The sequence below is a fragment of the Capricornis sumatraensis genome, chromosome 16 (assembly GCF_032405125.1).
Source record: "Capricornis sumatraensis isolate serow.1 chromosome 16, serow.2, whole genome shotgun sequence".
Classification (NCBI taxonomy): Eukaryota; Metazoa; Chordata; class Mammalia; order Artiodactyla; family Bovidae; genus Capricornis; species Capricornis sumatraensis.
In genome coordinates, this window is record NC_091084.1 from 2,755,597 (window position 1) to 2,827,685 (window position 72,089).

Sequence of the window (72,089 nt, forward strand, 5' to 3'; positions counted from 1 at the left end):
GGATTCATGTTGATTTATGCCAAAACCAATACAATGTTGTAAAGTAAATTAATAATAATAATAATAATAATGATTTTAAAAAAAAGGGGGAAAAAGAAGTGATTAGTTCAATAATAAAGATTTGAATGGAGTAATTAATTGTGTTCTAGAATCGGTATATGGATCAAAGAATAATAACATTTAACAAGAGTTTGAAGGAAAATTAACAATTTTCTACAAGGACAAGGGTAAAGAGTACTTTCAGATAGAGTGAACATGCAGATACAAAAGGCTTTCAAGAGAAATCAAATAAATCCATAGGTATATTTTCAAGGATTAATTTTCTACAAGAATGAATTCTTTTTACAGTACAGAAGAAAACATGTTAAAGGGAAAACAGTTAAATAAACTGAAAGTCCCCATCACAAGCTAAGAAATGTAGATATCCTTGAAAGCTACAAGGTAGCATATCTCTGAATTTTTCTAGAAAGTATGTGTTACACCCAAATTATGGTGATGGATTAGATCCAATGTTTTCTGTTAATTTGTCAACTAAATAATTTGCAGGGCTTAAATCTATACCTTTGGTCTTTGGGAAGAAAATACAATAATTAGAGAATCAGAATTTATGTAAATAACAAAAGTATTCTTACCAGAGCACTTGAGTTTTTCTGGCTTATTGGTACAGAATTCGCTTGCAATGTAGGTAGACCCAAGTTCAGTCCCTGGGTGGGGAAGATCTCCTGGAGTATGAAATCGCAACCCACTCCATTATTCTTGCCTGGAAATCCCATGGACGATGCAATCACCGGGGCACAAAGAGTCAGGCACAGCTGAGCAACTAATTCTTTCACTCACCACAATGACGAGTCCATTTTGAAAATATTTGTTTAGAATATACAAAGCTTCCATTTAAGTGGCATAAAGACACTTATCTAATCTTTAAATCTCTATGCTTATGCTGTAAATAACAGCACCTGTTTAGTCACTGTATTACCTTTAACAACAAATAAAGACAAAAATACGACAAAGTTTCATATAGACAAAGCTATGGTTTTTCCAGTAATCATGCATGGATGTGAGACGTCAATCATAAAGAAGGCTAAGCACTGAAGAACTGGCACTTTTGAACTGTTGTGCTAGAAACTCTTGAGAGCCCCTTGGACAGCAAGGAGGTCAAATCAGTGCATCCTAAAGGAAATCAATCCTGAATATCCACTGGAAGGACTGATGCTGAAGCTGAAGCTCCAGTACTTTGGCCACTTGATGCAAAGAGATGACTCAATGGAAAAGATCCATATGCTGGGAAAAATTGAAGGCAAGAGGAGAAAGATCAACAGAGGATGAGATGGCTAAATGGCATCACTGACTCAACAGACCTGAGTTTGAGCAAACTCAGAGCTAGTGATGGACAGAGAAGACTGGTATGCTACACTTCGTGAGGTTGCAAAGAGTTGTACATGACTTAGCAACTAAACAACAAAAGACAAAAATAGATATAATCAAAAATAAAAGAGAGAATTTAATCTGACTACTTTTTATTCTTTCCTTTAAATAGATTCAATGAGCACACTCCAAAATTTAGGGGGGAAAAAAAGACTATATTTTCATAGTAGTCTCCCTCCCATACACATGGTTGCTTCAATTTTACAAAGCAATTATGCTTTTTTATTTTATTTTACCTTTAGAAAAATCCTTCAACTGATATAAATAAGATGTATTAATAATGAGGATAATGGGGCAGAGATAAACATTGTTTGCTATAACCTGAGTTTTTTATATTACTGTTTTAAAAACTATTCAGCAGGGCTTCCCAGGTGGCTCACTGGTAAAGAATCTGCCTGTCAATGCAGCAGAGGTGGGTTTGATCCCTGGTAGGATGATTCCACATGCTGTGGGACAGCTAAGCCTGTGCACTACAACTACTGTGAAAGCAAATATTTTAAGTACTTTCAAATATTTATAATTTTCACACATTTTAAATTGTCTGTGTTGAAATTAGTAACATTAAGTTCTTTTAAAATCATATTTACCTGAGTTTCTCCACTTCTCTTTTTTCACCTCTATTTTGCCATCCATGACACTATTATCAAGAGTGATCAGCAGCCCACCAGACTCCCCTGTCCCTGGGATTCTCCAAGAAAGAATGCTGGAGTGGGTTTCCATTTCCTTCTCCAATGCATGAAAGTGAAAAGTGAAAGGGAAGTCGCTCAGTCGTGTCTGACTCTTCGTGACCCCCTGGACTGCAGCATACCAGGCTCCTCCATCCATGGGATTTTACAGGCAAGAGTACTGGAGTGGGGTGTCATCGCCTTTTCCACAAGAGTGTTCTAATTACGTTTTTGGTCTAACTCACACTTTAACAGCCTGTGGTAACTGCAAACCATAATTCTCAACATCTCAGTTAAAAATTCTTTGAAAACTTAAATGTGCATCTTGCAAATATAAATGGCACTGAAGATTTTTGATAAATTCAGGCATTGCTTTAGAATTAAAGCCTTTTTTTCCCACTGAAAATATCTGAAATTTTAATAGAAATTCATTTGAAAATTAGTTCTGTTTCCATAAGGAAATGGTTATAGAGCTTGAGATATGTCAAAGACTCATGTCCAATGGCTATGAGAATGACTTTTGATAGCTTTCCATTTAATTTTTACTGCACCCAGTATTTCCTATGGTTAGAAATATTGTTTATTTGATACTTATCAAAGTAGTAACTAAATTTATCCTCCACAACTCTTTCATTTTTAACTCCTTTTCTGATATGAAATACGAAGTAATTTGTATTAAATTATTGTATCAGCTATACTTCAATATGAAATAAAAAGTTTGAAATTTTGGGGAAAATTATTGGAGACATTGCTGAACTAGTTTTAAAATAACCATGAATATTTTGCTCTCTGCTGGAGAAATATCACACACAAACTTTAAGTAAACTTTAGTAAGGCAAGGAACTAGACATCCTTCTAAAAATGGTTTTCTCGTGGGACATTGATATTCCTTTTTTATTTTTTTAATGTCCAGTTTGAAATTCTGGGTGATTAGTAGTCAAGGTTGGTAGTTATCATTTTTTGAAAGTCTAAGTTAATTTTCTTTTCTCAAGAAATATAACTGAAATAAACTCCACATTATGTTTTGCTGGCTCAAAAATGTCAAACTGCTTTCCTCCGGATTGGAACAAACCAGAATAAACTAGGTAACAGAGAAAATATAGAAGTATTTATCCTAATGAACTTGGTTCACAAGGATATTGATATTCATATATGTTTATACTCTGTTATGCACAGGTGTGAGAAAAAAATCTTTACTTGCAATTTAGTAGGAATTATTGATCCAAAAACCAGAGGTGCTATTTATGGTAAATTGATAAACATAGTAAATATTCGGTAGAATCTTGGAGTTCCAAGAATTTCCTCTTCTCCCTCACCAAGAAAAACAAAACACAACAAGAAAAATATCAATCAGTGAAAGTACAAAGCTCACCTCTTCAGGTGACACTGTTACCCAGAATACTACTCATTGAAATGTTTATAGTAGAAAAGTTTTCCCACTTCTGGATCCATTTAAAATTGTATAGCAGACTAATTTTGAACTGTTGTCACATTTACTAAAAAATTTAAGTTCCCAAGTCTACAATTTTGTGGTCCTTTAAGATGAAATGGTAGGAGAAAAGGGTATACTGAAGCCAAGAAAAGGACAACAGAAAGTGGAAGTGAGTTATTGAAATTCAGTTTCAGTCTAGGAACTATCTCAACTTGTCATAAAGACATAGATAAGTCTCTAAGAATAGCTTAACAAGTAATGATATTTTAAGATAGTAAATGATGAAGACAGATAAGTCATGTATATGATGGACTCATACATCTCAAGTGAATATAAATTTCCCAAGGGGAGCCGCCCTTGTCTGCTGTGCCATAATAAACCTCAGCTCTTCTCCCTCCTATGTCTTTCTAGTTCAATATCTCAGAAATGTAAGGACAAAGTGCATTATGTGATTACAGTACACACAGTGGTTTTTACTACCCAATGGTAAATCAGTAAATCTCTCTTGAGTCTTCATTTATAAAATAATCTTTTTTATCTTGCTATAGATTACTTTCTCCCATGGACTTCAGAGTCCTCACTTATTCAATATCAGACTTTATCTATGCATTTTTAATCAGTTTTGTGTTTTGCTAGAATGAGTATAATTCCTGTTGAATCTGTCTCTCTTTTAAATTATTTCATACTTTTTTTTAAGGGGGTGGGATATTCTTTCAACAGATATTATTCTAAAAAGGTTTATATGATTCTCAAGTGCTCACTGTAATATGGTTATTTGATGTGTGTTAAATTACTGAATAAATGAAAATAATGTTATTTGTAGAATGAGGAATGTAAACACAGACCAATCTAAATAAGAAATTTATGCACAGTGACTCATTTTAACTAGCTAAGAAATTAAGATAGCTTTCAAAACTGCTTTTGTTGTCATCTGACTACTGCTGTCTAAAGATCCAAAACTGAAACAGTAAGAGAAAGTGCAGGTACAGAAGTCAGAATTTTCATTCCTACCTGACCCAAGGAAAGATTCTCTCAGGGATTTAAGTAGCCCAAGTGATGTGTTTGCTAAGAATGATTTATACCCACCTTATAATTTGGAGCTTTTATCCCTAAAGCATTTTTCAGCACACTCTGAAAAAATAATAACAATGTTATTGCAAGAGAAATCTCCTGAGAAATAGTAATTTGTATGGATTTATACTCATTAGAGTCTTGGGATTTTCACAATGTCATTTCATCAATTTCAGTTATTTTGAACTGATTGCTTTGGATTGTCAAGAGATTTTTGCATTATGGATCACCACTTTTTTTAATTGGGTCAATGGAACAATTAATAAAGTTATAAAATGATCACATAATTCATTCACTATGATGTTTTTGTGTTAACATTTCAGTCTGAATGGTGTTTTTGCAAATGCTTTTCCCTAAATTATTATTGAGTGAATGCTTGTTAAAAATATTTTAATATCCAGAATAAAGTGAATAAATTATAAGACACAGGGAGAAACATCAGTTGGACAAGATATCATAATGAGTTGTCATAAAGTCAGTGCAAAATGTGAGGTCCAGGTGTTGGAAAGTAATATTTTATAGAAACCTGGTGACCATGTAATTTAGCAATGCTATTTATTTGATCACAAATGGAAATATACAGGCTAAAGGTGAAGATAGCATGTCTGCATTTTCTTCTCATTTACAAGTATTCAATTATTATCTTATTCAAGACAGGCAAAGATAAAAATGGTATAAAGCATGTGCTTAAATAGTTCTTAGTCTAACTGGTAAATCTGGAAACAGGTGAATCTTTCTGTAGAGCATATCATCCGAAGAATATATTGAAACAAAAGCTCTTACTATGGTTTATATTATTTGTATTATATATACAACTGCACAATTGCACTCATCTCACATGCTAGTAAAGTAATGCCTCAAATTCTCTAAGCCAGGCTTCAGCAATACATGAACCATTAATTTCCAGATGTTCAAGGGGGTTTTAGGAAAGGCACAGAAACTAGAGATCAAATTGCCAACATCCGCTGGATCATCAAAAAAGTCAGAGCACTCCACAAAAACATCTATTTCTGCTTTATTGACTATGCCAAAGTCTTTGACTGTGTGGATCACAATAAACTGTGGAAAATTCTGAAAGATATGGGAATACCAGAACACCTAACCTGCCTCTCAAGAAACCTATATGCAGGTCAAGAAGCAACAGTCAGAACTGGACATGGAACAACAGACTGGTTCCAAATAGGAAAAGGAGTACGTCAAGGCTGTATATTGTCACCCTGCTTATTTAACTTCTATGCAGAGTACATCATGAGAAATGCTGGGCTGGAAGAAGCAGAAGCTGGAATCAAGATTGCTGGGAGAAATATCAATAACCTCAGATATACAGATGACACCACCTTTACGGGCAGAAAGTGAAGAGGAACTAAAAAGCCTCTTGATAAAGGTGAAAGAGGAGATTGAAAAAGTTGGCTTAAAGCTCAACATTCAGAAAGCGAAGATCATGGCATCTGGTCCCATCACTTCATGGCAAATAGATGGGGAAACAGTGGAAACAGTATCAGGCTTTATTTTGGGGGACTCCAAAATCACTACAGATGGTGATTGCAGCCAAGAAATTAAGACGCTTACTTCTTGGAAGGAAAGTTATGACCAACCTAGATAGCATATTAAAAAGCAGGGACATTACTTTGCCAACAAAGGTCCGTCTAGTCACGGCTATGGTTTTTCCAGCGGTTATGTATGGATGTGAGAGTTGGACTGTGAAGAAAGCTGAGTGCCAAAGAATTGATGATTTTGAACTGTGGTGTTGGAGAAGACTCTTGAGAGTCCCTTGGACTGCAAGGAGATCCAACCAGTCCATCCCAAATGAGACCAATCCTGGGTGTTCATTGGAAGGACTGCTCTTGAGGCTGAAACTCCAATACTTTGGCCACCTCATGCGAAGAGTTGACTCATTGGAAAAGACCCTGAGTCTGGGAGGGATTGAGGGCAGGAGAAGGGAACAACAGAGGATGAGATGGCTCGATGGCATCACCGACTCAACGGACATGGGTTTGAGTGAACTCCGGGATTTGGTGATGGACATGGAGGCCAGGCGTGCTGCTGTTCATGAGGCTGCCAAGAGTTGGACACGACTAACTGACTGAACTGAATATATATATATATATATATGTTCAATGGAATATTATTCAGTCAAAATAAAAGAGGGTAACTGCCATTTGCTACAACATAAATGAGCCTTGAATATATTACACTAAAGGTGACAACTCAGAAAAACAGAAAGAAAAGTATTAAATAGAGTATGATGTTTTTGTGGAATATACAACATCAGACTCTGAGAAGTATAGAATGGAACTATGATTATCAGGATCTGGAGGTTAGGTAAATGAGAAGAAGTTGGCCAATGGAACAAAATTCCAGTTATAAGACAAATTCTGGGAATCTAATATACAGCATAGTGACAACACTTAACTATATGATGTATAGTGAAAGTGCTAAGAGAGTAGATGTTAAAGGTTTTTGCCACCAAAAAAATAACAACAAAAAAATAATACTTGTATGATATGATAGATGTGACAATTAATATTATTATGAGAATCATTTTGTAATACATGTATATATCAAAGCATCACATCTTAAGCTGATACAATATTTTATGTCAAATGCATATCAATAAAACTGGATAACCATAGTCCTAATATATTTTCAAAGTTAAAATCATAAGATATATCATCTCTGACAACAGAAATAAATAAAAAACAAGTAATAAATATCTGTTAAAATCCCAAATATATGTTAATTAAGCACTGTTTTCTAAATAGCACAGAAGTTAACAAAGGCACAGAAAAATAAGAAAATATTGCAAACTCAGGGGTAAAATATACCAAAGTGAATGACTTTCAGCTCAAGCAATACATATGTGAAATATACAAAGATTTTATATAAGAAAATAAACAAGACTCAAATCAATATTTCAAATTATCATTAAAAAATCTAGAAAAGAAAATAAAAGGTAACCCCAAGTAATCTAAACTTTTCAGATCCAATGATACAAAAAGTGTTTTTTCTTTCCCTAAACCTGAGTATGTGGATTCACGTTTGCAGATATGAAGGAGAAAGTAGGTTCCCTACAGATCAGAGGCCTCAAACCAGATCCACAGCAGCTGTCTGGGAAAAGAAGGATGATTATATTCTTCTTTATTTTCATTCCAGACTGATCATGAAACAAGTGCATTCATAAGAAACAGAGAAAACATTATCATGACCCATAGTTCACAGTTGTACTTAGCAAGTTAAGGGAAGAGTACAGAAGGTTGGTCTTCTTAAAGATTCTTAGCCCCTCAAAATAGATGGTAATAAAGCGAATAAATTCAAAGAACTGAGCTCAGAGCATGTATATCCTGTTTACTGTTGTAAGCAATAAGAGCATATAAGTGCTCCAGGGAATGCCTAGTAGGAATTTTCACTTAGAGAGGGACTCCTCATAGCCTGGACATGGAAGCAACCAAGATGTCCATCAGCAGATGAATGGATAAGAAAGCTGTGGTACATATACACAATGGCATATTACTCAGTCATTAAAAAGAATACATTTGAATCAGTTCTAATGAGGTGGATGAAACTGGAGCCTATTATACAGAGTGAAGTAAGTCAGAAAGAAAAACACCAATACAGTATACTAACATGTATATATGGAATTTAGAAAGATGGTAATGATAACCCTGTATGTGAGGCAGCAAAAGAGACACAGATGCATAGAACAGTCTTTTGGACTCTGTGGGAGAGGGAGAGGGTGGGATGAGTTGGGAGAATGGTATTTAAACATGTATAATATTGAAAGGTTGTTCTTGAATTACAACGTTGGGATTCTTGTCCCCCAGAGGAGAAGAACTCAATCCGGGGCCAGAGACGAGGCTTGATCACTCAGAGCTTTTGTGTAATAAAGTTTTATTAAAGTATAAAGGAGATAGAAAAAGCTTCTGACATAGGCATCAGAAGGGGGCAGAAAGAGTACCCCCCTGCTAGTCTTTAGTTGGATGTTATATAGTCACCAGCAGTCTGTTAATGAAAGAAAGGAATGTCTCAAAACTTAGAATGGCACCAGGCCCCTCACCCATAAGATGTATTTTGGGATAATCTTGGCTCCAAATGGTTTATCTTGTGCCATAAAAGGATTAACTTGAATCTTGAAGAAGGGCAGAGCACCATATAAATAGTTTTATTTACATAGATTAGATAAATAATATCAGAGTATAACATACTCGTTTATCAAGTAGGTTCTGAGCCCAAAAGGCAGAACTGACCTCAAGACAGAGTTTGGGGTAAATGCATAGTAGATTAGCATAGCTTAAGATAAACATTTCCATAAGAAAAAGGCATTGGTTAACTTCAGGTGAAACCAGGTGTCATGGCAACACAGAATTTTAAGAGAAACCTCCTTTTAAATTTGTATAGAGAAGGAAAAAAATATCACTAGTTTGTTTCCTCCTGCCACTTAAAGGAGATAAAAATGTCTGACACTTGCAGGCTATTTCCTCCATTTGGAGACCCCTGGCCTTCCTGCCTGTTACCCTCTCAATATCATATATGAAACGAGTCTCCAGTCCAGGTTCAATGCATGGTACTGGATGCTTGGGGCTGGTGCACTGGGATGACCCAGAGGGATGGTAAGGGGAGGGAGGTGGGAGGGGAGTTCAGGATGGGGAACACATGTATACCTGTGGTGGATACATGTTGATGTATGGCAAAACCAATACAATATTGTAAAGTAACTAACCTCCAATTAAAATAAATGAATTCATATTTTTTAAAAAAATAAATAAAATCAGACAAGAACATTAAAAAAAAAAGTAATGATTTAAAAGAACCTAAAATTTGGTTCTAAAAGCAGTTTTGCAATGGTGGATCTGAGGTGAAGAATTCTAAGCTTCACTTCTAATAATATCCAAGGAAATGTTACTACTGCCAACCCAGGGAAACATATTAAAGGGTAGCAGCAGTCTAGACTAAGTGCAGCTTATTTATTCTCAGTCCCAAGAACAATTGAAACACAGACACAAAGAATATGAAAACTGATCTTATAAATGTAAAGATATTTGAGCCAAAGATTAAGAGTTACAGTTTATTAGAAATCAAGGCATTGCCATCTTATGACCATATTTCTTTGGAGGACTCTCTTCAATGTTTGTTTTACATCTAAGTACTGGACTTACAAAGGTGTAGAAAACAGCTATTATCTTGGATTCTTCCACCGTCTTCTCTGTTGGTGGTCTTACATACATGCAGAAGAGTGTCCCAAAAAATAGGGTTACAGCCGTCATGTGGGAACCACAGGTGGAAAATGCCTTGTGCCTTCCTTCTGCTGATTTGATCCTGAGGATTGCAATGAGAATTAAGGCATAAGAAATCACGATGATGATGAGGGAGCTGGAGAGGTTGAAGCCTGCTGATATCAAGATGGCATGCTCTTTGCAGGCATCAGAAGGGGGCAGAAAGAGTATCCCCCTGCTAGTCTTTAGCCGGATGTTATATACTCACCAGCAGTCTGTTAATGAAAGAAGGAATGTCTCAAAACTTAGAATGGCACCAGGCCCCTCAAAAAGCTTAATGAGTGGTGGGTCAGCACAGTAGAAATTGTTGATGATGTTGGATCTACAGAAGGTCAAGTGGAAGTTCATGATGGCCTGGAAAAGTCCATCTGAGAAGCCATAGACATAAGGGAATGGTTGTTTCAGCTTCTTTAATACAGAAGTATTATTCTATTTCCATCTCTTACCTACCTTGTACCTGCATCTGTACCTAAAGATAACTATGCTTATAGCTATGTCCATATGTATAAATGAACTACATATTCCATATCTCCGTGCACTTTTTATGCTTCTGCATTATATATATCTTTATAGCCCCAGCTTCAAGGCTGTCCCTTACGAAGTACTTTCACTCCTCTCCCATCATACATAAAACTGAACTAATCCCTTTATACTTCTCACACACCCTATATCCTCTCATTTGTTCTTTAGCACATTGCATCACTAAAATGGATCCACTTGCTGCTTATATATTAGTTCTTCAAGGGCAGAGTAAATTATTCTTCATTACTTTTCTGTGATTTCTTTTTTCTTTTTTTTTTTTTGAATGTTGCCTTTTTTTTAAATTGTTATTTTTACTTTATTTTACTTTACAATACTGTATTGGTTTTTGCCATACATTGACACGAATCCACCACGGGTGTACATGAGTTCCCAAACATGAACCCCCCTCCCACCTCCCACCCCAAATCATCTCTCTGGATCATCCCAGTGCACCAGCCACAAGCATCCTATATCTTGCATCAATTATAGACTGGCGATTCGTTTCTTACATGAGAGTATACATGTTTCAATGCCATTCTCCCAAATCATTCCACCCTCTCCCTCTCCCTCAGAGGCCAAAAGTCCGCTCTACAAATCTGTGTCTCTTTTGCTGTCTCACGTACAGGGTCATCATTACCATCTTTCTAAATTCCATATATGTGTGTTAGTATACTGTATCAGTGTTTTTCTTTCTGGCCTACTTCACTCTGTATAATTGGCTCCAGTTTCATCCACCTCATTAGAACTGATTCAAATGTATTTTTTTCAATGGCTGAGTAATACTCCATTGTGTATATGTACCACAGCTTTCTTATCCATTCATCTGCTGATGGATATCTAGGTTGTTTCCATGTCCTGGCTATTATAAACAATGCTGCGATGAACATTGGGTCACATGTGTCTCTTTCAAATTTGGTTTCCTCGGTGTGTATGCTCAGCATTGGGATGCTGGGTCATAAGGCAGTTCTATTTGCAATTTTTTAAGGAATCTCCACACTGTTTTCCATAGTGGCTGTACTAGATTGCATTCCCACCAACAGTGCAGGAGGGTTCCTATTTCTCCACACCCTCTCCAGCATTTATTGCTTGCAGACTTTTGGATCACACCCATTCGGATTGGTGTGAAGTGGTACCTCATTGTGGTCTTGATTTGCATTTCTCTAATAATGACTGATGTTGAGCATCTTTTCATGTGTTTGTTAGCCATCCGTATGTCTTCTTTGGAGAAATATCTATTTCTTTGGCCCATTTTTGGATTGGGTCGTTTTTTTTTTCTGTAATGGAGCTGCAGGATTTGCCTGTATATTTTTGAGATTAGTTGTTTGTCAGTTGCTTCATTTGCTATTATTTTCTCTCATTCAGAAGGATGTCTTTTCACCTTGTTTATAGTTTCCTTTGTTGTGTAGAAGCTTTTAATTTTAATTAGGTCCCATTTGTTTACTTTTGTTTTTATTTCCAGAATTCTGGGAGGTGGATCATAGAGGATCCTGCTGTGATTTATGTCTGAGAGTGTTTTGCCTATGTTCTTCTCTAAGAGTTTTATAGTTTCTGGTCTTACATTTAGATCTTTAACCCACTTTGAGTTTATTTCTGTGTGTGGTGTTAGAAAGTGATCTAGTTTCATTCTTTTACAAGTGGTTGACCAGTTTTCCCAGAACCACTTGGTAAAGAGATTGTCTTTACTCCATTGTATATTCTTGCCTCCTTTGTCAAAGATAAGGTGTGCATATGTGTGTGAATTTATCTCTGGGCTTTCTATTCTGTTCCAATGATCTATATTTCTATCTTTGTTCCAGTACCATACTGTCTTAATGACTGTGGCTTTGTAGTAGAGCCTGAAGTCAGGCAAGTAACCCACAGCAAACATTATCCTCAATGGTGAAAAATTGAAAGCATTTCCCCTAAAGTCAGGAACAAGACAAGTGTGCCCACTTTCACTGCTACTATTCAACATAGCTTTGGAAGTTTTGGCCACAGCAATCAGAGCAGAAAAATAAATAAAAGGAATCTAAATTGGAAAAGAAGAAGTAAAACTCTCACTGTTTCCAGATGACATGATCCTCTACATAGAAAACCCTAAAGACTCCACCAGAAAATTACTAGAGCTAATCAAGGGATATAGCAATGTTGCAGGATGTAAAATCAACACACAGAAATCCCTTGCATTTCTACACACTAATAATGAGAAAGTAGAAAAAAGAAATTAAGGAAACAATTCCATTCACCATTGCTACGAAAAGAATAAAATACTTAGGAATATATCTACCAAAAGAAACTAAAGACCTATATATAGAAAATTATAAAACACTGATGAAAGAAATCAAAGAGGACACCAATAGATGGAGAAATATACCATGTTCATGGATCAGAAGAATCAATATAGAGAACATGAGTATACTACCCAAAGCAATCTACAGATTCAATGCAATCCCTATCAAGCTACCAGCAGTATTTTACACAGAACTAGAACAAATAATTTCAAGATTTGTATGGAAATACAAAAAACCTCGAATAGCCAAAGCAATCTTGAGAAAGAAGAATGGAACTGGAGGAATCAACTTGCCTGACTTCAGGCAATACTACAAAGCCACAGTAATCAAGACAGTATGGTACTGACACAAAGACAGAAATATAGATCAACAGAACAAAATAGAAAGACCAGAGATAAATCCACACACATATGGACACCTTATCTTCGACAAAGGAGGCAAGAATATATAATGGAGTAAAGACAATCTCTTTACCAAGTGGTGCTGGGAAAACTGGTCAACCACTTGTAAAAGAATGAAACTAGATCACTTTCTAACAGCACACACAAAAATAAATGCAAAATAGATTAAAGATCTAAACGTAAGACCAGAAACTATAAAACTCCTAGAGGAGAACATATGAACAACACTCTCCGACATACATCACAGCAGGATTCTCTATGGTCCATCACCCAGAATTCTGGAAATAAAAGCAAAAATAAACAAATGGGACCTAATTAAAATTAAAAGCTTCTGCACAACAAAGGAAAGTATAAGCAAGGTGAAAAGACAGCCTTCTGAATGAGAGAAAATAATAGCAAATGAAGCAACTGACAAACAACTAATCTCAAAAATATACAAGCAACTTATGCAGCTCAATTCCAGAACAGTAAACGACTCAATCAAATAATGGGCCAAAGAACTAGATAGACATTTCTCCAAAGAAGACATACGGAAGACTAACAAACACATGAAAAGATGATCAATGTCACTCATTATTAGAGAAATGCAAATCAAGACCACAATGAGGTACCACTTCACACCAGTCAGAATGGCTGTGATCCAAAATTCTACAAGCAATAAATGCTGCAGAGAGTGTGGAGAAAAGGGAACCCTCTTACACTGTTGGTGGGAATGCAAACTGGTACAGCCACTATGGAAAACAGTGTGGAAATTTCTTTAAAAATTGCAAATAGAACTGCCTTATGACCCAGCAATCCCACTGCTGAGCATACACACCAAGGAAACCAGTATTGAAAGAGACACATGTACCCCAATGTTCATCGCAGCACTGTTTATAATAGCCAGGACATGGAAACAACCTAGATGTCCATCAGCAGATGAATGGATAAGAAAGCTGTGGTACATATACACAATGGAGTATTACTCAGCCATTAAAAAGAATACATTTGACTAAGTTCTAATGAGATGGATGAAACTGGAGCTGATTATACAGAGTGAAGTAAGTCAGAAAGAAAAACACCAATAGAGTTTACTAACACATATATATGGAATTTAGAAAGATAGTAATGATGGCCCTGTAGGCGAGACCACAAAAGAGACACAGATGTGTAGAGCGGACTTTGGACTCAGAGGGAGAGGGAGAGGGTGGGATGAGTTGGGAGAATGGCATTGAAACATGTATACTATCATGTAAGAAATGAATCGTCAGTCTATGTTCGATGCAGGATACAGGATGCTTGGGGCTGGTGCACGGGGATGATCTGGAGGGATGATGTGAGGTAGGAGGTGGGAGGGGGGTTCATGTTTGGGAGCTCATGTACACCCATAGCGAATTCATGTCAATGTATGCCAAAACCAATACAGTATTGTAAAATAAAATAAAGTAAAAATTAAAACTAAAAAAAAAAGAAAAGTTTTTTTAGTGCTGATTTATTTTGTCTACTTTTGTATTTCATACAACCTATTTATTTTTATATCTGAAAACATTGTTCTTCTCTTGTTAGAGAGTCTGAAAACGGGTATATTTCCTTCACACAATGGCACAATGGTTACTGAGTTTATTCTGCTGGGACTTACCAGTCAACAAGAGCTGGAGCCCATCGTTTTTATGGGGTTTTTCCTGATTTATCTCAGCATTCTGACTGGGAACTTTCGGATGATTTTATTAATAAGATTCACTCCCCAGCTGCGAACCCCCATGTACTTTTTCCTTAACCATTTAGCATGTGTAGACATTTTTTACTCTATAAATATCTCTCCTCAGATACTCGTTATGTTCTTATCAGAGGGAAAAAAAAAAAAAAAACATTTCCTAGGTGGCCTGCCTAGCACAATGTTTTGTGTTTTTTTGTGACTCTTCTTCTTACTGAGTATTACATGCTTGGTGTTATGGCCTATGAAAGGTACCTGGCAATCTGCAACCCCCTGCATTACAAGAGAAGGATATCCAGGTCACTGTGCATCTGCCTTGTCACTTTTCCCTACCTCTGGGGGTCTATGGTGGGCACAATGCAGGTAACATTGACCTCCCACTTGTCCTTTTGTGGATCCAACACCATCAACGGTTTCTACTGTGCTGGCCCACCCCTCTTAATGTTGACATGTTCTGACACTTACATAAAGCAAACTGCCTTGTTTGTGTCCGCAGGGATTAACCTCACAGGTTCCCTACTCATTATCCTCATCTCCTATGTTTTCATTTTCATCACCATTATGAGTATCTGTTCCAATGAACGGCAGCACAAAGCCTTCTCCACGTGTGGCTCCCACCTGACAGCTGTCACTCTGTTCTACAGGTCTCTGACTTGCATGTATCTGAGACCAGAAAACAAGCAATCTTTGGAACAAGGGAAACTTGTGTCAGTGATTTGCATTTTTGTGAATCCCATGCTGAATCCATTTACCTATAGCGTCAGGAACAATGAGGTGAAACAGGCTTTAATAATATTTATGAAGAACCTTGGTACAATGAAGAAGAGTTCTCTTTTGAGTTTCCCAGTAAAAAAAAAAAAAAAAAAAGGAAAGAAAGAAAGCTGTCTCAAAAGCAACCCCAAAATATACCATCATGCCTGAAGAATCCAATCCACTCCAGTATTCTTGCCTGGAGAATCCATGGACAGAGGAGCCTGTCAGGCATCAGACTCCTGTCCATGGAGTTGCAAAGAATTGGACCTGACCCAGCACACATGCACATTGACACACATGTTTGCAGAACTTGGGATTGAGTTTAATGGAAACAAAAAATGGCAGTGTTGTTTGGAAGAAAACACAACAACCGAAGTCAGTTTCTTATGATTAAGCAGGTTTAAGCTTTTAGTCTCACTCAAGGACTCATTTCCACTTGCTTGGCATATATTTCTTCCTTTTTCTTCCTAAGTCTTCAATATTGAGCATCACTGAGGTACTCTTAACAGCAAAGCAATGTGCATTATAGTATATTTCCTCAATAAGAAGCGAATTTACTTCCTTGTGATATATGATGTATTCCCTTAATGAAAGCTGATTATCCTCTCAAAAAATCTCATTTATCTAATCTTCAACGTGTGTTCTGAATAAACCTTTGATGAATACTTGTCTATATCATTCGAATATAAAAAAATATGTTTTATCATTGTTGTTCAGTCTCTCAATCATCTCAACTATTTGTGACCCCGTGGACTACAGAACACCAAACTTTCCTGTCCTTCACTATCTCCCAGTTATTATATGAAGCAAACCATGATATTGTGATTTTAATAATCTAATAATTTGTTTCATTAGCTTCTTTAATCAAAGAAGACACCCTTATGAATGGGAGCTACACTTTCCTGACTTGGAGTTTTCATTTCTTATATAAGAGATTGATATCATTTTTTCCTACAATATTAAAAAATATTGTGCAATAATTTTACATGTTACCTGTCAGTTCTTGTCTATCCACAAACAATTTAAAATAACAGCTATTCTAATATGCATGGAAACTTGGTTTTAGTGTTTTGAAACTAAGTTGTATTTTCCAGACTGCTTGATAATCTTTGGAATTGATCTTTATTTAAAAGCATAAAGTAAATTAACATTGATATGACACACATAGTTCATCACTTCCTTTTAATATTTAAGGAGTTTTTGTTTTTTCTACCTTTAGGAAAATATTTATGCATATAAATTATGGCTTCTAGTGTATACTTGTTACATTAAGGTAGATTCCCACCATTTTATTCTTAGTTACTTTTACATATATTATTTTTCTTTTTTTTTTTTTTTTAATTTTAAAATCTTTAATTCTTACATGTGTTCCCAAACATGAACCCCCCTCCCCTCCCTCCCCATAACATCTCAGTGGGTCATCCCCATGCACCAACCCCAAGCAAGCTGTATCCTGCATCAAACACGGACTGGCGATTCAATTCTTACATGATAGTATACATTATAGAATGCCATTCTCCAAAATCATCCCACCCTCTCCCACTCCCTCTGAGTCCAAAAGTCCGTTATACACAGCTGTGTCTTTTTTCCTGTCTTGCATACAGGGTCGTCATTGCCATCTTTCTAAATTCCACATATATGTGTTAGTATACTGTATTGGTGTTTTTCTTTCTGGCTTACTTCACTCTGTATAATCGGCTCCAGTTTCATCCATCTCATCAGAACTGATTCAAATGAATTCTTTTTAATGGCTGAGTAATACTCCATTGTGTATATGTACCACAGCTTTCTTATCCATTCATCTGCTGATGGACATCTAGGTTGTTTCCATGTCCTGGCTATTATAAACAGTGCTGCGATGAACATTGGGGTACATGTGTCTCTTTCAATTCTGGTTTCCTCAGTGTGTATGCCCAGCAGTGGGATTGCTGGGTCATGTAAGACCAGAAACTATAAAACTCCTAGAGGAGAACATAGGCAAAACACTCTCAGACATAAATCACAGCAGGATCCTCTATGATCCACCCCCCAGAATTCTGGAAATTAAAGCAAAAATAAACAAATGGGATCTAATTAAAATTAAAAGCTTCTGCACAACAAAGGAAACTATAAGCAAGGTGAAAAGACAGCCTTCTGAATGGGAGAAAATAATAGCAAATGAAGCAACTGACAAACAACTAATCTCAAAAATATACAAGCAACTTATGCAGCTCAATTCCAGAACAGTAAACGACTCAATCAAATAATGGGCCAAAGAACTAGATAGACATTTCTCCAAAGAAGACGTACAGATGGCTAACAAACACATGAAAAGATGCTCAACATCACTCATTATCAGAGAAATGCAAATCAAAACCACAATGAGGTACCACTTCACACCAGTCAGAACAGCTGCGATCCAAAAATCTGCAAGCAATAAATGCTGGAGAGGGTGTGGAGAAAAGGGAACCCTCCTACACTGTTGGTGGGAATGCAAACTAGTACAGCCACTATGGAGAACAGTGTGGAGATTCCTTATTTTTCTTTTTGGATTTAGTCATGTATGACATCAATCCCAGCAAATGAGTACCCTAATTTTCTCATACCCTTAATAATACTGGGAATATCATATTATTGTGTGAAGATAGTAGACACAAATGCAACATAGAAAACTTCTATGTATCAAAAATAACTTTTGGAATTCAATTTTTATTTATTTTGCTATTTTTCAATTTTATAGTACAGTATCATAGCTACTGTGATAGTGATATTTAATCTCAAGATGAAAAAATCCTTTCCTTGGATGAATATTCTCTTGAGAAGTAAAATTAAGAAAATGGTTCCAGATTAAAAAATAATAGAAATATTGATACTCACTTGTCTTTGTCACTTACTCTTAACAAACAAATAAAGATGGCTTGTTTACCCCTGAAAATCTCAACCTATTCACAAGCACCATATGTTTTTAAAAGGAAAAAGAACAAACAGTAGGAGCTTGAATTACAAAGACTTTGGATCACCAACCAGTTGCATACTTTTAGAGAACAGATTTGAACCCCTCCTTTTTTCTGTTTTTGTAGTTCAATATTACTATTAATAAACAAAGATCCTTTAATTGTGTATTTTGAGATTAGATGAGATTGGAAATATTCATTTTCCATTTTCTTGCTTATTTAAATACAAATAATTAATTTTCATGGAAAACTGGTAAACAGAAAGAACTAATTTTACTTTTCCTTAAGCCTAGTATTTTACAAAGTCATCATCATGTACATATCAATGTGACCTTATTCTTCATAAAGTGACATAAAATACTTTGACTTTTTCTTAATTGGAAACTTCTTTAATGTCTGTGTAACATTCTAATGCAAAGTCCGTCACGTGATAGCAAAATTCCTCTTTATGATCACAACCAACATACTCTTCCAGGTGTTCTAGTTACATACATACATATGTACATGCATACAGCCTCTGGTCTGTCTGGTGTCTTCCTGTGCCTAACCCAGTATTGAAAGCAGGTAGCCCTCACTTTGCACACTGCTGAGGTCATGCACACCTGACCTGCCTCTTGAGAAACCTATATGCAGGTCAGGAAGCAACAGTTAGAATGGGACATGGAACAACAGACTGTTTCCAAATAAGAAAAGGAGTACGTCAAGGCTGTATATTGTCACCCTGCTTATTTAACTTATATGCAAAGTACATCATGAGAAATGCTGGGCTGGGAGAAGCACAGACTGGAATCAAGATTGCTGGGAGAAATATCAATAACCTCAGATATGCAGATGACACCACCCTTGTGGCAGAAAGTGAAGAGGAACTAAAAATCCTCTTGATGAAAGTGAAAATGGAGAATAAAAAAGTTGGCTTAAAGCTCAACATTCAAAAAAAGAAGATCATGGCATCTGGTCCCATCACTTCATGGGAAATAGATGGGGAAACAGTGGAAACAGTGGAAACAGTGTCAGACATTATTTTGGGGGGCTCAAAAATCATTGCAGATGGTGACTGCAGCCATGAAATTAAAAGACACTCCTTGGAAGAAAAGTTATGAGCAACCTAGATAGCATGTTGAAAAGCAGAGACATTACTTTGCCAACTAATATCTGTCTAGTCAAGGCTATGGTTTTTCCAGTGGTCATGTATGGATGTGAGAGTTGGACTGTGAAGAAAGCTGAGCGCCGAAGAATTGATGCTTTTGAACTGTGGTGTTGGAGAAGACTCTTGAGGGTCCCTTGGACTTCAAAGAGATCCAACCAGTCCATTCTGAAGAGATCAATCCTGAGTGTTCTTTGGCAGGACTGATGCTAAAGCTGAAACTCCAGTACTTTGGCCACCACATGCGAAGAGCTGACTCATTGAAAAAGACTCTGATGCTGGGAGGGATTGGGGTCAGGAGGAGAAGAGGACGCCAGAGGATGAGATGGCTGGATGGCATCACTGACTCAATGGACGTGAGTCTGAGTGAACTCCAGGAGTTGGTGATGGACAGGGAGGCCTGGCGTGCTGTGATCCATGGGGTTGCAAAGAGTCAGACATGGCTGAGCGACTGAACTGAACTGAACTGAAGTGAGGTCACACAAATTGAGGACACATTTCCAATTTCTATGGTTTCACTTAGATCAGATCATGCAACATGAGGGCTGTCTGTTTTAGTATATCACTTGTTTCCTTTTTCTCAAATATGAAACAAATATTATATTGAAAATTTTCACTTAGTTTTCTCATTATGCCTCAGCACATGCTTAATATTGGACTTATTGAAAGTGTACATTTTTAAGATTCCTGCAACATGTTAAATAAATTTCTAGAAAAAAATGTGCATATTATTTTTCTTGATATAATCATTGTATTAAACCACCAGTCTTTTAAAACTCTCTTAAATACAGATACACAAAGCAGTATCAATTAATATTTTTATTAACAATAATTTTATTCACTAATTTTAACATTTCTTAATTTTTATCAATTCAATATGCATACCCTTCAGTATGTCATTGTTCATATGATTTCTATGAAATTAATGACATCATATTTTTGTGCTATTTTCACTTTTTGTTATTTGCAATATAATCTTTTGTCAACTTGTGTGGTGCTTAGTTTTAAATTATTTTATAATAAAATCAAAGAAACTCACAGACTTAGAGAACAAACTAATGGTTGCCAAGAAGGAAGTCTGGGACAGAGAGAGAGATTGGGAGTTTGGAATTGACATGTGCACATTGTTATATTTAAAAAAGGTAAACAACAAGGACCCTGTGTGTTAGCTCAGAGAATTGTGATGCATGTACATATATAATGGAAAATATTATATAGCTAAAGTCATCTGATTTATATTCTTCTGGGATAAATTTGAAAATGAAAAATATTCAAGATGAATTTTCTCTGTGCCTGAATCCTCAGTCGCTTCAGTCATGTCTGACTGTTTGCATGAACCTATGGACTGTAGACACCAGGCTTCTTTGTGAGATTCTCTAGGCATGAATTCTGGAGTGGGTTGCCATTTTCTCCTCCAGGGGATTTTCCCAACCCAGGAATCTCTTGTGGTCCCCGCATTGCAGGAGGGTTCTTTACCACTGAGCTACAAGGGAAGCCCAGATTTTCTCTACTAAAAATTAAAACACCGATCTATAGCAAGTTTAGGAATTTTGTTTAAAATGCAAAATATACAATATAATATATAGGCTTAATTAACATATTGGTTAAAGAAGAAATAACAATAAACATATTTAGTCTACAATGAAGATAACATCACAAATTAGTGAGAAATAAAAGACAGTTTGATAAATTGTAGGAGGAAATGGGTAAAAATGAAGAAAAACACCAATACAATATACTAATGCAATATATATGGAATTTAGAAAGATTGTAATGATAATCCTGTATGTGAGAGAGCAAAAGAGACACAGATGTATAGAACAGTCTTTTGGACTGTGTGGGAGAGAGACAGGGTGGGATGATTCGGGAGAATGGCACTGAAACTTGTATAATATCATATATGAAATGAATCGCCAGTCCAGGTTCGATGCAGGAAACAGGATGCTTGGGGCTAGTGCACTGGGATGACCCAGAGGCATGGTATGAGGAGGGAGGTGGGAAGGGGGGCTCAGGATGGGGAACACGTGTACACCTGTGGTCGATTCATGTTGATATATGGCAAAACTGATACAATGCTGTAAAGTAATTAGCCTCCAATTAAAATAAATAAATTTATACTAAAATATAAGAAAAGTTATATGCAATATTACAACATACAACAAAAGCATATCTAGAATGAAAGTGAAAGTGAGGGTGTTACTTGCTTAGTTGTGTCCCACTGTTTGCAACCCCATAGACTGTAGCCCACCAGGCTCCTCTCCCCATGGAATTCTCTAGGCCAGAATACTGGACATGGTTGCCATTTCCTTTTCCAGAGTGTCTTCCCAACCCAGGATCAAATCTGGATCTCCTGAATTGCAGACAGATTATTTACCATCTGAGCCACCAAAGAAGCCATATATAGAATTATTTGAGATATTTCTATAAAATATGGCAATCAAAAATAAAGAACATAATATAATAACTTGTTTTACTACAGAAATTGGTTATAATGGAGAAAAGCCATATAACTAAAAACAGGAATATATATATATATATTCTTAAGGGAGGAATCATCAGAAATAAGATTGATAGCAAAATCAATCAACATAATGTATATCATTTATTTGTTAAACATTTCTTCTTTTGTTTGAATTAAAACACATTCCTTCCCTAAGAACTTTGGTTGAGAAAACAAGGAAGCCAATCATTTTAACTGATATTTTCTAATGTTTTTAAGGTACATTTATGTGATTACTTTCAAATATTAACTAATAGTTATAAGTATAAATGTTCAATGCTTTCTGGAGGAAAAAATTACCTGTATAAAAACTTAGGCAGTTCTTTAAAAAAATTCAAAATCTTTAATTCCAAAATTATACATTTTGAATATCCTCAAGAAACAGAAGAATCTGTACATACAAATGTGAGTCAATTATCAATATAAAAACATGGGGTACATTGACATAATCAAATAATGGTTTGCCATATAAACTAAATGAAAAAAATATATTTACCAAATGCTCAGAGCACTTTTCCTTAACAGGGGATTACAAGTAAACTGTGCTTCCATTCCAAAATTGAAAATTAATTTTATCGAGAACAATTCAGGGATTTTCTGATAGCTCAGTTGGTAAAGAATCTGTCAAGATTTCAATATTTTTAAATTTATGTATCTTTAAATGAATTGCAATATTTTTGTAATTAAGTTCAACTCTTTAATTCTGTGTATTATACTACATTAAAAACAATGTTCACTAAAAATACATAGTTTGTAGAAATTTACAAGCACAATACTATCAAGTAAAAATTAATCTTCAAACTTATACATGGCAAATGCTTCCAATTTTGTCATATTAATTGTAAGAATAAGTAAATGTTTTAACTTATTGAGAAAATAGAATAACTAAATACAGAAGCTATCCTTTGATTTGGGACATACTACTGATGAATGTTACTCCCTCACTTCAATCTGCTTTTTTATTTATTTATAAATAATATTTTTGATAGCATTAATCCTAATCAACTGAGACTTAAGAATGAAGCCCAGGTTTCTAAAACTTCAGGTTATTCGGATGATTTTCTGGTAAATGATTTGAACACATTACAGTAAATATAGCAGTTCCTTTTATATGACCACTTATTATTGTGGTCTTAGTTAAAATTGTAATGCACAATATTGGAATACTTATTATGAATGTGAGAGTTGGACTATAAAGAAAGCTGAGTGCCGAAGAATTGATGCTTATGAATTGTGGTGTTGGAGAAGACTCTTGACAGTCCCTTGGACTACGAGAAGATCCAACCAGTCCATCCTAAAAGAGATCAATCCTGGGTGTTCATTAGAGGGACTGATGCTGAAACTGAAACTCCAATGCTTTGGACACCTGATGTGAAGAACTGCTTCATTTGAAAAGACCCTGATGCTGGGAAAGATTGAAGGAAGGAGAAGGGGACTACAGAGGATGAGATGGTTGGATGGCATCACCTTGGTGATGGACAGGGAGGCCTGGCATGCTGCCATCCATGGGGTTGCAGAGTTGGACATGACTAGCAACTGAACTGAAATGAACGGAAGCATTCAAGGCCATTTAAAATTAAATATGTTTCAATATAGAACAATATAGCTCACTAATAATGCAAGGATCAGTGTGGATGCATTATATATCTTTTTATACAACTTTCTTTGCTATTTATTTTCTCAAATGATGGCTTCCCTTGTATTTCAAATGGAAAAGAATCTGACTACAATGCAGGAGAGCACAGTTCCATTCCTGGGTCGGGAAGATCCACTGGGGAAGAGATATACTATCCACTTCAGTATTCTTAGGATTCCCTGGTGGCCCAGCTGGTATAGAATCAGTCTGCAACGCAGGAGACCTGGTTTTGATCCTTGGATTGGGAAGATCTCCAGAAGGGAAAGGCTACCCACTCCTGTATTCTGGCCAGGAGAATTTCATGGACTGTATAATCCATGGGGTCCCAAAGAGTTGGACATGACTGAGGGACTTTCACTTCTCAAAAGATATTTTGGAAACTATTGGAACAGACTTGCCTAGAAAATAATGAGCAACCACTTTTTTTTTTTCTTAATTGTTAGAAAATTGCTTTACAGTGTTGAGCTGATTTCTGCCATAGTTATGAACCAAATAAAACATTACTGTTCACTTTCAGAAAGATATCTACACACCTCTTTATTTGTATATTGTTTTAGGGCATTATTGTGTCTACAGAAGTCAATTATTAGGCTATGTTTACTCAATAGATTTATTCTAATTTAGAGCAAAAACATTAAAAAATATATCTAGACTGCCATTATACTATATTAATGACTGAATTGGATCCCTATTCCTGGAACCCCATAAGCAGGTGTCGAGGGTTCATTTTCAAAATTGCAAACCACAACCAATATTTATAAATGGGTAAAAAGTTTCTCAGCATATATATAATATTGGCTGGGGGAAATATATAAAAATTTTAAAGCTATGGGTGATCTGTGTACTTCAAATTCCCCTGAAGTGATTCCAGTGACTAGTCAGGCACTGGAGTGATTGTTCTACATGACACATTGAAGAATAAACTTTTTCATAAATTTTTAAAAGAATCTAAAAAGCAATCATCCTATTTTGAGCCTCACTGTGGCTCTGTAGACCATTTAATTCAAAGAAGATGGATTGGCAGTGTTCACATCAGAGTTAATTAATATTAATATAATACTAATCCCCAAGTGAATAAATTTAGTAAGATATTAAATGGGCTTATTGAAAACATTTGTTTTTAAAGTATAAATTGTGAGGAGAAATGGTGCAATATCAGTTAGAACTTGTGCAGATAAACTAATCCTGAAAATAGACTAATAGGCTTTTCCTTTGAAGAAACCCCTGTGTTATTACAGACACCTTAAATATGAATAGGGCTTCCCTGGTGGCTCAGATGGTAAAGCGTCTGCCTGCAATGTAGAGACCCGGGTTCGATTCCTGGGTCGGGAAGTTCCCCTGGAGAAGGAAATGGCAATCCACTCCAGCACTCTTGCCTGGAAAGTCCCATGGACGGAGGAGCTTGATAGGCTACAGTCCATGGGGTCACAAAGAGTCAGACACGAATGAGGGACTTCACTTAATATGAATAAGCGCCTAAACTGTAATTCTATGAAAAAACAAAAAAAGTTACCTTAATAATATGCCTCATGGCATGGATCACATGCTTGTTCCTTAGACTGTAGATCAATGGGTTCAATATTGGGCTCAAAAATGTATAAAAGACTGCAATTACTTTGGACTACTCTACAGAGTCCTGGGTGTTCTTTGGAAGGAATGATGCTAAAGCTGAAACTCCAGTACTTTGGCCACCTCATGCGAAGAGTTGACTCATTGGAAAAGTCTCTGATGCTGGGAGGGATTGGGGGCAGGAGGAGAAGGGAATGACAGAGGATGAGATGGCTGGATGGTATCACCTACTCGATGGACATGAATTTGAGTGAACTCCGGGAGTTGGTGATGGACAGGGAGGCCTGGTGTGCTGCAATTCATGGGGTCTCAAAGAGTCGGACACGACTGAGCGACTGAACTGAACTGAACTGAACTGAACTGAGTTCTTAGATGGAGGCCTTAATTACATGCAAAAGAGGGTTCCATAAAATATAAAGACTGTTGTCAGGGGGTAACCACAAGTTGAAAAGGCTTTGTACCTGCCTTTTGCAGAATGGATCCTCAAGATGGATGCAATGATGAAAATGTAGGACAGAAGAATGATGAAGAGAGAACTTAAGCGAGTGAAACTAGGAACCACAAACATTGCCATCTTTTTGACATAGGTGTCAGAGAAGGCCAACATTATCAGAGGAGGATCAGCACAGTAGAAATGGTTTGTCTCAAGGGAGTCACAGAAGGACAAGTGAAATGTCAGCAGTGCCTGAGAGATACCATTGACCTTGCACTTCCTGGTGATGTAACATAGAGGGCTGCAGATGGCTACATAGTGGTCCAAGGCCACTGAAGCAAGGACATAAAGTTCAGTGATCACCAGGGCAATGAAGATAAGACACTGTGTGAAGCATCCAGCATAGGAGATGGTCTGGTCTGAGAGGAAATTGTGTAGCATATCTGGAGTAACATTGGAGGAATAGCAAAGGTCTACAAAGGAGAGGTGGCTGAGAAAAAAATACATAAGAGTCTAGAGGTGGGGATTGTCCCTTATCAGAATGATCATGCTCAGATTTCCCACCAGTGTGATCAGATAGATCACCAGGAACACCCCAAACAGGGCTTTCGGTAACACTGGATCATCTGTGAGTCCCAAGAGAATGAATTCAGTTACTCATATGAGATTTGGGGAAAACATATTCTAATTCCTTGAGAATTGAAAGTGACAAAAAAGTGAAGAATTCTGTGTGATACAGGCTCTGCATTCATTCCATACCTTTTACATTTACTCACTGATCAATTCATCTGTGAAGAATTTCTATTTGTTTTTTCAACAAATTCATCAGGATTTCTGCACGAATATTTAATCCTATATCTCAGTACTATTCTGCTTTTTCTCACTATATCTCAATCTGTCCCTTGTTTGTATATATACAAATATCATTAATCAAATGTCGGCATATAATATTATATATTATTATATATAATAATTGTATATTATTATTTAATAATATATTGATATAGTATATTAATTATTTATTATAATATATAGTATTATTATATATTATTTAATATTATATATTGATTCAGTCAGTTCAGTTCAGTTCATTTCAGTCTCTCAGTCGTGTCCGACTCTTTGCAACCCCATGAATCACAGCATGCCAGGCCTCTGGGTCCATCACCAACTTCTGGAGTCTACTGAAACTCATATTCATTGAGTCGGTGATGGTTATTATATATTTTACATATGATTATATATTAAATTATATATAATGTTATATATTAATTATATCAATTATTCTATTTTGATTATCAATAATATATTAATAAATGCTGTGACCTAATAATATTACATATTATATATAGTCACACATTTATATCTTTTAAGGGAGCTATACTTTGATTTTTTTTTTCAAACTTTGTGGGAACAAAAAGCCAAAGGTATAAAAATCAGGTATGAAAAGCAACAAGGCATCATCAACATCTTTCAAATGGACAAATGAAGAAAACCATATTTCTAGAGCCCCACCAGTTCTTACAGCCTATTGTTTCAGATCCTGCCAGGTGGCACTGGACTATAAAGTGAGAACGGTGCTATAAAGAAAGCTGAGCACCAAAGAATTGATGCTTTTAATTGTGATATTGGAGAAGACTCTTGAGAGTCCCTTGGACTACAAATAGATCAAACCAGTCAATCCTAAAGGAAATCAGTCCTGAATATTCATTAGAAGGACTGATCCTGAAGCTGAAACTCTAATGCTTTGTCCACCTGATGCAAAGAACTGACTTATTGGAAAGGCCCTAATACTGGGATAGATTGAAGGCAAGAGGAGAAGGGGACGACAGAGGATGAGATAGTTGGATGGCATCACCGACCTGACGGACATGGGTCTGAGCAAGCTCCAAGAGTTGGTGATGAACAGGGAAGTCTGGTGTGCTGCAGTCCATGGGATCACAAAAAGTTGGGCATGACTGAGCGACTAAACTGCATTGAACTGATTGTTTCAGATAGAAAACAGAATATAGATGTTCAGTACTGCATTTTCAACTGAAACCCATAGTTGTATGACTTAATGTCATTCAAAGGACATTGGATTAGTGAAATTTATCTCAATATACGACTAAGAATAAACAGAATGAAGAATTCATACATGCATTCATTTATTCCTTTACGCTGTAAGGACTGATTTTTTTTTTTACCCTGTTCTAGATTCTAGTGCTACAGCAGTGAAAAAAGTCTTCAGCCTTACGAAGTATATATTCTAGGAGAAGGAAAAGTACTAAACCCAGAGATAAAGATATATCACGTACTGTTTGGAAACCACAGTAATACATGTCTCCTCTGAATTGGAGTCATATTGTGGGGTATCTGTCTTTGATTTGTTAAACTTTGATTTATCCTTTGAGGCAGCACAGTGGTTTTTCCACGTACAGAAGTGGTCCTTGTATTTAACTGTGCTGCCTGAAACACACTTCTCATCTAGTTTACATGAAGCATTAGTTCACTTCCAGGAGATGGAAAATTTGAGTTCTAAAAGGTTAAATTCACACACACATACACACACACACACACACACACACACGCACATGCACACACAGAAGCTCATCAGCATTAGAATTCCTGTTTTAGGCAATGCATGTCCTTTTGTATTGTGAGCATGATGGCTCTCTCTGCACTGTCTAGCTGCTGAGCCATCACGCTGGCACTTCTTGTCTCTGTATACTTGTCATCTTCTTCCTGATGTGATCCCAGGACTAAGAATGAAGACATTTGGAGCTTATGATTAAGCCAAATATTTGAACCTAGGAATTCTGTGTATCATTTTCTTTCCTGGTCCCTTTACAATTTCTAGATTTGCTGAAATCTTCACCATTAAAAAAGACTCATTTGGAGGGGCAGGGAAGATATACGACATAATCTCAGAAGCAAGTACTGTGAAGAAAAATGAATATAGGATGCTTTTAAAATCATTTTCTTTTGCATATGGTGAATACTAATCTCTACAAAAAAAAAGAACAAAACTTATACTTAGTGAACAAGTATATCAAATGACCTGCCTGTAAAACTGAAATTGTGACATTTTGAAAAAAAAAGTAATAATAAGAGGGGACGGTTTATAATGTATTTCTTAAGTATAGTCCCTAGAGTATTAAAAAAAAAAAGAAACTCTAAAAGCCAATGAAAATTGCCTCTGTTTCTCAAAAGTGTAGCATTAATTTGATGCTTTGGGAACTAGAGTCTCCTCTGAGACTGACATTGCTACATAGCATTATATACAAGATACTGTGTGAAATATTTAGCAGAGAGACATTAGCCATCTCTTTTAATACCATGGAAGTAAGGAATATGGTAGATAAGTTTATTAGTACCTACATTACAGTAAGGAAGAAAGAATATCAATTATTTTTTTAAATGTCATTTTCTCTATAAACACTAAGGTGAGGCCACATACTGAGAGTGAGAAATAGAAAAAAAGTGAACTAAGGGAGAGTTTTGAGGGGCACAAAGACTAGGAAAGCCACATACTAGGAAAAAATTCATACTGAGCAATGTTGTCAAAAATTTCTACTCAGAATGCATACAGATCCTCCACTATTCACTGATCAAAATACAATCAATTTTTAAAAGATCCAAGATCTTAATACATTTCATATACAAAAATATATGAATTGCCAAAAACCATATGAAAATAATTTCAATATGTATAATTGTTAAGGAAATATAAATTGTAACTCCCTTGAGATACCACTTCACATCCTCATTAATAACAAGAACTAGGAAAGTGGGATTGAGATATATACACTGTTGATATAAAATAGGTAACTAAACCTTCCCAGGTGCCCCTAGTTGTAAGAACCCACCTGCCAATGAAGGGGCATATAACATGCAGGTTCAATCCCTAGGTTGGGAAGATCCCCTGAAGGAGGAAATGAAAAACCCACTCCAGTATTCTTGTCTGGAAAATCCCAAAGAGTGAGGAGTCTGTCAGGCTACAGTCCATGTGGTTGCAAACAGTAGGACACGTTGAGCAGCTGAGCGTGCATTCGATGAGAACACACTGTATAACACAGAGAGCTCTCCTTAAGGTACTGTGGTGACCTAATAAGAAGGAAGTCCAAAAGGGAGGGGATATACCGATATGTAAGGCTGACTCATTTTGATGTACAGTAGAAACTAACACAACATTGGATAGCAACTATACTCCAATGCAAATTGATTTTTAAAAAAAGGTTGACAGAAAAAGATGGATAAAGACAATTTGAATCAACTGTAACTCTCATAATATATCACGTGAAAAAATGTAAAATGATTCACCTACTTTGGAAAACAAGTTTTTCTTACTGAAATGCCTTATAATGTCTTAATTTTGCTATAAAACTATGGCTCAGTATTAGGATTTTATTCAAAAATATAAGAAGGCATACACCTACAAAGAAATTCAAACATATAGAGGCAGATACTTAGATACACAAATTGTGATATATTGACATAATGGGACACTGCATAGAAATAAAACCTGAATGAAGTACTAATAAAACTTAAATGAGTATCTAAACTATTGTATCAGAAATAGATCAACTTCTGAATGGCAGAGTAATGGCCTCCTCAAACCTAGTCCTCCACAAAAGCAACAGAAACAGGGAAAAGTGGTCAAAATTGCTCTTTCAGAATTCTGTATATTAATAAAGCCTTGAGACAATCCCACTAGTGTTTTCATTAAAGTAAAAATTCAGAATATTTATTTTAAAATTTTTAGTTAATTATTTTTTTTTAAATTTTAAAATACTGTTTTGGTTTTGCCATACATTGACATGAATCCGCCATGGGTGTACTTGTGTTCCCCATCCTGAAGACCCTCCCACTTCCCTCCCCATCCCATCCCTCTCAGTCATCCCAGTGCACCAGCCCCGAGCTCCCTGTATCATGTATCAAACCTGGACTGGAGATTGGTTTCACATGTGATAATTGACATGTTTCAATATCATTCTCCCATATCATCCTGCCCTCGCCATCTCCCAGAGTCGAAAAGACTGTTCTATACATCTATAGATGTCTCTTTTGCAGTCTCACATATAGGGTTATTGCTACCATCTTTCTAAATTCCATATATATGTGTTAGTATACTGTATTGGTGTTTTTCTTTCTGGCTTACTTAACTCTGTATAATCGGCTCCAGTTTCTTCCACCTCATTAGAACAGATTCAAATGTATTCTTTTTAATGGCTGAGTAATACTCCATTGTGTATATGTACCACAGCTTTCTTATCCATTCTTCTGCTGATGGACATCTAGCCTGCTTCCATCTCCTGGCTATTATAAACAGTGTTGTGATGAACATTGGGGTACATGTGTCTCTTTCAAAACTGGTTTCCTTGGTGTCTATGCCCAGCAGTGGGATTGCTGGGTCATAGGGCAATTCTATTTACAGTTTTTTAAGGAATCTTCACACTGTTCTCCATAGTGGCTGTACTAGTTTGCATTCCCACCAACAGTGTAAGAGGGTTCCCTTTTCTCCACACCCTCTCCAGCACTTATTGCTTATAGACTTTAGGATCGCAGCCATTCTGACTGGCTTGAAATTGTACCTCACTGTGGTTTAGATTTGCATTTCTCTGATAATGAGTGATGTTGAGCATCTTTTCAAGTGTTTGTTAACCATTCATATGTCTTCTTTGGAGAAATGTCTATTTAGTTCTTTGGCCCATTTTTTGCTTAGGTCATTTATTTTTCTGGAATTGTGCTACATAAGTTGCTTGTATATTCTTGAGATTAGTTGTTTGTCAGTTCCTTCATTTGTTACTATTTTCTCCCATTCCAAAAGCTGTCTTCTCACCTTTCTTATAGTTTCCTTTGTTGTTCAGAAGCTTTTAACTTTAATTAGGTTCCATTTGTTTATTTTTGCTTTTATTTCCAGTATTCTGGGTGTTTGGTCATAGAGGATCCTGCTGTGATTTATGTAGGAGAGTGTTTTGCATATGTTCTCTTCTAGGAGTTTTATATTTTCTGGTCTTACATTTAGATCTTCAATCCATTTTGAGTTTATTTTTGTGTATGGTGTTAGAGAGTGTTCTAGTTTCATTCTTTTACAAGTGGTTGACCAGTTTTCCCAGAACCACTTGTTAAAGAGATTGTCTTTAATCCACTGTATATTATTGCCTCCTTTGTCGAATATAAGATGTCCATAGGTATGTAGATTTATCTCTGGGCTTTCTATTTTGTTCCATTGATCTATATGTCTGTCTTTGTGTCAGTACCATACTCTCTCAATGACTGTGGCTTTGTAGTAGCACCTGAAGTCAGGCAGGTTGATTCCGCCAGTTCCATTCTTCTTTCCCAAGATTGCTTTGGCTATTCGAGGTTTTTTGTATTTCCATACAAATTGTGAAATTATTTGTTTTAGCTCTGTGAAAAATACCGCTGGTAGCTTGATAGGGAGTGCATTGAATCTATAGATTGGTTTGGGTAGTATATTCATTTTCACTATAGTGATTCTTCTGATCCATGAACATGGTATATTTCTCCATCTATTAGTGTCCTCTTTGATTTCTTTCACCAGTGTTTTTATAGTTTTCTATATATAGGTCTTTAGTTTCTTTCAGTAGATATATTCCTAAGTATTTTATTCTTTTTGCTGCAATGGTAAATGGAATTATTTCCTTAATTTCTCTTTCTATTTTCTCATTATTAGTGTATAGGAATGCAAAGGATTTTTGTGTGTTTCTTTTATATCCTGCAGTTTTACTATATTCATTCATTAGCTCTAGTAATTTTCTGGTGGAGTCTTTAGGGTTTTCTATGTAGAGGATCATGTCCTCTTCTTTTCCAATTTGGATTCCTTTCATTTCTTTTTCTGCTCTGATTGCTGTGGCCAAAACTTCCAGAACTGTGTTGAATAGTAGTGGTGAAAGTGGGCACCCTTGTCTTGTTCCTAACTTTAGGGGAAATGCTTTCAATTTTTCACTATTGAGGATAATGTTTGCTATAGGTTTGTCATATGTAGCTTTTATTATGTTGAGGTATGTTCCTTCTATTCCTACTTTCTGGAGAGTTTTTATCATAAATGGATGTTAATTTTTGTCAAAGGCTTTCTCAGCATCTATTGAGATAATCATTTGACTTTTGTTTTTCAATTTGTTAATGTGGTGTATTACATTGATTGATTTGTGGATATTGAAGAATCCTTGCATCCTTGGGATAAAGCCCACTTGGTCATGGTGTATGATCTCTTGTATGCTGTAGGATTCTGATTGCTAGAATTTTGTCGAGGATTTTTGCATCTATGTTCATCAGTGATATTGGCCTGTAGTTTTCTTTTTTTCTATGTGCCATCTTTGTCAGGTTTTGGTATTAGGGTGATGGTGGCCTCACAGAATGAGTTTGGAAATTTACCTTCCTCTGTAATTTTCTGGAAGACTTTGAGTAGGGTAGGTGTTAGCTATTCTCTAAATTTTTGGTAGAATTCAGCTGTGAAGCTGTCTGGATCTAGGCTTTTGTTTGCTGGAAGATTTCTGATTACAGTTTCAATTTCCATGCTTGTTATGGGTCTGTTAAGATTTTCTATTTCTTCCTGGTTCAGTTTTGGAAAGTTGGACTTTTCTAAGAATTTGTCCATTTCTTCCACATTGTCCATTTATTGACATATAATTGCTGATAGTAGTCTCTTATGATCCTTTGTATTTCTGTGTTGTCTGTTGTGATCTCTCCATTTTTATTTCTAATTTTATTGATTTGATTTTTCTCCCTTTGTTTCTTGATGAGTCTGGCTAATGGTTTGTGAATTTTACTTACCCTTTGATAGAACCAGCATTTGGCTTTGTTGATTTTTGCTATGGTCTCTTTTGTTACTTTTGCATTTTTTTCTGCTTTAATTTTTTAAGTTTTATTTCCTTCTACTAACCCTCGGGTTCTCCATTTCTTCCCTTTCTAGTTGCTTTAGGTGTATACTTAGGTTATTTATTTGATTTTTTCTTGTTTCTTGAGGTAAGCCTCTATTGCTATGAACTTTCCCCTTAGCACTGCTTTTACAGTGTCCCAGAGGTTTTGGGTTGTTGTGTTTTCATTTTGATTTGTTTTTATGCATATTTTAGTTTCTTTTTTATTTCTTCTGTGATTTCTTAGTTATTCAGCAGCGTGTGGTTCAGCCTCCATATGTTGGGATTTTTAATAGTTTTTCTCCTGTAATTGACATTTAATCTTACTGCATTGTGGTCAGAAAAGATGCTTGGAGTGATATATATATATATATTTTTTTAATTTACCAAGGCTTGATTTATGGCCCATATTGTGATCTATCCTTGAGAAGGTTCCGTGTGCACTTCAGAAAAAGGTGAAATTCATTGTTTTGGGGTGAAATGTTCTATAGATATCAATTAGGTCTTACCGATCTATTGTCATATAAAGTTTGTGTTTCCTTTTTAATTTTCTTTTTAGTTGATCTATCCATAGGTGTGAGTGGGGTATTAAAGTCTCCAACTATCATTGTGTTATTGTTAATTTCCCCTTTCATAATGTTAGCATTTGTCTTACTTATTGCAGTGCTCCTATGTTGGGTGCATATGTATTTATAATTATTATATCTTCATCTTGAATTGTTGTTTTGATCATTATGTAGTGTCCTTCTTTGTCACTTTTCACAGCCATTGCTTTAAAGTCTATTTTATCTGATATGAGTATTGTTACTCCTGCCTTCTTTGGGTCTCTATTTGCATGGACTATCTTTTCCAGCCTTTCACTTTCAGTCTGTTTGTGTCCCTTGTTTTGAGGTAGATCTCTTGTAGACAACATATATATGGGTCATGTTTTTGTATCCATTCAGCCAGTCTTTGTCTTTTGGTTGGGGCATTCAACCCATTTACGTTTAAGTTAATTATTGATAAGTATGATTCTGTTTCCATTTACTTTATTGTTTTGGGTTCAGGTTTATACACCCTTTTTGTGTTTACTGTCTAGAGAATATCCTTTAGCATTTGTTGGAGAGCTAATTTGGTGGTGCTGAATTCTCTCAGCTTTTGCTTCCCTGTAAAGCCTTTGATTTATCCTTAATATTTGAATGAGATCCTTGCTGGGTACAGTAATCTAGGCTATAGGTTATTTTATTTCATCACTTTACGTATGTCTTGCCATTCCCTTCTGGCCTGAAGAGTTTCTATTGAAAGATCAGCTGTTATCCTTATGGGAATCCCCTTGTATGTTATTTGTTGTTTTTCCCATGCTGCTTTTAATATTTGTTCTTTGTGTTTGATCTTTGTTAATTTGATTAATGTGTCTTGGGGTGTTTCACCTTGGGTTTATCCTGTTTGGGACTCTCTGGGTTTCTTGGACTTGGCTGATTATTTCCTTCCCCATTTTAGGGAAGTTTTCAACTATTATCTCCTCAAGTATTTTCTCATGGTTTTTCTTTTTGTTTTCTTCTTCTGCGATTCCTATGATTCAAATGTTGGAGCATTTAATATTGTCCTGGAGGTCTCTGAGATTGTCCTCATTTCTTTTAATTCGTTTTTCTTTTTTCCTCTCAGCTTTATTTATTTCTACCATTCTATCTCCTATTTCACTAATCCTATCTTCTGCCTGAGTTATTCTACTATTTGTTGCCTCCAGAGTGTTTTTGATCTTATTTATTGCATTATTCACTATATATCAACTATTTTTTTATTTCTTCTAGGTCCTTGTTAAACCTTCCTTGCATCTTCTCAATCCTTGTCTCCAGGCTATTTATCTGTGATTCCGGTTTTATTTCAAGATTTTGGATCATTTTCACTATCGTTATTCAGAATTGTTTATCAGGTAGATTCCCTATCTATTCCTCTTTTGTTTGGTTTCATGGGCATTTATCCTGTTCCTTTACTTGCTGGGTATTCCCCTGTTTCTTCATCTGTTTTTATTGCTGCGTTTGGGGTGGGCTTTCTGTATTCTGGCAGTTTGTGGAGTTCTCTTTATCGTGGAGTTTCCTCGCTGTGGGTGGGGTTGTGTCAGTGGCTTGTCAAAGTTTCTTGATTAGGCATGGTTGTGTTGGTGTGCTGGTGGGTAGAGGTGGATTTCTTCTCTCTGGAATGAAATGAAGTGTCCAATAATGAGTTATGAGATGTCAATGGTTTTGAAGTAACTTTGGGCAGCCTGTATATTGAAGCTCAGGGCTGTGTTCCTGTGCTGTTGGAGAATTTGTGTGGTATGTCTTGCTCTGGAACTTGTTGGCCCTTGGGTGGTGCTTGGTTTCAGTGTAGGTATGGAAGCATTCGATGAGCTCCTATCGATTAATGTTCCCTGGATTCACGAGTTCTCTGATGTTCTCAGGATTTGGACTTAAGCCTCCTGCTTCTGGTTTTCAGTCTTATTTTTACAGTTGTCTCAAGACTTCTCAGTTTATACAGCACTATTGATAAAACATCTAGGTTAAAGATGAAAAGTTTCTCCACAATGAGGGACACCCAGAGAGGTTCACAGAATTACATGGAGAAGAGTGATGGGGAAGTTAGAGGTGATCCAAATGAGGTGAGGTGGAATCAAAAGAGGAGAGAGAAAGCTAGTCAATAATCACTTCCTTATGTGCACTCCACAGTCTGGACTGCTCAGGGATGTTCATGGAGTTATACAGAGAAGAAAAGAGGGAGGAAGGAGACAGAGGTGGCCAGAAGGATAAAAGGGGGTAACGAAAAGCAGAGAGACAGATCCAGCCAGTAATCTGTTCCCTAAGTGTTCTTCACTGTCTGGAACATACAGAGATTCACAGAGTTGGGAAGAGAAGAGAAGGGGGAAGGAGGAGACAGAGGTGACCTGGTGGAGAAAAAGGAGAGTGCAAAGGAGGAGAGAGCAGTCAAGCCAGTAATCTCGCTCCCAAGAAAAAATGGGTACTGAAGATTGGGTTTTTAAAGGTACAAAATTGATAACAAATACCAAAAAGCAAAGATTAAAAATCTAGAGTAGAGGTTGGATTTTCAAATACACAATATTAAAGAAAAGAGAAGAAAACAAACAAAAAAAGTCACAAAAATTATTTTTAAAAATATATGTATATATATATATATATGTACATATATGTACACATATATATAAAGTTTGCTTTAAAAATAGGGTCTTTTTTTAAGTAATAGTAGGATATAAAAATGAAAATTAAAGGAGTAATAGAGGACTTCAAAATGTTAAAAAGTTTTAAAAAAAGGGAAAAAAAAGAATGATCATAACAAGAGTAAAAATATATCTAGGACTTTCTCTGGTGGTGTTGTGAGCAGTGTGGGGTCAGTTCATTTTTGGATAGTTCCTTGGTCTGGTTTATATTTCTCAACATCTATAGGCCACTTCCTAGGTAGTAGGTACTAACTACAGGGTTTTAATCTCTTGCACCTGTCACTTCCAAGGCAGTTCCATCTGTTTTAGCTTCTTCTGTTTGCTGGTCTCTTCAGTGTCTGATTTCCTCTCTGACACAAGGAGGGCGGTGGTGGACACTTTTTTTAGGCTCAGTTGTTCAGTTGCACTGTGGGGAGGGAGGGATGCTGCAAACAAATAACTGGCATGTGCTCGCACTGTGTCAGCCACACTGGGCCTTCCCTCACTCACAGCACTTGTGCCCTCCCTCACAGCACGTGTGCCTTCCTTGCCCAAATAACTCAGGCTCTAGGTTGCTCTGCCGGGAACCGTCAGAGGCCAACCTTGGGCTGCGTGCATATCCCAGGTCTAAGCCTCTCAGGTTCAGGCACTCGGGTAGTCCTCAGAGGTGCAGACTCAATTGGGCTTGCATTTTGTGTCCTTCCCAGGTCCAAGCAGCTCAGGTGATGAGGTGTTTGGCGAGCATGGTTGCTGTGACTTATCGCCTCTCCCATCCATGCTGCTCATTTTTCTGTGTGTACAACCGGCACACCTTCTCAGGCAGATGATTACTGTCCAGAACCCCAAGAAGTCTCAGTTAGCAATGAAGCCTGCTTGCAGTTTGGTAGATGATGTCTCTCTGGGGCTGTGATTGCCCCCTTCCAGCTCTGGCTGCCTGTCACTGGAGGGGGATGGTCTGCAGCCTGCTAATTCTGTTCAGTACTTTGTTCTGTGTGTGGTCCTGGTGGTGTCTTAGTTTAGAGTTTTTCTCGTGGTAGCTATCCCACAGTCTGGTTTGCTAGTCCAAGTTAGTTCGCTTTGATTACCCTCGGGGCATTCAGGCTGGATCCTTACTCTAAGCAATGCAACCCATGCCTTCCTCCCCAGCCCCCACTTGCTAGTGGCAGGTGCAGGCATCTGTGTTGCTTTTCCACTGGGGGAGTAACTGTTGGGCTCATAATATGTGGGTTTTAATTACTTATTTATTTTTCTCCCCTGTTATGTTGCCCACTATGCTTCCAAGGCTCGCTACAGACTTGGCAATGAGAGTGTTTCCTGGTGTTTGGAAACTTCTCTCTTTTTTAGACTCCCTTCCCAGGATGGAGCTCCATCCCTAACTCTTTTGTCCTTTTTTATCTTTTATACTTTTTCCTACCTCTTTTCAAAGACAATGGGCTGCTTTCTGGGTGCCTGATGTCCTCTGCTGGCATTCAGACGTTGTTTTGTGGAATTTACTCAGTGTTTAAATGTTCTCTTGATGAATTTGTGGGGGAGAAAGTGGTCTCCGCATCCTGTTCCTCTGTCTTCTTAGGACCGCTATTGCAGCTCTTTAAAAAAAGAAAGAAAAGAGACAGAGTAAAAGTAAAAAAGACCAATTGTCATTATTTCCCTGAGTACTCAAAACTATTTCCTTCCCTTTAAAGCTTCATCAGAAAGTATCAGAAAACACTGACTCTCTTTAAAAATAGGTAAATGAAAGGTAAAATTCCTATGCTACTTTATTGTGACTTCTAAAATTCAAAAAATACTATTATCTTCTTTTTTCTTTAATGGAAGGTCTTTGGGGAAGGGTCACGAGTTAATGGATTATTAAAATGCTTAATATTCCCTTTCAGTGTGATAGCTATTGGAGCTTTGTATCCTTCATTTCTCCCTTTTGTCTTTCTTTTTGTCCTTTTTCTATGAACAGATTATCATGGCACCCTAGAATCTATTAGGAAGACCAGGTTCTTGAAAAAGTTATGTTTTACCTATGTGACCTTAAGCACATCGGTTTTCCACTCTATTTGCTAGTTCCTTCATCTGACAAGGCACTCAGCTCCTTCACCCCTAAGGTAGTTTTTATATATAATATTCTTGTAACTGGACAAATATATGTGTACATGTGTGTTGACCCTCAGCAATCAGTAGCTAACTCTTCAGAGAAACTGTGACAGAAAAAAATCCACTTAAGCCATTCTTTCTAGTGTGAGACTGACAGTTATGCACTGCAACCTGGCTTCTAATATTTTGGAGTCCAATCCCACAGCAGCTTCCCTTGCCATCACCCATAGCATACTGATAGTAGCTCCTGCCAAAAGCTTTACAAGGGTGCTAATGACTCCCTAAACAATGTATTTCTTCAGTTCAGTTCAGTTCAGTCGCTCAGTTGTGTCTGACTCTTTGTGACCCCATGAACCACAGCACGCCTGGCCTCCCTGTCATCACCAACTCCCAGAATTTACTCAAACTCACATCTATTGAGTCAGTGATGCCATCCAACCACCTCATCCTCTGTCATCCCCTTCTCCTCCTGCCTTCAATCTTTCCCAGCATCAGGGTCTTTTCAAATGAGTCAGTTCTTTGCATCAGGTGGCCAAAGTATTGAAGTTTCAGCTTCAGCCTCAGTCCTTCCAATGACTACCTTGGGAAAGTGTATGTTCTTGAAGCCATTTGAGAAGCCAGGTGAGAGGTGAGGAGGGTGATGTTTAGGCATCAGTGGAGTAGATCACACCTAATAGTTTATTTACAATATTTCTGTCATCCATCTTCAATATCATGTTAGGTTGGTCTGATATTCTGATTTCAAATCCCAAATCCTTGCTTATTGTTCCTGTATCAGTACTGTTAGCCATAACAAACTTAAAGTTTCATTATCCTTGGCCTCATGCTCTCAGAATCCATTCCTATAGATATTCTAGAGACTCTTGCCAACCTTGATTGATGATATCCTGAAATTCTTAGCAGGTCAGATTTTGCATTTCACTGTCTGGGCTATGTGAATTTTGAAGTTTCACACTAAACACAGAGGAAAGGGAGGATGATGGGGTTGGGTGAAAGGGAGGTTTGTTTCTGCATGTGTTCAATCCTCCGAGGTACAGTTAATAATGAGAAAATTCTGTGAAAGTTCTTATTCCCTAGATAAAGGGAGAAATTATTGGTTTTTGAAATGAGACTTAAGGATTTGAGATGAAAAATTCTCACATTTTTACTTCTCTGCCCAAATGCCCCTACCCTATGCCTCAGAACCTCACTCCCTTCTGGTCATATTCTTATCTTTCCTTAAATACAAAACAAGTTTATTTGGGGAGGTAACTCTGCACTGCTATAATGTGGCCATAGCATCTGTCCTCAAATGTAGTTTCCCAAGGACCAGAAGAAGTGAGAGACTTCATCAAAGATATAGTTTAAGCTTGCTGCCACCTGTTTTATCAATTGGATAGTCTCAGGTTTAAACTGAAGCAGAAGCCAACACCCCCCATGGTGTTTATAATCTCCATCTGCATGCTTCTTTGCTACAAGAAACAATCCCTCAGTGCTTTGTTTCCACCTGGCTTTCATTCCGTAATGCCACTGGTGATCATTAAGTAAGTCTGATACTACTGCAGGGGCTTCTCGGGTGGTGCTAGTGGTAAAGAACACAGCTTCCAGCGCAGGAGACATAAGAGACATGGGTTCGATCCTTGGGTCAGGAAGATCCCTTGGAGAAAGGCACGGCAAACCACTCCAAGATGCTATATGTTACTACTGTGCCATTTCCCACCAGGATGAGTTTATGTCTAATCTTCAAATATGTGAACAATTCAATTATATTTGAATGCTTGTCTCCTGAGACTGCTCTAATATTAATATCAGTTATGAACCTGGCAGGTAGTGGAAGGCCATACAAACGGGTTAATTTGGTGAGGGTTTAATAACGGTATTAATACAAAGGATGTCTAAGGCTTGCAGAATTTCCAGATTAGTGTAATTAATCTAGAACTAATAACTTCTGAACTGAATAACTTCTGAGAGCTGTTACCTCCTCTGTTCCTGGAGTAATCAATATAAGAAAAGAAAGAGGTTATTAGCAATGGAGGGGAAGCTTTGAAATGGGCCATCCAGCAAGATCTATGATTTAAGTCCAGGGATGAAGCCAGCTATGACATTTTTGCAAGAAAGGAGGCTGGGAAAAAAAAAAAAAACACTCTGACCCTACTCTCTTCCCTTCTAGTCACAATCACTGGCTAAACACACTAAGTATGAAGATAACAAATGTGCCTACTGATGCAGTTAGTATAGCTGAGCAACCTGGAGCAGAGATGAGATTAAAAGGATAGGACATGGATTTGAAAGAACAGAGGAAATGTATTCAACATGTGACAAAGGCAGCAATGGAGACAAAAACATGGAGAGCAGACTTGTGGATAGAAGGCATGGAAGGAGACCATGGAACAAATGGAAAGAGTAGCACGGGAACACATACATTACCATATGTAAAACAGATAGCCAGTGGGAATGTGCTGTATGATTCAGGGAGCTCAAACTGGGGCTCTGTGACATACCTAGAGATGTGGGATGGGGTGGGAAGTGGAAGGGAGGTTCAGGAGAGAGAGACACATATATAGGTCTGATACTATATCAGACCTATGGCTGATTCATGTTGATGTATGGCAGAAACCAACACAATACTGAAAGAAACTCTCCCTCAATTAAAAATAAATAAATTATAATGTTTAAAAATAATGTTAGTGAACATTTGATTTTAATATCCACATGATTTTAATAACATATGTGTATACATATATATGGAGAAGGCAATGGCACCCCACTCCAGTATTCTTGCCTGGAAAATCCCATGGATAGAGGAGCCTGGTAGGCTGCAGTCCATGGGGTCGCAAAGAGTCGGACATGACTGAGCGACTTCACTTTCACTTTTCACTTTCACTTTTCACTTTCATGCACTGGAGAAGGAAATGACAACCCACTCCAGTGTTCTTGCTTGGAGAATCCCAGGGTTGGCAGAGCTTGGTTGACTATCGTCTATGGGATCGCACACAGTCAGACATGACTGAAGTGACTTAGCAGTATATATATATATATATATATATATATATATATATATATATATATATATATATGCATGTTCTGAACATATGTATATATGGTATGCATATGTATACACATAAGTTTAATTTGGATTCTACATAACTAAAGAAAAATGAGATTGAAAATTCTCACTAGGAAAACTTAGTCTCAAAAAAAAAAAAAAATCTGCATCTTCAGTTCAGTCACTCGGTCATGTCCAGTTCTTTGTGACCCCATCGACTGCAGCACATCAGGCTTCTGTATCCATCAACAGCTCCTGGAGCTTGCTCAAACTCGATGTAAAACTCATAGAGTTGGTGATACCATCCAACCATCTCATCCTCTGTCGTCACCTTCTCCATCTTACTAATTCCCAATTTTTCAAAACACAGTTGTATTTAATTGCCATCTAATCCTAAGGGTTTGCAGGAATCTACAATCCTGCGGGGTGTAGAAACTGATTTAAATAATTCTAAGACACACTCTAGTATTTCCCATTCTGTTGTTTTCCTCAGTTTCTCTGCATTTATCACTGAGGAAGGCTTTCTTATCTCTCCTTGCTATTCTTTGGAACTCTGCATTCAAATGGCCATATCTTTCCTTTTCTCTTTTGCTTTTAGCTTCTCTTCTTTTTTCAGCTTTTTGTGAGGACTCGTCAGACAACCATTTTGCTTTTTTGCATTTCTTATTCTTGGGGATGGTCTTGATCACTGCCTCCTGGACAATGTCATGAACCTCCGTCCATACTTCTTCAGGCACTCTGTCTATCAGGTCTAATCCCTTGAATCTATTTTGCACTTCCCCTGTATAATCATAAGGAGTTTGATTTAGGTCATACCTGAGTGGTCTAGTTGTTTTCCCTACTTTCTTCAATTTAAGTCTGAATCTGGCAGTAAGGAGTTCATGATCTGAGTTACAGTCAGCTACTGGTCTTTTTTTTTTTTTTTACTGTATAGAGCTTCTCCCTCTTTGGCTGCAAAGAATATAATCAATCTGATTTTGGTATTGATCATCTGGTTATTTCCATGTGTAGAGTCTTCCCTTGTGTTGTTGGAAGAGGGTGTTTGCTATGACCAGTGTGTTCTCTTGGCAAAACTCTACTGGCCTTTGCCCTGCTTCATTCTGTACTCCAAGGCTAAATTTGCTTTTTACTCTAGGTATTTCTTGACTTCCTACTTCTGTGTTCCACTCCTCTAAAATGAAAAGGATATCTTTTTGGGTTGTTAGTTCTAGAACATCTTCTAGGTCTTCATAGAATTGTTTAACGTCAGCTTCTTGAGCATTACTAGTCAGGGCATAGACTTGGATTACTGTGATATTGAATGGTTTGCCTTAGAAACAAACAGAGACTATTCTGTCATTTTTTAGATTGAATCCAAGTACTGCATTTCAGGCTCTTTTGTTGACTATGGTGGCTACTCCATTTCTTCTTAGGGATTCTTGCCCACAGTAGTACATATAATGGTCATCTCAGTTAAATTCCTCCATTCCAGTCCATTTTAGTTTGCTGATTCCTAAAATGTCTATGTTCACTCTTGTCATCTCTTATTTGACCACTTCCAATTTGCCTTGATTCATGGACCTAGCATTTCATCTACATCAGTTTAATATTTTGCCAAATATATGACCCTATATTAAATTAATGTATAATACATCAATTTTATAAAGACATAAATTTACAATGATATTTTCTATGTACTCATTTAGAGCTCTTGAATAAGTGTGGAAGAATTACTTGCTAAAAATAAAAGTGTATAAAATCTTAAGTTAATTTCCAAAAATTTAGCCATTCCAAATATTTTCCCCACAGAATGAAGTTTGTGCACAGAGATTCAAAATCAAATTTTATTTTAAAAAATCAAATTCTTTTTTTCTCTCTAAGACTTTCCAAAGATAATCAGACAGATAAATGTTATGGAAAATATGGTATCACTAAGAAGCATAATAAGTTTCTCATAATGGCTCAGTGGTAAAAAAAAAAAAAAAATCCATCTGCAGTTTAGGAGATGTGGGTCCGATGCCTCTGAAGAAAAAAAATGGCAAACCACTCTAACGTTCTTGTCTGGAGAAACCCAAGGACAGAGGAGCCTGGTGAGCTACAGTTCCCAGAGTTGCAAGAGTCCAGCATGACTAAGCATCGAAACCACAACTACAAAATGAAGCATCCTACAGTATCTTAAAACATCAAACAAACTAATATTGCAGGTTTAAAATAGTTTAATCACAAAAAGGGAGTATTAAAAAACAATATGGTTTAACCAATGTTTCTTATTTTACGTATAACATGCTGCATTTACCTGAAATATAGTAATGTTTACAAACACATAAATAAGCCAATAAGTTAGAAAACACAATGAGAACATTCTGGAAAAAAAAATGATCACCTTCATCTCTGAGGTCTTATGGTCTTTGTTGCATTCCAGAAGGCCTCTTGATGTCTTTGTTTCTCAGTCTATAGATGAGAGGGTTGAACAGTGGGTTGATCACAATGTAGAACAGAGCAGCCATTTTGTCTCTCTTCAGGGAGTAGGTGGAACTTTGCCTTGAATATGTGAAGAGCAATGATTCATAGAAGAGCATGATCGAGACCAGGTGTGAAGCACAGATGGAAAAAACCTTGCGCCTTCCTGAAGGTGCGTGGATTCTCAGAATAGCCAGAAAGATGTGGAAATAGGAAATAATGATGACAAGAATGCTCGAGAGGACCATGAAACCCACAAGACCCAGGAGGACCTCCTCATAGACCTTGGTGTCTGTACATGACATCTTCACCAGTGGTGGTGCATCACAGAAATGGTCAATGATATGTTTCACCATAGAAACTCAGGTGAAAAGTGTTGGCAGTATGGGCGATGGCATCCAAGAACCCTTCTATACAGGAGCCAGCAACAAGTCTGGTACAAACTTGAATAAAGTAGCGGGTTACAGATTGCCATGTGGCGGTCATATGCCATGACTGCTAGGAGAAAGCACTCAGTATAGGTAGGCTACAACACAAGAAAAGAATAGTTGGGTTCCACATTCAGCCAAGGAAAAGCACTTATCTTCTGAGCTACAAGTGCATTCTAGGAGTGTACACAAAGGTGTACCAGAAATCCAAGAAAGAGAGATTGCCAATGAAAAAATACATAGGTGTGTGCAGGTGGGGATCAATATGAATTAAGATAACCAGGGTCATGTTACCTGACAAGATTACCAAATAGACAGTCAGAAATACTCCAAATAGTATTAGTTGCCACTGGAGGTCTGTTGAGAAACCCAGTAAGATGAATTCAGTCAGGATGGTATGATTTCCAATTTCCATGTCCACTAGGAGAAAGCTTAATAAGATAATGAGAAAAAAATGCTGATTTTCCTTTTGGAATAAAGAAATAGAAGTATCAATTAGCAACTGAAAGGAGGCATATTAATCCCTTACAATGTTGGTAAAATACTGTATCTTCAGTCTGTCACTTGGGAAGACCACATGAATTGGATAAAATAACTGATTTTAGAATTAGGGCCTTCACTTGCTATTTGCTTAATGAAGGGTGAGTATCTGAGTCTTATCAAATGAATGAATAAAATGATGACATTGACAGGTTGTCTGATTGAGTTAAGCAGATATACAGGAAAATATCAGCCAAATGTCTAGTACATGATGAGTGGTGAAAAATGTTGAGTATTTTGCATGTATTATTGAGAATCTATATGTCTAGCATGCTGCTGATTGTTCAACAAATATCAGTACACTGTACTGCTCTTGTCACTACTAGTGCACACAGAAATACACACACACACACATACACACACACATTTCATTTTGTTTGGACAGTGTCCTAAATCCTATACTTAACCCACTTAATACTTTTCACAGTTATTAAGATATTATTATAATCCTCATGTAGTTTAAGAAATGTTTCCAAGGACCTAGAACTGATCAAAAGCAGAGATAGTATTTGAACCTAGAATTTTCTGTACCAAGACCTCATGTTCTCAACTGTTAAGCCTTGACCTCTCTAATAAGTAAATATGTTTTTCTCTTCTTCTTCGAGCTAAGGCAATCCTATAATTCTCTGACAACTTGAATTTCTTTACCTTCAAAGTGAGTTTTTATTCTGCACTTTCTCTAGTTGATGTGAGATTTATATACATAGTTACAGCATATTTGGATTCAGTAGTGTTGAATATTACAAAGAACCAACTTTTTGGTGTCAAATCTCCATTGAAAACTTATGAATCCTTCCAGGTTTATATCTTGAACTTCCAGAGCTCTCAGAGATTGAACTTGCATCTCTTACATCTCCTGCATTGACAGGCAGATTCTTAACCACTAGCTCCACCTGTGAAGCCCCCATAGAGGCAGTGAAAGAAAGCTAAAACTAAGAGAACTGTGATTTACTTTAATATTAAAATATTAATCTTTGAGGCAAACCAGAGACAATTCTATACCTAGAATGCAAATCCGAAATTTCTACCTCAAGATATATTGGTTCCACTTGTTACTTAGTGAAGTAGTTAATCTTTCAATGACTTGTTATCCTAACGTTTCCAGTGTAGCTGAGGGTTCAGAGAGGATGTGACTTGACTGATGACATGATGGTAAAATCACCTTTGGAGTCCTGAGGCCATTCCTTTTTTTTTGTTTTGTTTTTTCAGCATATAATGGATTTTTTCTCATTCATACCCAAAGCACAGATACTTTAGTCTTATATCCTAGGTTCTGTAAACTTGTGTTAACTTAAATTTTTACAATCTTCCCTCTTACCACTTGTCTTCATCTATTAGAACTTCAACAAAAGTATATTAGTTACATGATTGATTCCCATACATTCTAAGAGCTTCACAGTTATAGTGTCATTGTTATTCAGTTGTACAATACAGCTTTCTAGATATACTCAAACTTAATAGAATTATCTTGGGTGGAGATTCTGGTTATTATATTCAGTTCAGTCGCTCTGTCATGTCTGACTCTTTGCGACCCCATGGACTGCAGCATGCCAGGCCTTCCTGGGCATCACCAACTCCCGGAGTTTACTCAAACTCATGTCCATAGAGTCAGTGATGCCATCCAACCATCTCATCCGCTGTCATCCCCTTCTCCTGTCTTCAATCTTTCCCAGCATCATGGTCTTTTCAAATGAGTCAGTTCTTCAACATACGGTGGTCAAAGTACTGGAATTTCAGCTTCAGCATCAGTCCTTCCAATGAATATTCAGGACTGATTTCCTCTAAGATGGACTGGTTCAATTTCCTTGCAGTCCAAGGGACTCTCAAGAGTCTTCTCCAACACCACAGTTCAAAAGCATCGATTCTTCAGTGCTCAGCTTTCTTTATATTGGTAATGCATAAAAGGGTGCATTATAGGTTCTTCCCTTGAAGTCCAGTGGCTAAGACTCCACTCTCTCAAGGTCAGAGGCCCAGGTTCAATCCCTGTTCAGGCATCTAGATCCCAAGTGCTGCAACTAAGAGTTAGCATGCTGCAACTAATAGATCCTGCATGCTACCATGAACATCAAAGATGTATCGCAATGAAACTGAGACTTGATACAGCCAAAAAATAAATAAATAAATAAATATTAAAAGAAGAAAAAGTAACGCAACACAAAAAATAAATGAATAAAAAGGCTATAGACACCATTTCAATAATTACTATAAATTTTCTCTGCTACATTCTCACTTGACTAAAGAATAAAAAATATCTGAGACTTATTAAGCTCATATAAAAAATTTTTATCAAAGTACAGTTCATTTACAATGTTGTTTCAGATGTATAGTAAAGAAAATTCATTATATATATATATATATATATATATATATACACACACACACACACACACACACACATATATATCCACTCTTTCTTAGATTCCTTTCCCATAAGCCATTGCATAGTATTGACTAGGTTTCCTGTATATGCATGTTCTTATTATTTATAGCTTTTATGTGTAGGATGGTGTACATGCATGCTCAGTCCTGTCCAGTTCTTTGTGACCTTATGAACTATAGCCCACCAGACTCCTCTGTCCATGGAATTTTCCAGCAAGAATACTGGAGTGGGTTTCCATTTCCTCCTTCAGGTGATCTTCCATATCCAGGGTTCAAACCCAAGTCTCTTACATCTCCTGCATTAGCAGGAGGGTTCTTTTCCACTAGCACCACCTGGGAAGTGCCTAGATTCATCCATGTGGTTGCAAATGCTATTATTTTATTATTTTATGATTGAATAATATTCTATATATACCACCATAAACATAATATTCACTTTTAATATAATATAATTTGGGGAACAAAACTAAAATATCTGCACAGACCAATTACTACTCTTCTATGACTGCCCTCTAAAGAGGAATACAACTGGAAAAAAAGAATGTTCTGGTCTATGCCAAAAGTTTTCCCAGAAGAATAGATATTTATATGACCCTGTAAAATGAATCCAATTGTGGCTCCTTGTCAAGGGTAATGTTAAGAGACTAGAGGATTTTCATGATCAGATCCTTAACATGAGAGTCTGGTGAGCTAAGAAACTATGAATGGTTAACTTAAGAAAGGGATGGAGAGAGGAATCAGGAATGAGTTGTAAGAGTTATCCATTCACTAAGCTTATTGGAAGCCATATTGGGAATCTGGCTCTTGAAAGCAACACAAATGGGAACACTGCCATCATGAGTATTGGAGAAGGAAATGACAATCCACTCCAGTGTTCTTGCCTGGAGAATCCCAGGGGCGGGGGAGCCTGATGGGCTGTTGTCTCTGGGGTCGCACAGAGTCGGGCATGACTGAAGTGACTTAGCAGCAGCAGAAGCAGCAGCCATCATGAGGAAGTAACATGGCCAGATTTATATTTTCAAGGTTAATTTTGAATGCAAATCAGAGAATGGACTGAAAGAGATGAAAAGTTCGCTCTAAATAGAAATTTCTCTGAAATCCTTAGTTCTTTATTCCCTGCTGAGTCTACCCTCCGATAAATGTAGGAAAGAAGCATTAAGAAGTCTTGGGAAAATTACTACAGCTTGTATTAACTGGGAACTTATGGTAACAAACAAACTCAAAGACTCCATTTCAATTCCTTTTCTAACCAGGAATGTGTATTTATATAGCAATCAAACCCCCAAAGACTAGGAAAGTCTTAAAGACAAGATCCTTTCAAATTATTAGTTAACAGTGGAAGCATCCTTTCTGTATTTTTACACAAGAAGCTACAAAATCTTGGCGAGAGTGAATAAATAAATTTCGTGGAAATTTTAGAACATTCTATTAAAAGACCAAGTCAATTATTCATCATTCTGAGTTCACAGATTAATCATATTATATGCTGTGTGTGTGTAAAGTGTGCTAAGTCACTTCAGTCTGACTCTTTGTGATGCTATGGACTGTAGCTCACCAAACTAACTCTCTAATGGGCTTCCCTGATGGTTCAGATGGTAAAGAACTCATCTACAATGCAAGAGACCCGGGATCAGTCTCTAAGGTAAATTAACCACAAACCAATAATCTATGTGATTAATATTTTTAATGATTTTTCTTTTTAAACTGATTTCATGAAATCAAGGGTAGATTATCTTATTCTATCCTTTGATCTAGAATTATGTTGTGGTTTGTGTTGACAAATAGTTTGCCACACTGGAAGCACCGTGTAGATATTAAGCATGGATCTCAATAAACACTGGGCTTTCCTAGTGGATCAGACAGTAAAGCATCTTCATGCTATGCAGGAGACACGGGTTTGATCCCTAGGTCAGGAAGAACCCTTGAAGGGAAGGATACCCAATCCATCATTCTTGACTGAAGAGTTCCATGGACAGAGGAGCCTGGCAGGCTACAGTCCATGGGTTCACAAAGAGTTAGACATAACTGAGCAACTAACACACATACAAGAAACATTACTGCTTCTCTTCTCACTTTTGACATTCTGACACCACCATATAAATAAGCCTTAATTAGATTGCTGAAAGATTAGACATCTGGTTATATTCTCTTTTGGACCTCCTTTCTCACAGTAAGCTGGACACCAGTCATATGAGTGAGTCCATTCTTCCTCACCTAGCCCTCGCTAACATAGAGGCTGAGCACAAACACATTGGGATGACTACCTGGGAACAGACAGGGCTGGCATAGTCAGTCTTGCATAGCTGCACAGTTGGAATGCCACCTGAGTTCAAATCTTGATTGGATCCCTTGGTGGGTCTGTAATTATGAGCAAGTCTTTTAACAACCTCCAACCCACACTTTTTCATGTTTAAGAAATGAGAAAAATATCAGTGATATGTACATAAAAATGTCACCAGAAAATATCATAAAGTAATAGCGATTTTCATTCTGAGAAAAATGAGTGATGCCTGACTAATCTTTTAAATCTGACCTCAAGAAAAAAAAATGTGACTAAGTTTCCACAAGGAAGCCATTTAAGCCAGAATAGTGGTGTCCCCAATAATCTTTCTAAAACCCAGAAAACTAATATGTGTGTGTATATATATATATATATATATATATATATATATATTTGCTTATTCACTTGCACTCAACAAAGGATTGGCAGGCTTTGAAATGCACATTTTAGTGCCTTGAGTTGATAGGGGCAGAGCATGATGCTAATCACCTATGTCTGTGTCTATGTGTTTGTTTTTCCTTTTTGTTTCTTTCTTATTGAGGTAGAGTTAATTTACTAAAGTGTGTTAGTTTCAGGTGTATAGCACAGTGATTCAGTTATCTTTCTGCCTATATTTTAAGGTTATTATAAGATATAATTTCCTATTTTGTACAGTGAAACTTTTTGGTTACCTATTAAGACTATAGGATCAACAAACACAAACATGTGTGCTTTTAAGAATGCCAGTGGAACACAAATTCACCCCATGAAAAATTAGTTGATCCTTTACCAGCATTCAGTTCCTAAGATACCATTTATTAACATCCTTTACTGTTCAAAAAAGATCTTCACAATCCAAATAATCATGATGATGTGATCACTAATCTAGAGCCAGACATCTTTGAATGTGAACTCAAGTGGGTCTTAGAAAGCATCACTACAAACAAAGCTAGTGGAGGTGATGGAATTCCAGGGGAGCTGTTTCAAATCCTGAAAGATGATGCTGTGAAAGTGCTGCACTCAATATGCCAGCAAATTTGGAAAACTCAGTAGTGGCCATAGGACTGGAAAAGGTCAGTTTTCATCCCAATCCCAAAGAAAGTCAATGCCAAAGAATGCTCAAACTACCGCACAATTGCACTCATCTCACATGCTGGTAAAGTAATGCTCAAAATTCTCCAAGCCAGGCTTCAGCAATATGTGAACCGCGAACTCCCTAATGATCAAACTGGTTTTAGAAAAGGCAGAGGAACCAGAGATTAAACTGCCAACATCTGCTGGATCATGGAAAAAGCAAGAGAGTTCCAGAAAAAAACCATCTATTTCTGCTTTCCTGACTATGCCAAAGCCTTTGATTGTGTGGATCACAATAAACTGAGGAAAATTCTGAATGAGATGGGAATATCAGACCACTTGACCTGCCTCTTGAGAAATCTGTATGCAGGTCAGGAAGCAACAGTTACAACCGGACATGGAACAACAGACTGGTTCCAAATAGCAAAAGGAGTACGTCAAGGCTGTATATTGTCACCCTGCTTATTTAACTTATATGCAGAGTACATCATGAGAAACGCTGGACTGGAAGAAACACAAGCTGGAATCAAGATTGCTGGGAAAAATATCGATCACCTCAGATATGCAGATGACACCACCCTTATGGCAGAAAGTGAAGAGGAGCTAAAAAGCCTCTTGATGAAAGTGAAAGAGGAGAACAAAAAAGTTGTCTTAAAGATCAACATTCAGAAAATGAAGATCGTGGCATCCAGTCCCATCACTCCATGGGAAATAGATGGGGAACCAGTGGAAACAGTGTCAAACTTTATTTTGGGGGGCTCCAAAATCACTGCAAATGGTGATTGCAGCCATGAAATTAAAAGACGCTTACTCCTTGGAAGAAAAGTTATGACCAACCTAGACAGTATATTCAAAAGCAGAGACATGAATTAATACATCTGAATGCCATGATCTTAGTTTTCTGAATGTTGAGCTTCAAGCCAACTTTCTTACTGTCCTTTTTCACTTTCTTTTTTTTTTAATTTTTATTTTTACTTTATTTTACTTTAGAATACTGTATTGGTTTTGCCATACATTGACATGAATCCACCACGAGTGTACATGAGTTCCCAAACATGAACCCCCTCCCACCTTCCACCCCATATCATCTCTCTGGATCATCCCCGTAAACCAATCCCAAGCATCCTATATCCTGCATCGAACATAGACTGTTGATTCGATTCTTACATGATAGTATACATGTTTCAAAGCCATTCTCGCAAATCATCCCACTATCTCCCTCTCCTTCAGAGTCCTAAAAGAAAATGAAAGAGAACAGTAAGAAAGTTGGCTTAAATCTCAACATTCAGAAAACTAAGAGCATGGCATTCAGACTTATCACTTCATGGGAAATAGATGGGGTAACAGTGGAAACAGTGGCTGACTTTATCTTTTTAGGCTCTAAAATCACTGCAGATGGTGACTGTAGACATGAAATTAAAAGACACTTCTTGGAAGGAAAGTTATGACCAACCTAGACAACATATTCAAAAGCAGAGACATTACTTTGCCAACAAAGGTCCATCTAGTCAAGGTTATGGTTTTTCCAGTGGTCATGTATGGATATGAGAGTCGGACTATAAAAAAAACTGAGCACTGAAGAATTGATGCTTTTGAATTGTGGTGTTGGAGAACACTCTTGAGAGTCCCTTAGACAGCAAGGAGACCCAAACAGTCCATCCTAAAGGATGTGAATATTCATTAGAAAGGCTGATGTTGAAGCTGAAACTCCAATACTTTGGTCACCTGCTGAGAAGAGCTGACTCATTGGAAAATATCCTGATGCTGGAAAAGATTTAGTGCAGGATGAGAAGGGGAAAACAGAGGATGAGATGGTTGGATAGCATCACTGACTCAATGGACATGAGTTTGGGTAAACTCCAGGAGTTGGTGATGGACAGAGAGGCCTAGCATGCTGCAGTTCATGGTGTCACAAAGAGTCGGAAACAACTGAGTGACTGAGCTGAACTGAATTTATTTAAATTTCAAAAGTTTCATTTGGTACATAGCTTGCTTGTGTAAATTACTTTTTCTTAAAAGCATAGTCATGTAGTATTCTTTATTTATTTTTTTAATTTTTATTTTTACTTTATTTTACTTTACAATACTGTATTGGTTTTGCCATACATTGACATGAATCCACCACGGGTGTACATGCGTAGTAGACTAGAAATAAATTCTAAGAGCCCATGTCATAGAATATTATTGCACTATTAAAGATATTTCAAATCTTAAAAAAATATAGTCATTTCCAAAATAAAATAAAATAAAAATAAAACAAAATCAGAGAAATTACTTTGCCCACTAATGTCGGTCTAGTGAAGGCCATGGTTTTTCCTGTGGTCATGTATGGATGTGAGAGTCGGACTGTGAAGAAGACTGAGCGCCGAAGAATTGATGCTTTTGAACTGTGATGTTAGAGAAGACTCTTGAGAGTCCCTTGGACTGCAAGGAGATCCAACCAGTCCATTCTGAAGATCAGCCTTGGGATTTCTTTGGAAGAAATGATGCTAAAGCTGAAGTTCCAGTACTTTGGCAACCTCATGAGAAGAGTTGACTCATTGGAAAATACCCTGATGCCAGAAGGAATTGGGAGCAGGAGGAGAAGGGGACGACCAAGGATGAGATGGCTGGATGTCATCACGGACTCGATGGACGTGAGTCTGAGTGAACTCCGGGAGATGGTGATGGACAGAGATGCCTGGTGTGCTGCGATTCATGGGGTCGCAAAGAGTTGGACATGACTGAGCAATGAACTGAACTGAACTGATAGAATATATCATAAAGATAAGAGTAGAAAGGTTGTCTACAACATCATGTGTAAGAACAGATTGGTGTTAGTCCGCAGTCATGTCTGACTCTTTTGTGACCCCATGGACAGTAGCCCAACAGGTTCCTCTGTTCATGGAATTCTCCAGGCAAAAATACTGGAATGTGTTGCCATTCCCTTCTCCAGAAGAAAAGATTAACAATCCTTACATATGCATGTAGTTATGGATACATGGACCATTCTCACCATCTGGATTGCAGAGAAAGATGTGATGCACCACAGAAGAGCACTGTTCTTTTCACTTTAAGATTCTCACATTCTTGTTTCCCTAAATATCAATCTTGTGAGCTTGCTTATTATAATTATGAATTCCTCCTTCTTTACCTGAGTTGGATTAAATTTTTGGACTCGTGGATCTCTTTGAGAACACATTAAAAGGACTATTATCTTCTTTTCAGCATCCAAAATTTCCTGTGATTGAACAAACAAAAACTGGAGCAGACTGTGGCTCAGACCATGAATCCCTTACTGCCAAATTCAGACTTAAACTGAAGAAAGTAGGGGCAACCACTAGACCATTCAGGTATGACCTAAAACAAATCCCTTACACTTATACAGTTCAGTTCAGTTCAGTTGCTCAGTCGTATCCGACTCTTTGAGACACCATAAATCACAGCACGCCAGGCCTCCCTGTCCATCACCATCTCCCGGAGTTCACTCAGACTCACGTCCATCAAGTACGTGATTTCATCCAGCCATTTGATCCTGGGTCGTCCCCTTCTCCTCCTGCTCCCAATCCCGCCCAGTATTAAGGTCTTTTCCAATGAGTCAACTCTTCGCATGAGGTGGCCAAAGTACTGGAGCTTCAGCTTTAGCATCATTCCTTACAAAGAAATCCCAGGGTTGATCTCCTTCAGAATGGACTGGTGGGATCTCCTGGAATTCCAAGGGACTCTCAAGAGTCTTCTCCAACACCACAGTTCAAACACATCAATTCTTCAGCACTCAGCCTTCTTCACAGTCCAACTCTCACATCCATACATGACCACAGGAAAAACCATAGCCTTGACTAGACCGATCTTAGTGGGCAAAGTAATGTCTCTGCTTTTGAATATGCTATCTAGGTTGGTCATAACTTTTATTCTAAGGAGTAAGCATCTTTAAATTTCATGGCTGCAGTCACCATCTTCAGTGATTCTGGAGCTCAAAAAAAAAATAAAAATAAAAATAAAGTCTGACAGTGTTTCCACTGTTTCCCCATCTATTTCCCATGAAGTGAAGGGACAGGATGCCATGATCTTCATTTTCTAAATGTTGAGTTCTAAGCCAACTTTTTTGTTCTCCTCTTTCACTTTCATCAAGAGGCTTTTTAGTTCCTCTTCACTTTCTGCCATAAGGGTGGTGTCATCTGCATATCTGAGGTGATTGATATTTCTCCCGTCAATCTTGATTCCAGCTTGTGTTTCTTCCAGTCCACCGTTTCTCATGATGTACTCTGCATATAAGTTAAATAAGCAGGGTGACAATATACAGCCTTGACGTACTCCTTTTGCTATTTGGAACCAGTCTGTTGTTCCATGTCCGGTTGTAACTGTTGCTTCCTGACCTGCATACAGATTTCCCAAGAGACAGGTCAAGTGGTCTGGTATTCCCATCTCATTCAGAATTTTCCTCAGTTTATTGTGATCCACACAGTCAAAGGCTTTGGCATAGTCAATAAACCAGAAATATATGTTTTTTCTGGAGCTCTCTTGTTTTTTTTCCATGATTCAGTGGATGTTGGCAATTTGATCTCTGGTTCCTCTGCCTTTTCTAAAACCAGCTTGATCATCAGGGATTTCACGGTTCACATATTGCTGAAGTCTGGCTTGCAGAATTTTGAGCACTACTTTACTAGCATGTGAGATGAGTGCAATTGAGTGGTAGTTTGAACATTCCTTGGCACTGCCTTTCTTTGGAATTGGAATGAAAACTGACCTTTTCCAGTCCTGTGCCCACTGCTGAGTTTTCCAAATTTGCTGGCATATTGAGTGCAGCACTTACACAGCATCATCTTTTAGGATTTGAAACAGCTCAATTGAAATCCCATCACCTCCACTAGCTTTGTTTGTAGTGATGCTTTCTAAGACCCACTTGAGTTCACATTCAAAGATGTCTGGTTCTAGATTAGTGATCACATCATCATGCCTATCTGGGTCATGAAGATCTTTTTTGTACAGTTCTTCTGTGTATTCTTGCCACCTCTTCTTAATATCTTAACTTCTTGTAGCTCTATACCATTTCTGTCCTTCATCGAGCCCATCTTTGCATGAAATGTTCCCTTGGTATCTCTAATTTTCTTGAAGAGACCTCTAGTCTTTTGCTTCTCTTCTTTTCTCAACTATTTGTAAGACCTCCCCAGACAGCCATTTTGCTTTTTTGCATTTCTTTTCCATGGGTAAGTTATTGATCCCTGTCTCCTGCACAATGTCACGAACTTCATTCCATACTTCATCAGACACTCTATCAGATCTAAGCCCTTAAATCTATTTCTCACTTCCGTAGAAGTGACAAATAGATTCAAGGGCTTAGATCTGATAGACAGAGTACCTGAACAACTGTGGACAGAGGTTTGTGACATTGTATAGGAGGCAGTGATCAAGACCATCTGCAAGAAAAAAGAAATGCAAAAAGACAAAATGGTGGTCTGAAGAGGCCTTACAAATAGTTGAGAAAAGAAGAGAAGCAAAAGGCAAAAGAGTAAAGGAAATATATTCCCATTTGAACGCAGAGTTCCAAAGAATAGCAAGGAGAGATAAGAAAGCCTTTCTCAGTGACCAGTGCAAAGAAATAGAGAAAAACACTAGAATAGGAAAAGCTAGAGATCTCTTCAAGACAATCAGAGATACCAAGGGGATATTTCATGCAATGATGACCACATAAAGGACAGAAATGTTATGGACCTAATAGAAGCAGAAGATATTAAGAAGAGGTGGCAAGAATACACAGAACTGTACAAAAAAGATCTTCATTATCCAAATAATCACAGTGGTGTGATAACTCACCTAGAGCCAGACATCCTGGAATGTAAAGTCAAGTGGGCCTTAGGATGCTAGTAGAGGTGATGAAATTTCAGTTGAGCTATTTTGAATCCTGAAAGATGATGCTGTGAAAGTGTTGCACTCAATATGCCAGCAATTTGGAAAACTCAGCAGTGGCCACAGGACTGGAAAAGGTCAGTTTTCATTCCAATCCCTCAGAAAGGCAATATCAAAGAAAGTTCAAACTACTGCATAATTGCACTCATCTCACAATGCTATGAAAGTAATGCTCAAAATTCTCCAAGCCAGGCTTCAGCAATACGTGAACTATGAACTTCCAGATGTTCAAGCTGGATTTAGAAAAGGAAGAGGAACCAGAGATCAAAATGCCAACATCCACTCAATCATCAAAAAAGCAAGAGAGTTCCAGAAAAACGTCTATTTCTGCTTTATTGACTATGCCAAATCCTTTGATTGTGTGGATCACAATGAACTGTGAAAAATTCTTAAAGAGATGGGAATATCAGACCAACTCACCTGCCTCCTCAGAAATCTGTATGCAGGTCAAGAAAGTAACAGTTAGAAGTGAAATTTAAAAAAAAAAAAAAAGACTGGTTTCAAACTGGGAAAGGAGTATTTCAAGGCGGTATATTGTTGCTCTGCTTATTTAACTAATATGCAGAGTATATCATGTGAAATGCTGGGATGGATGAAGAACAAGCTGCAATCAAGATTGCTGGGAGAAATATCAGTAACCTCAGATATGCAGATGACACCACCCTTATGACAGAAACAGAAGAACTAAAGAGCCTCTTAATGAAAGTGAAAGAGGAGAGTTAGAAAGTTGGCTTAGAACTCAACTTTTAGAAAATTGAAATAATGGCATCTGTTCCCATCCCTTCATGTCAAATAGATGGGGAAACAATGGAATCAGTGAGAGACTATTTTCGAGGGCTCCAAATTTACTGCAGATAGTGATTGAAGCCATGAAATTAAAAGACATTTGATCCTTTGAAGAAAAGCTATGACCAATCTGGATAGCATGCTAAAAAGCAGAGACATTACTTTGCTAAAAAAAAAAAAAAAAAAAGTCCATAGAGTCAAAGCTATGGTTTTTTCCAGTAGTCATATATAGATGTGAGAATTGGACTACAAAGAAAGCTGAGCACTGAAGAATTTTTGCCTTTGAACTATGGTGTTGGCGAAGAATAGTCAGAGTCCCTTAGACTGCAAGGAGATCCAACCAGTCCATCCTAAAGGAAATCAGTCTTGAATATTCATTGGAAGGACTGATGTTGAAGCTGAAACTCCAATACTTTGGCTACTTTATGTGAAAACTGACTCATTTGAAAAGATCTTGATGCTGGGCTAGATTGAAGATGGGAAGAAAAGGGAAAGACAGAGGATGAGATGGTTGATGGCATCACCAGCTTTATGGACATGAGTTTAAGCAAGCTTCAGGAGTTGGTGATGGACAGGGAAACCTAGCATGCTGCAATCCATGGAGTCTCAAAGAATCAGACACACCGAGAGACTGAAATAAACTGAAACAGTCAAAAGTTTTGAGAGATGACAAATCCCTAGATATCTATTTATCGATTCAGTAGTTATGATTCTTAGGTTAAAAACTCAACCCCTAAAAGAAGCCTAAGTTTCTTTGCAATGTTAGTATTCTATAATTATGAGATGAGTGATAAATACTTTGAGCTTCACATGTTCACAGCTGAATCCCTAACCCTCATTCCCCCAAACAGAGTGATCTGCTCATTTCTCTTATTATTAGTAAATGCTACTCAAGCCACACATTTAGAATCAACCTACCCTCCTTCTCTCCTGCCTTTTCTTCAAACTTCCAAAGAATCCTCATGTCCCTGCCTTCAAAACATGCCCTGAATCTGAGCGCTTCTCATCACCTCCACTGGTAGCATCTTGGTCAAACTACTAACATTTTTGCCAAAAATATTTCAAAATCCTTCAAATTGGTCTACATATTTGTTCCCCTATAGTTTATTTTCAATGTATCAGTTGGTATTGTTATTTACAAAAATAAGAAAGGAATTCATGTAACTCTTGTTCTTAAAAAAAAAGAAAAGAAAAGAAACCTACAAATTTATTTTAAGTTAAAGTCTGTGTAGTGTCCCTAATATCCTTCACAAGCAGGCCTTCCCATTGCCTACAGATCCTTACCTTCTAAGACTCACTCCTCCTTTATTTCTGTTTCAACCTCATAGACTTTCTCAATGTTTCTTAAGAATAACAGCCTTGGCTCAGCATCAGATACATTGAATCTATCTGTTCCCCACTGTGAACACTATTCTCCAGATATCTGCAAGACTCACACTCTCATCTTCTTTAAGTTTCTATCAAATAACACTTTCTGGCATTTCTGCCCATTCTCATCAATCTGTTTTAAATTTTATATCCCATTCCCACCAAAAAACCCCATCCTTCTTATTCTGCTCAGATCCTACTCTTTTTCCCCAGACATAGATTCTGAGGCTGGGAAAGATTGAAAGCCAAAAGGAGAAGGAGACAGCAGAGATTGAAAGGGCTAGATAGCATCATTGACTCAATGGACATGGATTTGAGGAAACTATCAAAGATAGTGGAGGACATGGAAGTCTGAAGTGCTGCAGTCCATGGGGTCGCTTACAGTCAGAGTCAACTAGTGACTGGACAACAACTGCAATCCTCCTCTTTTGCTTAAGTTTATTGTCTGTCTTTCTTCACGAGAATGTAACAACACTGATCAGAAAGACTTTTCTGTTTTGTTTACTGCTGTATTCCAAAGTATAGAACAGTTCTTGGCATCTAATTGGCACTTAATAAATAGTTCTAAAATTAATTAATGAGTAGTTACCTTTTTAATTTGAAGATGTCTACTTTCTAATCTTGCTCAAACTCCCCAGGGCACATTTTCCCTCAAGTGGTCAGTATATTATGTCACTAATGGAAAGAAAGAGTAACTAAAGAGAAGATTCATAAGCACTAAAATATTTTCTGAATTTGAGATAAATTGGAACTAATGAGTGAATAAAATAAGCAACAAAGAAAATGTCAGAGCCAGTCCTGTTGAGCCTCCCATATAGAAGGACTTCTCAAGTCGTGTGATCCCTGAAACAGCTCTGTCCCTTTCTCCCTTCACTGAAGCACTTAAAATTCAAGGAAGTATGCATTCTTATAACACCAGAAAATGAGGACTAAGAAGGAAAATGTCACACACTAGCCGTTTGAACAGAACAGCATTATTAGAACCACTAGAGTCAAAAAAACATGTCTTTTGTTGTCCTCCTATTTTCTCTACTGTGTACATAAATATATGATGACCCAGCATTGCTACCAGACTGAATTAGAACTCTAAATGAGGGTTACATATAACATGAATGCAATTCAAGTTAGAAGACTGTGTGTGTGTGTGTGTGTGTGTATGTGTGTGTGTGTGTGTGTGTGTGTGTGTGTGTGTGTGGCATAAGAATGAGCCTTTGAGAGCCAGACGAGACTCTATCTGAGGTCATAGAAAAGCCAGACCACTGAGTTGACCCTGACCCTAGTTGCTTACCCTTGATTTGGAAGGACACTCTTGGAAGTGACATCCTTTGCCCTCTCCTCTGATGTTTTAGGGAGCTTTGTTAGATATAATATAAGTGTTTCCTCAATAGTCCTTTGGGATCTCTTCTACAGAGAAGCCCAGAAATATGTGCCTCCCTCTGCAAAGACACAATTAGAGCTCATTTGGAGCTGGGGATAACATATTAATCAGAATATGATGAGATGAGGAGTATTTCATTAAAAGCCCACTCTCAAAATGAGTATGTCAAACGCAATCATACCTGTGTGTGATTGTGTGTGTAGGCTTCCCAGGTGGCACTAGTGGTAAAGAACCCACCTGCCAATGCAGGAGACTTAAGAGATGTGGTTTCAGTCTCTGGGTTGGGAAGATTCCCTGGAGAAGGGCATGGCAACCCACAGTATTCTTGCCTGGAGCATTGCATGGACAGAGGAGCCTGGCAGGCTACTGTCCATAGGGCTGCAGAATTGGATATGACTGAAGTGACTTAGCACACCCAGCATGTGTGTGATAATCAAAACTCCAAATTGTACTAATTGGACTTTTCTAGTCCATATTGTTTTGTGATTCATAGTGTTTTTTCCCTCTGCTGTGTTTCACTATCTGTCCAGGATACACTTCCTTGTCTCATTTATCAGGAAACATTATCCATTCTTGGTGCCATGGCTTGAATCACAACCCTCTAAAATTCATATATTGAAGATGTAACCTCCAATAATTTCGAATGTGACTCTATTTGGAGATAGGCCTTTTATGAAGGAAATCCAGTTAAAATAAGATGGTTAGAATGAACCTTAATGCAATCTAACAAATATGTTTATAAAAATTTAAAAAAAAAAGTGGAAACAGGAAAAGAGATACTAGGGATGCTTTTGCACACACACACACACACACACACACACTCACACACACAAAGATCATGTGAGGAGAAAGTAAGTAAGTGAACACGTGCCAGCAAAGGCAAAAGGCATCAGAACAAACCAACCATACTGGCTCATTGATCTTGCCCTTTCAGCCTCCAGAGCTGTGAGAAATACATTTCAATTGTTTATGACATTCAGTCTCTGGTATTTTGATATGGCAGCCTTAACAAATTTTAAATCCTCCCTTGGATGTAAAGCTTTTGAAATATTTTTACCTCTATAATTATCTATTTCTATCTCCTTCTGCATTTCTGTCTGTTTCATACAGAAGCTCTTCCTTGGCCCTTCACTCTTTTATTTGTTTGGAAAAATATTATTTTGGTGGAAGCTTGCCATGACTCTAAATATAGTCGTTCTTTCCTATATATGCTGTCAGGGAAATTTTTGTATCACAGTAAGCAAAACTACGAAAATCAGAAAAGAAACATAAATTTATTTTGAATGACATTTTACAGTAGATATTGTACTTAGGAACTACCAACTAGCACTAACTCATAACAAATGAATAAGTACCTCTGTAATAAAAAGATCTGTGTTTGCATTCCTTTTTTCCTTACCTATGATTTATCTGATTGAAACCAGATTTCATCTATCTAATCATGACAGTGATTGCATAAAAATATTATTCTTCTATATTAGTGATTATAGTATTATACTTCCAATAATTAAAAAGCTGTCAATTATAATGAAAAAAGAAAAAAGAAAAATTTCTTAGGATTCCTGTAATACTATAAACTCTGTTCTGAGTTAGAATGCTTAGTACTTTTTCCAATTATTCCAGACTGATTTATTTTTAAAAATAATTAGCCTCCAATTAAAATAAATAAATTTGTTAAAGAGATTGTCTTTAATCTATTGTATATTCTTGACTCCTTTGTTGAAGATAAGGTGTCCATAGGTGTGTGGATTTATTTCTGGGCTTTCTATTTTGTTCCATTGACCTATATTTATATCTTTGTGTATTTGTGCCAGTACCATACTGTCTTGATGACTGTGGCTTTGTAGTAGAGCCTGAAGTCAGGCAGGTTGATTCCGCCAGTTCCATTCTTCTTTCTCAAGATTGCTTTAGCTATTCGAGGTTTTTTGTATTTCCATACAAATTGTCAAATTATTTATTCTAGCTCTATGAAAATTACTGCTGGTAGCTTGATAAGGATTGCACTGAATCTGTAGATTGCTTTCAATAGTATATTCATTTTCACTATATTGATTCTTCCAATCCATGAACATGGTATATTTCTCCATCTATTAGTATCCTCTTTGATTTCTTTCACCAGTGTTTTATAATTTTTTATATATAGGTATTTAGTGATGCTGGGAAAACTGGTCAACCACTTGTAAAAGAGTGAAATTAGAACACTTTCTAACACCATACATAAAAATAAACTCAAAATGGATTAAAGATCTAAATGTAAGACCAGAAACTATAAAACTCCTAGAGGAGAACATAAGCAAAACACTCTCCGACATAAGTTAAAGAAGGATCCTCTATGACCCACCTCCCAGAATACTGAAAATAAAAGCAAAAATAAACAAATGGGATCTAATTAAAATTAAAAGCTTCTGCACAACAAAGGAAACTATAAGCAAGGTGAAAAGCCAGCCTTCAGAATGGGAGAAAATAATAGCAAATGAAGCAACTGACAGACAACTAATCTCAAAAATATACAGGCAAATCCTGCAGCTCAATTCCAGAAAAATAAACGACCCAATTGATAAATGGGCCAAAAACTAAATAGACATTTCTCCAAAGAAGACATACAGATGGCTAACAAACACATGAAAATATGCTCAACATCACTCATTATCAGGGAAGTGCAAATCAAATCCACAATGAGGTACCATTTCACGCCAGTCAGAATTTCTGTGACCCTAAAGTCTACAAGCAATAAATGCTGGAGAGGGTGTGGAGAAAAGGGAACCCTCTTACACTGTTGGTGGGAATGCAAACTAGTACAGCCACTATGGAGAACAGTGTGAAGATTCCTTAAAAAACTGAAAATAGAACTGCCTTATGACCCAGCAATTCCACTGCTGGGCATACACACCGAGGAAATAGGAACTGAAAGAGACACATGTACCCCAATGTTCATCACAGCACTGTTTATAATAGCCAGGACATGGAAGCAGGCTAGATGTCCATAGCAGCTGAGTGTATAAGAAAGCTGTGGTACATATACACAATGGAGTATTACTCACCCATTAAAAAGAATGCACTTGAATCAGTTCTATTGAGGTGGATGAGACTGGAGCCTATTATGCAGAGTGAAGTAAGCCAGAAAGAAAAACACCAATACGGTATACTAATGCATATATACAATAACCCTGTATGTGAGATAGCAAAAGAGGCACAGATGTATAGAACAGTCTTTTGGACTCTGTGGGAGAGGGAGAAGGTGGGATGATTTGGGAGAATGGCATTGAAACATGTATAATATCATATAAGAAACGAAACGCCAGTCTAGGTTTGATGCATAATACTGGATGCTTGGGGCTGGCGCACTGGGATGACCCAGAGAGATTGTATGGGGAGGGAGGAGGGAGGGGGGTTCAGGATAGGGAACACGTGTACACCCACGGCGAATTCATGTTTATGCATGGCAAAATCAATACTTTATTGTAAAATAAACTTAAAAAAATAATTAAAAAATATAAATAACTTTATAATAAAAAAGAAACTATTAAAAATACAAAAAGAAAGTATTCAAGAACAACCGTCAGTTCAGTTCAGTCACTCAGTCGTGTCCGACTCTTTGCAACCCCATAAACCGCAGCATGCCAGGCCTCCCTGTCCATCATCAACTCCCAGAGTCCACCCAAACCCATGTCCATTGAGTTGGTGATGCCATCCAACCATCTCATCCTCTGTCATCCCCTTCTCCTCCTGCCCTCAATCTTTCCCAGCATCAGGGTCTTTTCAAGTGAGTCATCTCTTTGCATCAGGTGGCCAAAGTATTGGAGTTTCAGCTTCAACATCAGTCCTTCCAATGAACTCCCAGGACTGATCTCCTTTAGGATAGACTGGTTGGATCTCCTTGCAGTTTAAGGAACTCTCAAGAGTCTTCTCCAGCACCACAGTTCAAAAGCATCAGTTCTTCAGAACTCAGCTTTCTTTATAGTCCAACTCTCGCATCCATACATGACTACTGGAAAAACAATAGCCTTGACTAGACAGACCTTTGTTGACAAAGTAATGTCTCTTCTTTTTAATATGCTGTCTAGGTTGGTCATAACTTTCCTTCCAAGAACATCAATGTCAACTTAAAAAGACAAATACAGGCTGGTATTTCTACATTATTCAGTGATTTTATCTTTTGCTTAATTTATTTATTTCTGAGATTTATAGACTGTTATCAATAACATAGAAACTAGCCTTCAAAAAGCAAACCAATCAAAAACAAACAAACAGACAAAAAAGAATACCCTGTTTACCAAAGCCTTTGCTAAAGAAAATTTGCTCTATCTAACATTTTCCTCAAGGCTTCTTTAACATCTTTATTTCTTAAGCTATAGATCAAGGGATTCAACCAGGGAATCACCACTGTGTTTAACATGGACACCAATTTATCCCTCTCTGGGGCATAGCTCATACTTTGCTGAGAGTATATGAAGAGAACTGACCCACAGCACAAGGTGACAGCTGTCAGGTGAGAATCACAGGTGGAGAAGGCCTTTGAGCAGCCTTGGGTGGAGCGGAACTTCAAGATGGCAGCAATGATTAAAAGACAGAAGGCAAGGATAAGCACGGTGGGAGTGATGATGTTGGGGGCAAGTATGAAATACAGCACAGCCTGGTAGCTTTCCTTCACATCACAGGCCAACTTGACAAGGGGGACAGGTCACAGAAGAAATCATCAATGACATTGTTCCCTCAGAAGCTCAAGGTAAATGTTTCACTGGTGACGATGATTTAGTTCACGAAGCCACTAAAGTAGGAAGCTGCAACGAGACTGACACATAACCTTGGGGACATGGCTTGGGAGTAAAGCAGTGGGTTAGAGATTGCCACATAGCAGTCATAAACCATGGCAGCCAACAGGTAGCACTCAGTGTAGGCCAGTCAAGCAGAGAAGAAGAACTGAGCTAAGCAGCCAGCAAAAGAGATGCTCTTGTCATCAGAGATGCAGGTCATCAGGATTTTGGGGACATAGACGGAAGCATACCAGAGATCCAGGAACGAAAAGATTCCCAGTGAAGAAATACATGGGTGTGTGGAGCCAAGAGTCAGCACAGATCAGAGAAATCAGGGTGATGTTCCCTAAAAGGCTGCTAATATAGATGATGAGGAAGATATAATAGAGAACTCTCTGTAACAATGGGTCCATCATAAATCCTAAAGGCATGACTTCCTTCACCGTGGAATTTTTTTTTTTTTTCATCCATTGAGTTTGAGTTTTTTACATTCTTTTCTGTAAAAAATTGATCAATATGTCATGATTTAAGGTTTTGGTGTTATCAGCTTCCCATTATATGTCATTTTAGATTGTTTAAATACTCAACTGATTCATATACCATGTTTAAAAAAAAAAGATATTTACACTGAATTGGAAATTATTCCTGTTAGAAAACTATGAAATTTCTCTATGCTGCCTTGAAAGATCAGATTATGAACATAATATAGTTTGTCACCATACATTTTTACCTAGTCATCCTCCTTTTGAGAAATGGTGATTTGTTCATCTTCTTTTCTGTTTGCAGCTAGAGTGTTTGGAGAGCATGTAAGAAGACATGAAAAAAAGGAGTTTGTTTTTGAGTTCTTAAATCTTTTGTCTTTACTAGTGAATTATCTGAAGAAGCATACTTTTATTAGTCTAGCCACACTTTGGAATAACTTTGGAAGTGCACTTATGCCGATTTCTTTGAAGGTAATACTTATATTTTACTTAACTTTTTATCACAAAACCAAGAACACAGCTAAAAATAAAGTAAAAAATAAAATTTATAACTTAAATAACACAATAGGTTTACTTAAATAATAGGAATTTGAGACCATATCTATGTATGTATGACATACAAATGTATGCTGAAAGGAAGTGAAAATATTAATCAATGGATAATTGTGTTCAAAATGTGTATTAATTTCCTATAGAAATAAGAATTAAAAACAAAAAAACTAAATTTATCAAACTGAGTCATTTGGATGAATGTTGTAGGCAGAATATGGCCCATTAAGATGTTCAAGTTTTTTTTTTTTTCTTTAAGTTGAAGTTTAGTTGATTTACACTATTATATTAATTTCAGGTGTACAGCATAATGATTTAGCATTTTTACAGGTTATACTCTACTGAAAGTTATTACATGATACTTGCTATGATTCTCTGTGGTATAGGTTGTATCTTTGTTGCTTTATCTATTTTATACATAGTAATTTGTATCTCTTAATCCCATATCCCTAATTTGTCCCTTTACCTTCGTTTCCCATTGGTACCACTAGTTTGTTTCTTGTAGCTCTAAGTCTATTTCTGTTTTGCATATATATTCATTTGTATTACTTTTTAAATTCTACATATGTGATGTCATACAGCATTTGTCTTTATCTTCACTTAGTATTTTCTAGATTAATATACATCTTTGTAAATAGGAGAATTTCATTAATTTTTGCAGCTCGCAACTTTCTGTTGTGTACATACATATATTGCATCTTTACCCACTCATCTGTTGATGGGCACTTGAATTGCTTCCATATCTTGTCTTTTCTAAATAGTGCTACTGGGAACATTGGGATGCACCTATCTTTTCAAATTAGTGTTTTACTAATTCCTGGCACATGGGGATGTACTTTACGGGGAAAGGATCATTAAGTTAAAAATTAAGAATTTTGAAATAAGAAGGTTATCAGGGTGGGCCCTGAATCAAACCACAAATATCCTTATAGAAAGGAGAGTTTTGACTACAGACACCAGAGAAGGAAGAGTGTGACCAAAGAAGCAGAGTTCAGAGTGATATGACTACAGGGAATGCCAGCAACATCAGAAAGCCTAAGAGACAAGACAGAGATGTTCCACTAGAGCTTGTTTCATCGTGACCCTGACTTTAACCCATTGCCATTGAGTTCTGAGCTCCAGAGCTATGAGAGAATAAATTATTTCTGCTTTATGCCATCAAGTTTATGATAATTTAATACATGAAGCTATGAAAATCAACCTCTAATAGTCTTCTTTCCTTCAAAAGTAGAAGCATTTCTGTCACCAGCAATGAGAGAAGAACCATCCCAGCTTGTCTATGGTACAACTCACAAGAACAATAACACCACATAGCACTATCAAAAAAGGGCTAAATTAGGATTTTCAGGGATCTGAACAGGCATGGATATATTTCTGCTATTAGATCCAAGGCTTTCAAAACCTCTTATGCCCTGAGAAAAAATAAAATATATATTTTTAGGTAATAAGTGCGTGTGTGTGTGTGCAGGCCTGTGTGTACTCAGTTGCATTTGACTGTTTGTGACCCCATGTATTGTAGTCTGCCAGGCTTCTCTATCCATGGAATTCCCCAGGCAAGAATACTGGAATGGGTTGCCATCTCCTTCTCCAGGGGATCGTCCTGACCCAGGGATGGAACCTGCATCTCTTACATCTCCTGCATTGGCAGGCAGATTCTTTACCACTGTACCACCTGGGAAGCTTTTTGTGATGGACTTAAGCTAAAAAAAGTATAAAAAATTGCTCTCTTGGAACTGTATCTTTTTAATAAATGGAATCAATCACTTTTAATTTAAGAAAAGTTAATGCTGCATTTATTATCAAAGTAGAATTTATTCAGAATAATCAAATGAAGATTCTCTTAGAATTTCATGAGTGTCGGGAGCTATGACCCTTTTTAACAAAGCATATTCCTGGAAGCTGCTTAAGATCAAGAATCAAGAAATCTAGATTCTGATCTGAGTTGGTTACTGCCATTTTAAATAAAACAATAACCTCTAAAACTTTATTTTCTCTTTATTTTCTACCTTCCTCAATTCAGTGAGACTTTAGTGAAAGTGTTAGTCACTCAGTCATGTCCAACTCTTTGTGACCCCAAGGACTATAGCCTGCCAGGCTCCTCTGTCCATGGAATTCTCCAGGCAAGAATACTAGTGCGGGTTGCCATGCCCCCCTCCAGGGGATCTTCTCAATCCAGGAATCAAACCTTTATCTACTGCATTGCAAGTAGATTTTTTACCACTGACCTACCAGGGAAGTTCTCATAATACATTACATGCTGCTGCTGCTGCTGCTGCTGCTGCTGCGTCGCATCAGTTGTGTCCGACTCTGTGCAAACCCATAGAAGGCAGCCCACCAGGCTCCCCCATCCCTGGGATTCTCCAGACAACAACACTGGAGTGGTTTGCCATTTCCTTCTCCAATGCATGAAAGTGAAAAGTGAAAGTGAAGTCGCTCAGTCGTGTCTGACCCTCAGCAACTCCATGGACTGCAGCCTACCAGGCTCCTCCGTCCATGGGATTTTCCAGGCAAGAGTCCTGGAGTGGGGTGCCGTTGCCTTCTCCAATATATTACATAGTAGTCTTATATACAAAGACACACAAAAGATAGATTTTTTGAGATACCCTTACTTGACATTCATTCTTAGACTTAAAACTGGCTGCATGCCTTGTTAGAAGGGACACTCAGAAACTTTCTTCCCACAGAATCTCTCTCCTCATCTCTCACACATCTATCATTATCAGGAGATCCATTTAAGAGGTAGATAGTTCTGGGGTGGTTATCCAAAAGAAGCTGAAGTCTTTGTGATCTCCAAGTCCTCTCCAGGGTTAATGTGTTTGCCATCTGTGTCATTCAGTTTGATGCTATATCAGGTATTTCTTGAGTTATAATTATAATAGTACAATATGATATCAAAGAAATGTCTAAATATATTCATCTATATCTATATTTTATATATAAACATTAGATGTTAAAAAGAAAAGTGAAATATATATAGAACTATAAGTATAGATGATATATTATATATGGAAATAGATATAAATATAGACAAAGATATAGATATACAAAGAGCTAGATTGATAGACATGAAATTTTGCTCTTTCTCTTAAACAGCTTCTATCCCATGAACTTCACAACATGGAAAAAGAAACATTTCAAAGTCATGAAAATATTGACCAATATTAGTATTTCTACACTCTTACCAACATTAACCCAAAATCACTGCAGATGGTGATTGCAGCCATGAAATTAAAATACAGTTACTCCTTGGAAGGAAAGTTATGATCAACCTAGCCAGCATATTAAAAGGAGAGACATTACTTGTCAATAAAGGTCTGTCTAGTCAAGGCTATTGTTTTTCCAGTAGTTATGTATGGATGTCAGATGCGAATTATAAAGAAAGTTGAGCACCTAAGAATAGATGCTTTTTAACTGTAGTGCTGGAGAAGACTCTTGAGAGTCCCTTGGACTGAAAGGAGATCCAACCAGTCCACCTTAAAGCGGATCAGGCCTGGGTGTTCATTGGAAAGACTGATTTTGAACTTGAAACTCCAATACTTTGGCCACCTGATGCAAAGAGCTGACTCACTTGAAAAGACCCTGATGCTGGGAAAGATTGAGGGCAGGAGGAAAAGGGGATGACAGAGGATGGGATGGTTGGATGGCATCATTGACTCAATGGATATGGGTATGGGTAGGCTCAATGGATATGTGTATGGGAATTGGTGATGGACAGGGAGGCCTGGCATGCTGTAGTTCATGGGGTTGCAGAGTCAGACACGACTGAGCGACTGAACTGAAGTGAACCGACATTAAGGATGGATCAGCTTACTACAAGATAAAAGGAGACATTGGGCCACACAGAGCTACATGCAACTACTCAGGATTTATGAGAATGAAAACATCCATCAGGTACACATCTAATTATCTATTTCACTGAAAAGGAGAACAAGAATGAAAGAAGTCATTTGAAGGCATTTCAGTCTGCCTGGAGTGCGGGAGACCCGGGTTTGATCCCTGGGTTGGGAAGATTCCCTGGAGAAGGAAATGACAACCCACTCCATATTCTTGCCTGGAAAATCCCATGGATGAAGGAGCCTGGAAGAGTAGAGTCCATGGGTTTGCAAAGAGTTGAACACAACTGAGTGAATTCACTTCTTTCTTTCAGCTTTCTTCATTAAATATAACTATAGGAAGGAAAACCTTTCATGAAATGGAATTATATTATGATTTGATTATATTGAAAAGTGTTCTGTTTTTGCCCATATGGTGATTTACTGACCTTATTTGTCTGTTCAACTCAACAAAGTACTTGCTTTGTGAATTATAAATAGTTTCCTCATTTGAATTTCAACTAAAACCCCAATTTTTTCAGATTACCTTAGAATAAAAAATGCCTTCTATTCACTCCACGGGAATCCTGTTTCCAAAGGTAACAATACAGGGTGAAAATATAAGCCTGAGAATCCCTTTGAGATTTGCTGCTAAAAGCAAAAACATGTCATGTGCTGTCCTGGTACCAAGAGACCAATTAAAGTGCCAGTTATCTTTCTGGGATAAATAGCAAGATATCTCTCATCATTAATATAATTGGTTCAGTTAATCTGTAAAACCCTTTAGCTTTGTGGCTTTCATTCATGCATTTGTGATAAAAAAGAATTTGGCAGAAAGGAATAGGTAAAAGAATAGTTAGCACACAACAATTACTCAATAATTATTTGGAGTCCATAATAATGGAGGATGTGACGGTTGGATGGCATCACCCACTCAATGGACATGCGTGTGGGCCAACTCTAGGAGTTAGTGAAGGAAAGGGGAGCCTGGCTGCTGCAGTCCATGGGGTAGCAAAGAGCTGCACATAAATTAGCTACTGAACAACAATAACAATAATATAATAGAAACTATACAACATCTTTCTTTGCTTCCAAGTACAAGAGATAATATACAAGCAGAACTTAGAAGAAGAGTACAAGGAATAATCTGGGATACACCTGAGGAGTGGTGGGATTATGCAGATTTTCATAACAATATCTGGGAAGTTTCCCTGAAAGTTATACTAAGGGAGTTGAACACAGGGTGAAGGAGGTTAGCTAGCTAGAAGAGGGTAAAAGGCTTGTTCTTTTCTGTTTCCACTCCCTGTCCCTGTCAGTGTCACCTTAGAAATGCTTCTTCATTTAATTAGCAATTGTATTCCAGTAGTTTTGCATTTGAGAGAAGGCAATGGAACCCCACTCCAGTACTCTTACCTGGAAAATCTCATGCGTGGAGGAGCCTGGTAGTCTGCAGTCCATGGGGTCACGAAGAGTCGGGCATGGCTGAAGTGACTTAGCAGCAGCAGCAGTTTTGCTTTCGGTTACAGCTTGCAGCTTTTCCTACCTTGGTTGAAACAGCCGTAATTCAGCAAGTCAGAGACCCAAAGCCTCAAATATGTAGATTCATGTCAATGTATGGGAAAAAGCCACTACAATATTGTAAAGAAATTAGAATAAATAAATAAATTAGTGTATAGGAATGCAAGGGATTTCTTTTTGTTGATCTTATATCCTGAAACTTTACTATATTCAGCCACTATGGAGAACAGTGTGAAGATTCCTTATAAAACTGGAAATAGAACTGCCTTATGACCCAGCAATCCCACTGTTGGGCATACACACCGAGGAAACCAGAATTGAAAGAGACACGTGTACCCCAATGTTCATCTCAGCACTGTTTATAATAGCCAGGACATGGAAGCAGGTTACATATCCATCAGCAGATGAATGGATAAGAAAGCTGTGGTACATATACACAATGGAGTATTACTCAGCCATTAAAAAGAATACATTTGAATCAGTTTTAATGAGGTGGATGAAGCTGGAGCCTATTATACAGAGTGAGAAACATGTATAATATTATATATGAAATGAATCGCCAGTCCAGGGTCAATGAATGATACTGG

General features: G+C 37.3%; 4 pseudogenes; 1 reads left to right on the forward strand and 3 right to left on the reverse strand.

Moving 5' to 3' along the window:
• Positions 1-9,641: 9,641 nt before the first annotated feature.
• Positions 9,642-28,471, reverse strand: LOC138092729 (olfactory receptor 5M11-like; annotated as a pseudogene).
• LOC138092426 (olfactory receptor 5M5-like) lies at positions 14,295-15,670 on the forward strand (annotated as a pseudogene).
• Positions 28,472-44,213: 15,742 nt separating the features above from the next.
• Positions 44,214-45,131, reverse strand: LOC138092338 (olfactory receptor 9G4-like; annotated as a pseudogene).
• A 19,541-nt stretch (positions 45,132-64,672) lies between these two features.
• Positions 64,673-65,608, reverse strand: LOC138092730 (olfactory receptor 9G19-like; annotated as a pseudogene).
• Positions 65,609-72,089: the final 6,481 nt, after the last annotated feature.